Genomic DNA, 72,089 nt, shown 5'->3' with positions numbered 1-72,089 from the left:
AGCTGCCTTCAGCAGTAATAACACACACACTGCACACCGTGTAAAACCCACCTGGACCTGACATTTCCCCCACCCATTCTTCAGTAACTGAGAAATAGCTAGTGGATTTTCTTCAACTTGTTGTTATTCAGTATCATGATTTATTCCTGGGCCAAGAGCAAGGATAAGACAGTGCAGCTCATAGGGTAACTGGAGCGTTGCTGAAAAGGGGTTGAGAACAAAAGTGCCAGTTCAGTCACAGAGATGTAAAGGCCCTGTTTGGTCAGGGAGGATCGGATGTGCAAAAGCACCATAGGCGCCCTACTCCGGGGAGATGTGCTCCCCAGGCACTGAGATGCTTTGGAAAAAATCCCTCCCCCATTGCCCCAGTCCTGCCTGCCAGTGCAAGACTGCCCCCTATTGTGCGAGGGAGACAGGGTGGGTGCAGTAAGGCAGTGGCTCTCAACTTTTCCAGCCTCCTGTACCCCTTTCAGGAGTCTGATTTGTTCCCCCAAGTTTTACCTCACGTAAAAACTACTTGCTTACAAAAACAGACATGAAAATCCAGAAGTGTCGCGCCAGGCTGTCACTGAAAATGTGCCTATTTTCTCATGTTTACCATGTCATTATCAAATAAATCAATTGGAATATAAATCTTGTACTTACATTTCAGCGCATGGTCTACAGAGCAGTATAAACAAGTCATTGTCTGAATGAAATTTTAGTTTGCACTGACTTCGCTAGTGCTTTTTATGGCGCCCGTGGCAAATCTAGGCAAATATCTAGCAGAGTTGATGGACCCCACAGAAGACCTATGCGTGCCCCCAGGAGTAGGGGACCCCTGGTTGAGAACCACTGAAGTGATGTCTTTTATTGCTGTTGGAGGGAGAGCGAGCCAGGGCACATGCATGTGTTGGGGGCATCACAGCCGACAGTGTGTGTAAGACAGGCAGAGGCCTGGAAGGGGGGGTCACAGACCAGCAAGCAGCAGCAGCAAGCTCCTCCCCCCCCCCCCCCCAGTGGGAAAGAGGCGCGAGGCGGAGAAGTTTCACCCGGGGCACTAGCGGCTTCGGACCCCAGCCCTCGCGCTGCCAAGCCCCACGCCTTGTCCTGCCGCCGGACCCCGGGCACAGGAGAAGGAAGGCGGGTCCCGGGCTCGGGTTCTCCCGGCTTGCAGCCAGGTGAGCGCTCCCTCCCGCAGCTGGAGGCGTAAGGAACGAACCCCGGGGCTGGGAGCAGAGCGCAAAGCCACCCCTCCGTCCTGCACCGTGCACACAGCGCTGCCCCGTCCCCCGAGGGCCCGCGCGTGGGGATCTGCAGAGCAGGCGGCCCGCAGGAGAACCGGCCGGGGAGCAAGGGGCTTTCTGCACAATCACACGCCGGGGTCCTGCTCGCATTGCGCTCCTGACACACACACACACGCCTGCCGCCTTTCAGCTCCCCAAATCTCCCAGGTCAGCTCGGATTCCCTCCCCAGCTCGGTTCGCTTGCAGAGGGGGGGCTGTTTGCTGCAATCCATTCTGCCTTCATGGATTTCACAACCCTGGGCCCCTTCCAGCAAACCCCTCCGCCCCGGGGAGTCCTTCCCTGGGAGCGCCGGCTGAATTATGCAGTGTGGGATTCTTGCAAGCAACTACATTTAATGACATTGTGCCGGCCGGCGGCGGGGACAGTCACACCGGGTGGAAATTAACCCGGATCAAAGCCATCTTCAGTGGGGAACATTCCTAACGCGCTCAGCCCGCCCTGTAACTCCCCGTACACCAAGGGTGCGCTTCTTACTCACCCTCCGCCTGCTGCCGAGGCAATACGGCAAATCCAGCAAAGAGGAGCGCAATCCGGAGCCACGCTTCCAGGTAATCCATTGCGAGAGGCGAAGCCGATTCTGGAGCCGGGCACGCAAGCAACCCCTCCTGCAGCAGACTCCACAACTCAGCACAATTTCAGACCTTTGCTTCGGTTAAATTAATTAGAAGGAGGAAGGGGGGGTCAAGGTGGTTTTACAATTCCCCCCGTGAGTAACAAGAGTCCAGCAGCACAAACATGCCCCCCGCGCGTGGAAAGAGAGACGCCTGTGCTTAGTTCAGCAGCTTCTCCCACGAGCCCATCCGCAGCGTGGTCCCCAAAGTTGTCCCGTCACGGATTCATCCCGCTGCAAACTTCCCTGGGGCCGGCCCGAGACCCCTCCATCGCCGAGCGCCGCCGTGCAGAAGAAACCCCCCGCGGCAGGCTTGCCTGCAAAGCAACGTTTCAAGTTCGCTGGGCACCAGCGCTACGCCCAGCTCCGCGCAGAGGGGCAGGCATCAAAGGGGGTGTGGGGGGTCTCTGCTCCGCAGCCCCCTTCCTCCCCAGCAGCCCGGCGGGCAAATCAGAACCACTCGCCTCCCGGGAAACTTTCTCCGGTGCTGCAGTTCTGTGCCCAGCCCCGTTCTCCGGCAAAGACACAGCCTTAGCCTGGCTCTTTGGGCTGATCCCAGCGCAGGGGAGGGCTGAAAAAAGCAAAAGAATTAAACAGCGCTGCTGGTGGCCGGGGTGGCACTGTTCCCCCCCCCCACACACACACACACACTCTCTCTCTGTCTAGCCTTACAGTGTATTATTTCCCCCCCAGCTCAGCAGATCCGTGCAAAGCTCCTTCTGCAACGCTGTCTTGGAGGAGAGAAGGGTGAGCGGCAAGGCAGGGGGGTAATCGGAAAGGGGCCTTTGCAAAGACCAAAAGAACCTGCAAGGAGGCAATCGAGGGAGCCCAAAGCAACGTGCCTGCAGAAAAAATGACCAAATCAACCTGGAGCTGGGAGCCCGAGACGCTCCTCCCCTCTCCGTGTGAAAATGGACCCAGGGACTCAAGGAACTGGCAGAGAGTCACGTGAGAGAGCGAGCAACCTGATCCCCTTATTCATTCCGCAGGAGTTTTCAAGCTCGCCTTTTGTCTGAGACTGGATCCAAACTAGTGCCACAGGGCCGGGAAGGGGGAAGGGAGCAGCTCCAGCTGAGAAAGTTAATAGTACCAGTAACACGGGCTATGGGCTGGATCCTGGTCCCACCGAAGTCAAAGAGAGGTGTGCTACTGCCCTGCCGAGAAAACAGGATCTGGCCCTAAGCAAGCAGCCGCCCAGTGCTTTGTGACATACTGCAGAATACTCCTGCCTTTAAACAAAAAAAATCTGAGCTCTTATACTGGGGCAGCATAGTCCAGTAGCTAAAGCACTGGACTAGGAGACAAGAGACTGACCAGCCGTGTGACCCTGAACAGTCACTTTACCTCACTCTGTCCTCCTCTCCTTTGTCTATTTCAATTGTAAGTTTGTTGGGACAGGCACTGTCTCTTAGGATATGTTTGCACAGTGCTTGGCCAATGCGACCCCAATCTTGCCTGGAGCCCCTAGGTATGACTGTAATACAAATACTTATTATTTATATTAATATATCCATATAATAATTTTAATTGTAATATTAATTACCCACTACCCCTTGTTTTAACATTCAGGACATGGATTCAGAAGGGCTCCATACGCACACACAGGTCTGCCCATATGGATCTGATTCCAAGATGGGAGTTTTCACTTACTCCCGGGGGCAGGGACTGTATCTCCTTATATCTGTTTGTACAACACCAAGGCCACTCTCCAGTGCTCAATAAATAATAAAACCGTACTACATTTTCACTGGCGCAATAGGGCCTAAATCTAAAGCGTCTTTTCCTTTTACTGAGGTTTCACTTCTGACATGAAGAGAATAATCGTTAGTTTTGCACTCTCTCCTGAGAAATCTACAGCGCTGTCATCTTTACATCTATTTAAGGGATAATGTCAATGGAACAGAATGTTGTCATAGAATAATGGTCTCCTGCTGGTACTTACAGAAAATAAATGTCAGGGCAAATTCTAGATATTTATTATCAAAGCAGGAGGTGCTGATCCTGTGCCAGTGTTGAATTCCAATGACTTGATTTCAATTATCCCAAATAAATGACCGATGTAGATTTAATCATTTGGGCCCAGAGTCTGATCCCCTTACTCCGGTTGAGTAGTACTGTGCTCCACAACTGGTCCCACTGAAATGAGGAGTGTTCTGATTCCCCCACCCCTTCATTCCCTTTCATGGCCAAATCTAGCCCAAAGGAAACAAAAACAAGTTTGCTTAAAACAAAACTACATTAACAACAAATGTATTTTTAATAAATATTGAACCTTACCTAAACCCAGCACTGAAAGCGGTCTGCTTTTCCCATTCATTTTTTTGTAGAATGAATTTCTCCTGCTCCCTAATTATCTGAAAATTGCCTCTTAAAAGTAAATGGATTTGTGAATTTGGTTTAATTACAATGTATTTTTGTGGCCATGCTGTTGGTTTTGCTAGGAAACTTTATCTATATCTATCTATCTATATATGTGTGTGTGAAAGGGAAAAAAGTTTTTTTTTAAATGTACAGTTACTTCGGTTCTGACCATTACATTGCAGCATTTTGCAGTTTCTCATAGTAAAGAATGCAGTGTGACTCAATCCCCCTCTCACTGAAGTCAATGTGAGTTTTGCCATACACAATATATAACCTCCACTGGCTTCTGATTGGTTAAAGTGTTGGCATGTAATGGCCAGCAAACCAGCCATCTGACTCATTAATACAGATTCCATTTGGCGTCATTTATTTTAAGAGGGTTATAGTAAACACGTTTTTGTTTAGGAACTACCTTCATGAAGAGCATTTAGGCATTCACTTCTTGGTGGTTTTATTCAGACAGCCAAGCAAAGAATGATAGGTTGGAATTAATTAACCAATATTAATGGTAAATATTTACCACTCTGAGGGGGAATCTGTGTGTTTTAATCTTGGTTTGTTCTTGCTTTGCTTATTGTTTACAGTATTCAGTTTGTGTCTGTGAAGGGAGGCTCTGCTTAAGTTACTAGAGTACTGTAAGGAATATATTGTGCTGTTGATATTTTACACACACACACACACACACACACACGGGTTTCACACACACACACACGGGTTTTTGCTGCCCTAGGCAGCAGGACTCCTCCTCAGAGCATTCCGTGGCGGGGGTCCTTCCGCTCTGCTTCTTCAGGGCGCTTCAGCAGCAGGTCCCAGAGCGAGTGAAGGCCCCGCTGCTGAAGCACCCTGAAGACACGGAGCAGAAGGCCCCCCGCCACCGAATTGCCGCCGGGGACGGCAGAATGCCACCCCTCAAATCCTGCCGCCCTAGGCGACTGCCTAGGGTCGCCTAGTAGAAGCGCCTGGTGGGTGGGGGGGTGGGGGTGTGTGTGTGTAACATCCCAAAAAGTAACGTTAAAGGAATGTTAAGGTTGCAAAGCCAAGCACTCAAAAGTTAGGAAATGCCAGAATTAAGGTTGCTGATACAACCTTAATTCAGCCCCTTTGTGTGTGTGCACTGTGCTACAGTCTTTAATTATACAATCATACATACTGTTTTTTTCAGAGGATCCCTGCCTCTTCCGCCCACCCCCAAGAGGTACTAGTAATTTTGGGTGCCTTGAACAAACAATTTGAGACAACTTACATGAGACAGATTTTTCGGAGGGTGGGCGCTCAGCACTTTCTGCAAATCAGGCCCCTTTACAGTGTTTCAAGTTGGGCACCCAAAATCACTAGTCAGTTTTGGTCATATACACGTATATTATGTGTAACAATATATTATAAATAGAGTGAGAATCCGCTCTTAAGTATACTGGTGTAAATGTAAAGTAATTCTATTGCATTCAGTTCAATAGAATGACTTCATATACACCCCAGTGTAGCAGAACTGAGAATAGTGATTTGTTCAGTTGTACCTACCGTGCTGCTGAAGTCATTTTCTCCTACTCACTTTAAATAAAATCTTTGTACTAATAAGATGTGATCATACCAACAACTCTGATCATCCTTTGTCATAATCCAATCTGGTCTAAAAAAATTGATCATTTACTAATAGAAACCGGCTCTGAGATGGAGCGCAAACCTTTTTTGATACTATATGAATTCCATAAGTCATCATATTACAATTCATAAAATAACTGCAGAAACAAGAATGTAAGCATGGCATGGATCCAAATTGCAAATAGCAATCTGCATGAGTTTTGTGCTGCTTTCTCAAGCTATTGCTCATTAGTTAATAGAGGGAGGTGTTAATTATAAAGATAGAAGCAGAGAGAGGAATAATGAATACCACCAGTACCTACATGTATACATCAACAAAACAATGTTTTGCATTCATTTAAAATCTAGTTGAAATAATTAAGGGAAAGAACTGTTGGCCCTAAATCTCCTGTCACTTACACATTGAACTCAGTGGTGAGTCACTGGTGTAAAACTGGTGAGAGTCTGAAGAGGATCGGACCCGCTATTCATTGCTTTAATAAACTCATAACACCAGACGCACAATTCTCTGCTGCACGGTTTCATTTTTACATCTAGTGAACATGCAAGGGGGCAATGACTATGTGAATATTTTCAGGTTGCTTGTTGTCCTCATAGTCCATTAGCCTTAGTTGGAACGAAGGCCATAAACAAAGGTTTATCCCCAGAGTATAAAGGAGACCAAGGAGGAGCATTTTCTTGCCACGTAATCATCCTGCTGCAATGGATGGATGGCTTCTTTTGAATGATTGCTGCAGAAAATTCTAGTTCTCGGTTTAGGCTCCTCAGAAGATGGGAAGAGGGAGCGAACAGTACTCTTGAAACCTCGTTGAGTCTCTTTCAGATATGGAGGAAAAAGAAAAGCTTCGGGATGCAGTATCATATGAGCTGGCGGAGAGCGCACTGGACTGGGAGTCAGGAAACCTGAATTCTATTCCTTGCTCTGCCACTGCCTTGCAGTATGACTTGTTATGTTGCTTCAACTCTCTGTGCCTCTGTTTCCCATCCAACCCCTTAGCTACCTAGATTGCAAGCTTTTTGGGACAGGGACTGTCTCTCATGATGAGCGTGTACAGTGCTTTGCACAATGGGGCTCCAATTTTGGGGGAGAGGAGGTAGCTAGATCAGTGTAATGCCGATAATAATAACAGAAACTTTAAGTTGCCTCCTTCTGGGCCATTAGCCTCTTTTGCTGCTCCCTGGAAGGAGACACGTACGGGATGAAAAGTAATCACTCATTACCAGAAGCTAGCTCAGTGCTTACCACTTTGTGGGTGTTAACGCTCCTGCAGACGTTCCTACTCAGATTGTTACCTGCCGCCTACATAAATGTTACACACACACACACACCGATTTCAGCTAGATGCGGAATTCTTCACTTCCTGCCCTAAACTGTTACACAGTGTTGATCTGTGCTTCTGTTTGGTTGCAATGTTCCACCAGGAGGTAACTGCTGTTCAGCGGGGGAGTAAGTGAACAGTCTGTTGAAGAAAGGCACTGGACAGATGTAAGGCATTGTTAGAAATCTCTGGTTTGCTGAACCAGAAGGAAATTACTCCAGTGATCCCAGCCCTTCCTGTGTCCATTTAACGTGCCAGTCACAGATCACTGTGCCAGCCTGACCTCTGGTATCCACCCTCCCTGAGTTTCCACTGCAATGAAATCTGCAGATCCTCCATAGGATACATGGTGGTAGAAGCTGCAAAGAGGATGCAGTGACCACCCAGTGCTGCTCCCCTCCCCCTGACCACGCAGCACTGCTCACTTTTGAGACTCCACTCAGGGGTGCTCCCCGACATTTTTCACATGGGCCACACAGTTGGGCCGCACTCAGCCTGCATCGGCAGCTCGGCTCCGGTTCTGTGGGGCTGGGGCTGGGCCTGGGCCTGGCTCTCTGGGCGTTGCGACCTGGTGCACAGGGTCGCAGTGACACTCAGATTTAGGCCAGTGGCTCCATCATGACCGAGAGGGCAAGTTTCAGTGAGAGGCTCTGCGACCCCGTGCGATAGGTCACTACCTGCAACGCTTGGTTTGGGGACCCAAGGCAAACTGCCCCTTCATCCCCCCCACCCCCACTCTTGCCTGCACATGCCCCTTCTCCCAGTGACATACCATGGACTTCTGCTGACTTCAACCCAAGCAAGATTAGGATCTTAATTACTGTATTATATGGGAATGAAAATAATGTTTGAAGACTATTAAAATAAAATACAGCAATAACAGCAGTAGAATTCCAGGGTCTAAATGTTTTTGTTTGTCTTTGTGTTTTTACCTCTATTGTTTATTTCTAAAATTTTCCTTCTGCTTTTTGTTTTCCTGGGTTTTTTAATACCTGTATGTATTTTGTCTCTTCTATTTTGTTGCCTATCTTTTCTTATATTTTTTTCCTATTTCTGTTGCTTTGTTTTCCTTGTTAGCATCAGTCTTTCTTTTTCTCTTCTGTTCCCTCACTTCCTCTCTCTCTTCCATCCCAGATTTTGTTTTCTCTCTGCTTTCTGTCCCATTTCTCCTTTCCATTTCTGCCGTGTTGCCCTGTGTATCCGGTCCTGCACCACTCTCTCTCTCTCATCTTCACATCTTTCTCCCAACAGGGTCCACAACACATTTTGCAGTCGCTGACTCAAGCAGCTGTAAAGTGACAAGACTCTGAACTGTTGCCCTCTTGGGAGAAGAGGGTAAATTTGTTGCCGGATTCAAGCTCCTTTGGAAAGGGCATTGGCTTCTTTTTCAAGTTGTGATAACAAAGTACAGCAGCTCGGGGGAAGAGTCAAATAATCCTGCATGTTTTGGTGCATCCAGCCCTTCCTTGTATATTGTGAGTGTGTCTCATTTATCTAGGCTACCTACGGAAGTCCCACCCACTTACCCGTCCAACAAGGTCAAAGCAACCTTTCTCCAACTAAAGGAACCCTCCAAAGCCTCTCCCTAGTTCATGCCCATCCCATGTAAATGTCTATGCTCCTGCTATGAATCACACTTAACGATAAATGGTTTACAGGGCCCAGCTGTACACTGCCCTTGTGCCTTGACTTTAAATGTTGTGCATTGGTGTCTTGCACAATTAGGTCCCACAAATTACCTTTAAGGGGGGCTTGTGAGAAGGGATAAGAGAGGAGGGTTAGGGTGGGGAATAGGGAAGTCGGGGGTTGGCCATGGAAGCTCCTTAATGGGAATCTAAAGGTCAGCAGACAGGAAAAGCTGAAGGTCCAGTTGGCTGATACAGGGGGTCTGAGACCTTGGACAGGGAACTTTCTTCACTGAACTATTCCAGACCTTAATAAAGGTTCAGATTCAATTCAGCAATAGAGCATAGATTCAAGATGGTTATTACACACACACACACACTCTCTCTCTCTCTCTCCCCCACCCACCTTCTCAATGTCAAAACAATTCCGCTCCCATCACATCAAACCTCCAAAAAATATACACCAAATATCATGTCAATGGGAGAGTTATTTTGCAATGACAATGCAAATGCTGTTACAATTTTTATAAAGTCTGAAGCTGCTGTTATAGTAACTTGCGTTAATAATGAGTCTGTTCTAAAGGAGCTGCTCAGCAGATAGAAGAGCTCAAATTCCATCCTTTAAAAGCTTTTAGAAATTTATCAGTTCAGGGATTGAAATGAAGAATATTTTTCTTCACAAAAAAAAATGTGGATTTCAAAATAAATCTGAAGTCTTTGGCCAGCACCTCTATACTGTTTCTGAATTTTCCAGAGAATTTGTAAAACTTCACCTATGTATTTTCTCCATCCCTAATTATGATCGGAAATGGAAGTTGTTGAATTTAATATTGTTTCATTTTTATTTTGAATAAATGTTCAAAGGAAAACATCTAGCTCAATCTCAAAGTAAATCTCAGGCTACCCAGGTTAACACGAGCTTTGAGATTGCATGATTACAACCGGCTTGTGAGGGACCAAAGTAATATCACGTATACAGTTATTATTAATTATTTCTATGTGGGTAGTACCAAAAGACCAAGTAAAGGTCAGGGCCCCATTGTACAAAGAACAGAGAGGCCCTGCCCCAGAAAGTTCACAATCTCCAATGCTGCACATCTTCAAAACACCAACAAACATGGACTAATTCTCCAGCTGCTTCCACCTGGAAACCACTTCATCTCCTGAAAGTTAAATCCCTCCCATCCACATGTTTCAGAGGTCTAAGTACTCCTGACTAACAGAGTCATCCCAAACTTGTAGGAACAAAAGCTTTGTCACACCCCACTATAAAATCTCATGCATGCGAATCTGTGTTTTTGACATGTATACGTATTTAGAGGCCCCATCTTCAAATTTATGTGCCTAAATTAGGGCACCCAGTTTTGCAATTAGGCACTCAAAACACCCATTTTAGGCAGCTAAATATTGATTTGAGTGGCCAGATCAGAAATTAGGTGGCCTAATTTAGATGTCCACATTTGAAAATTGGGGTCAAGATTACACACACAAACACGCACATATACAGTAGAAGGGGCCTGATCCTGAGAAGTGTTGAGTAATTCATACCCCATGGAGTTTACAGCATCTTTCAAGATCAAGCTCTTAGCTCTTGCATTTAGAACAAATACCTCAGGCCTGGTTCAAAAATACTCCAATATTGACACAGGGATTGCCACACTGGAGCAGACAAGATCCATCAATTCAAGTATCCTGACTCAGATAGGGGCCAGCACCAGCTGCTTCAGAGGAAGGTACAAGAAACCCTGCAGTAGGCAATTATAGGATAACGTGTCCCCAAGGAAAGTTTCCTCTTAACCCACAGTAGTTAGAGGTTGGTTCATGCCTAGGAGGATAAGGATCTGCCAAACTCTCGGCTTTTTTATGCTTACTATTATCACCAATACGTCTGTTAATCTATAAGGTGCCACAGGACTCTTTGTCGCTTTTTATTATCACTCTAGATATTCTTGTTATCCATAAACTGTCCAATCCTTTTCTGAATCCAGCTACACTCTTGGCCTTAACAATACCATTTTTTGTAATTACAGACATAACAAATCCCTCGTTCCACAGCATAATTGTGTGTTTCATTTGATCACTTTTGTATTTGCCATTTTCCAGTTTCATCACAATGTCTCCTTGTTCTTGATTTATGAGAAAGGGTGGATAGAAACACTCCTCCCCACCTCCCCCCATCTACCTTCTCTTACTGTTCATTATTAAGAACCTGTTTCTGAACCCACCTCTATTTCTGCTAGGCTCTGTTGGGGATAAGCTAATTTGATGGACTAGTGCAGAGCCTGGAGACTGATATAAAAATATGTCTGAAACGGAGTTCACAAGAAGACCACAAACCTTCAGTGAGTGACAGACGATCAGATCTGTGATGACAGGGATCAGTCCTGTACATCTTCTGAACTTCCCAGTTGGTCTTTCCCAAAAGAAAAAAAATATGTAAAATAACCAAGAATCAAAAGTCCTGGTTCTAACAATGGAGGAAGCATAGTGTAATATGTTCGGGGAGGGGCTCCTTCCCCCCCCCCCCCCCCCCCCGAAAAACATGTCACTTAAGACTTCCTAACAAACATTCAGCAGCAAAGACATTCAGCTTTAATAACAATGTTTTACTGAACTGGAAAGCAAACAGCAGTTCCTTCTGAAATTAAGTGCAAACCCCTTTTCTTGGGGTGTTTTCCTTGGCATGGGACAGTGATTAAAGATGAGCTGCTACTCTCTGCCACAGGCTGCAGCTGTATCTCAACAAATTCACAGTTCTCATAAGAAAAATAAATACAACAATGGTATACAAGGGCATGTTCTTTCTGGAGGATGGATTAACCTTCATCCTCAGGACAATGGGATTTAATTAATAATGATTGGTTTAACATTAGTGCATTCATACTTAACTTTACAGCTAGTATTGTTTTACCAGGAAGGATGAGGGATTTATGATGTCTGTAATTACAAAAAAGAAAGGAAACCTTCTGGATTAACAGTACACATTAAGGCATTTCATGGGTTTTATTTTCCCAGAGAAAATACAACTGCCTCCCATATATTCTGATTTGCGATAAAGCTATGGAATGAAATTCATCCCTACAGCACAAAGCCTATTACATCATTTAAATCTCTTATTATATTTCATTTAGTCTTATTTGAAAAGCTGTTTTTTCCATGTACCTTTATATATTTCCTTACAAATACTTGATTATTTTAAAATCCAGCCCAGTAGCTTAGAAAACATAGTCTGCCCTGTTTTTAGTTCTATCTCTACCCCTAGATTGGCTGTGCTGCCTTGAGCAAGACATACAGGCCTAGGTTTTTAAAAGACACTGATTTTGGGTGCCCAAACTGAGACTCCTTAAGAGGTCTGATTTCCAGGGGCTGGGTTCTCAGCAGTTTCTGAAGATGGGCCCCCTTTCAGGTGTCTCGGGCAAACGTCTTGGATCACAAGTCACTTTGAAAATAAAACAATCTCGCTTTATTTCAGTTTTTCTGTACATAGACAGGAATACCCATATGAACCATTGGCACCTCACAAAGGTAGCGAGAGGTTTAATAAATGGCTGTCAAATGCTTTCAGCTCACCCCATGGAAAAGGTGGTAAGTAAGGTGGTTGTTAGGCAGAAGTTGAATTTAAAATTGACTTGACAAACAATGAAGAACACTTCAAGGCATTGGAACGGCGCAGATCCTTGAGACCAGTCCTTCTCTCCCCAACCCTACACCACCCTGTAGAAAAACTTTTTTTGGGGGGGAAGAAGGCCATTTCTCTAACTCCCCTATATTCACTACAGTCCAGCACACTCACAGAGGTTCAACTTTAGAGTCATAGAGTTGTAGACTTTAAGGTCAGTAGGGACCATTATGATCGTCTAGTCCGACCTCCTACACAACGCCGGCCACAGACTCTCACCCACCCACTCCTGTAACAAACCCCTAACCTATGTCTGAGCTGTTAAAGTCCTCAAATCATGGTTTAAAGACTTCAAGATCTTTAATGGGGAGGGAGCTGGGAACTGGCAAAACCATCTAAGTCTGCACATTCCTAGGATCTAGGGGGAAAGGAACCAGATACACAGAGGCTAGAACTGTCCTACCTAGGTGTTTGACCTTCTGTACTGCTGTTCTGGCTCTCCTTTGGCTGAATCCTTCTACAGCTGCAGAGGTCTCCTTTGCTGATGTAACTAGTGGAGATCATCTGGGCCTTAATTAAACACAGTTTCTTCCAGCCTGTGATCTTGGCTTTTCCAATACAAAGTCACCTGAGCTTTGTTTAGGTTGAAAGCCCCGCCTTCCGTGGAAAATGTACCTCTCTTTAACACTGCAGCATTTCATTTAAGGTGACTGCCAATATTGCAGGTCTTGGCTTATTTCTAAAGCTTCTACTGGGAGCCAACTTGTCTGTGTGTTATTTCTGAAACTCATTTTGCTACAGTGTGCTTATGGATATTACGGTAGCTGGGAAATAAGATTTAACTAGCCTTGCACAAGGGACATTTTAGGGATCTTTTCTCCGTATTTCATACCTTTGTTGCTAGTGTTAAAGTTAAAATAACATGCAGCCTCTTCCATAGCATTTTCAATCCAGTCTGGTTCCCTTGCGATCTGCCAGAGCGATCCATGGAAGACATGCTGATAGCTACTTAGTCAAAGGACTCCTCCTGCTGGAAAGGCATTTACCCTTCAGAGGACAAGGAAAGAATTGCCACAGATTACGCTTTGCATCACAATTCCTTTTTAAAAATAGTTGTGTAGGTTTTGCTCAAGGTGTACAAGCTCCCCCGCAAATTTCTAACCTAGATTATCACTCCCCCGCAGACAGAACGGTTTTCACAAAGACAGTTACAAATGAATTGGAGATACAGTGTCATCCACCCGAGTTGTCAACCGTGTGCTTTTTGGAGTGTAAAGAATTCTGACACTTCAGATGAATTGTCACCTAACAGAAGCAGAACATGCTCCAACTATCTGCAGCACACAGCTCTATCCACCACCTGGGACACAGTTAGGGTGACCAGACAGCAAGTGCGAAAAATCAGGACAGGGGATCGGGCGCAATAGGAGCCTATATAAGAAAAAGCCCCAAATATCAGGCCTGTCCCTATAAAATTGGGATATCTGGTCACCCTAGACATAGTCAGATTGGTCTGATCATCTTGTGTGGGAAGTATGATCTTAGCTCTGCTTTTCCCCGTTTCCTCCTGGTTGTGGTTGGTTTGTTTGTTATCAACTCCATAGTTCCTAGCCTGCCAGCATGTGAAACTGGAGAATTGAACTCCCTCGGGCAAGAAGGGAATGCAGAGCACTGGGCACCTTGTTGCAGCTGTATCTTTTAACTCCCTATTATAGTTTTTGCATTTGACTCAGATTTTTCTCACAGAGGGGCGGGGGCTGGTGCCTGAACTCACACAGTGTGCGGTCTTACTCTGCCAGAGGGGTTTCAAAAGCTGGCCCAAAATAAAAGCTGGCTACTGCAGGCCACAGGCAGCTAGGGGTCAAGCTAACTTCCATGAGTATGCCCCTTGGCTATGAAGCCAATTGAACTGCTCACAGTGGCATGCCCTACGCTCACTTGTAAACAGTGGCCGGATTGACTCTTATGATGGTTATACCAGAGATTAGGGTTGCCAACCTTCCAGGATTGTCCTGGAGTCTCCAGGAATGAAAGATTAATATCCAATGAAATATTGTCATGTGATGAAACCTCCAGGAATACAGCCAACCATAATTGGCAACCCTACCAGAAATTCTTAAAAAAATCATATAATGATAAATGGATGAACAGTCACATTTTTGGCTGACTTTTTTAGGGGTACATTGACCGAATATTCAACACATGGGCAGACCTCAAGAAGAGCTCTGTGTAAGCTAGAAAGCTTTTCTCTTTCACCAACTGAAGTTGGTCCAATATTACCTCACCCACCTTGTCTCTCTCTAGCCAGCACTCCTGGCTTTCCTCTGCCACCAACAAGATCACTTCATTCTCTATTGCAAGCAGGGACTTAAAAAAACACTACCATCAAATCAATTTTCCATAACAGCCATGTAATTTATAGCTTTAAAATAACCCAGAAGTTGTGAAAACTCTTTCACCACAAAAAATCTTGGTATAGCATTTTTGGAGGATATAGCGGGATGACTACCCTGCTCCTGCCCGGAGGGGTTAAAAACAGCCCCGAGGAGGGCTGTAGCTGGGGAAAGGCTGATTGGGGAAGCAGCCTCAGCTGGGGCAATGCCCCAATTAGGGCCGAACTGGCCCTTATAAAAGGGCAGTGGGCCAAGAGCAAGGACTCTCCCTATAGCTCTTGAAGGAGAAGGGCCTGGCTGCTAGGGAGTGTACCTGGGTACCTAAAGTAGGGAGCAGGACTGGGGGAAGGCTAGAGGAGCTGGGGAGCTCCAGCCTGGAAACTCCCCAGGCTGCAGGCCTTGTTAAAGGCCAGAAAGGGTACTGGGGTTGCAGAGGGGCAGCCCAAGGGTAGCCAGAGGCAGCAGATCCAAACCCCTCTTACCAATGATGAGTGACATTTACCCTGCAGACTGCCCCAGGGAACGGGGGCTAGATCGAGACTGGCAGTAGCCATAGTCTGAGGTGAGGTGGGGATAGAGGGTAGGGGTTCCCCGGGGAGGGGAGACCCAGATTTGTGGGGGTACTACCAGGGGGGACTTGGACCCAGTGGCAAGTGAGACACCAGCCTGCAGAGGGCGCTCTGGAGGCTGGCGAGCTAATTCCCTGGATGACCAGCAGGAGGCGCCGCAAGGGAGAATCCCACCCTGTGACAGAGGAGTACATGGAATCCAAGCTTTTACATGATTTATTAGTTGTATTGTCCTGGCAATGTAGGAGCCCTGTGAGGGATCAGGGCCCCATTACGCAGGGCCGGTGCAAGGAAGTTTCGTGCCCTAGGCAAAACTTCCACCTTGTGCACCTCCGCTCTGCGGCAGCTCCCCTCTGCCCTGAGGTGCCCCCCCGCGGCAGCTCCCCACCTCAGCTCACCTCTGCTCCGCCTCCTCCCCAGCACGCCGCCCCCGCTCTAATTCTCCTCCCAGACTTGCGGCGCCAAACAGCTGATTGGCGCTGCAAGCCTGGGAGGCAGGAGAAGTGGAACGACAACCGCTCGGGAAGGAACGCTGTAAAAAAAAAAAAAAAAAAAAAAAAATTGGAGGCACCGCTTTTTGGTGCCTCCAAATCTTGGCGCCCTAGGCAACCGCCTAGTTCGCCTTAATGGTAGCACCGGCCCTGCCATTATGCTTGGTGCTCTTCTGGTAGTTGAGTCTTTGGCATGATTATTTCTCTGTATTATTTCTTGTCATTGATGTTGGAATTAATCTGCGAAATGTCCATTACTTGCGGGTTTTTTAAATCAATAATCTGTATTTAGGAATCTTCAAAGCAAGTCAGTTCTCGACTGAGATAACTGAAACTGCCAGCAGTTATATCAAAATAGGGCTGCAAAGGGGGGAAAAAGGGATTGTAGGAACTGTGATAGGGAATGAAGAAAATCCTTTAGTGCTTGCCTTCAGCCAACTCCATCCAAATAGTTCTAGCCCTGGTCCAGAAAACACTTACATGTGTGAATAATATTATGCCTGTAAATTGTCCCATTGAGTTCACTTGGACAACTCACATGCTCATGTCACTGAAATCAGTGGGAGCTTCGCTACCAATGCAGAATCTGGCCCAAAATCACTTATATGCATAGATGATGGTAGGAGTGAGGTCTTAGGCAATAGCCAATTGTACATTTGGATGGTATTTTCATATTCCAGAGTGGGACTTTCAATTCCTTCAGCATTAGCTTAAGCGCCCATTCATTTTGATGGGGGAAGAATTCACCATTGGCTTCAATGGGAGCAGAATTGGACACGCTCAAAGGTTGAACACAGGCATTGGCTCCATTACTCAGATATTATTAGTCTTGGCCAAGATTTTCAAGACTGACTAGTCATTTAGGATGCCTCTGTTTTCAGTGCTCAACTCGTGTTATCTTAAAGGAGCCCCAATTTCAGCAATCAGGTGTGTAGAACTTTCTGAAATTCACACCCTTTATGATGCCTCAAGTTGGGCACCCAAAATCCAGCATTCCAAGATCATCGGTCACTTTGAAAAATCTGGTTCATCTCTGCTTGATGTGCTACGTTCCCGAATTCATTAACCCGGTAGCTCATTAACTTAGTCCTGGGCACAGCCCATATCTAACTGGTTAAATTCTGGCAACACAGAGAACTGATTTTATTTCACCAGGGAAATAAAATAATTTTAGTGGTCGACTGAAGATAAGAGCTATCTTTAGAATCAGATCACTTGCTGTGAATATTTTGAACTGCATATTTTGCTCTGATTGTAGCTAACAGACAACTGTTGAACAGCACTAGTGGTAACTGTCGGCAAACTGGAAAATTCAGCTCCTATCTCTGGTATGGAATGGCTAATCTCACTAGCTTTAATTTTGGGTATGGAATGCATGACATCTATATTCCCCTTTTCTAAGTGCTTTCCTTTCCACGCCGGTATTTTTGATAAAAGCTTTGTCAGCTTAGTCTGACCCACGCAGTTTAGTTTTCTAAAGAGAAACATACCAATTTATATTACTGGATTAGACATGAAGGTCAAGTCACTCATTCTGCCTAAATTTGTGTGTGCTTGTCTTTTTATATTTCCTCCTTATTTGGGCACACTTTCCCGTGTCTATTAATTGCAAATCTGTGGTTTCATGGGCTGTTCCTCCTTGCTTAAAGCTATAGTTAGCTTCACCCAGGATAACTTCAAATGGAGTCATGCCTCATTTTGAATGTGGTACATTTACTGAAGTGCACTATTTTTACCATTAGGCACAGTGGGGGCCGTTATTTTTGACACCAGTATTAATAACAGTCATTCCTTGTCAGAATTGCAAACTTTATCTTATGGGTAACAAGTGCACACATTTTTAGCTTCAAAGAGGATCTGTGACCTTAGATGTTGTAACCTGATTCAATTTGTTTTGTTTTGGTTTAATCAAATATTTGTAGATGAAATCAAAATTACCAAAGCCAGGTTAGCCTGGGCAGACACAGTTAAAAATGTGAGTCTGTTAAAATCTGGCAGGGAGAGAGAAAGCAAGCATATGTGGATTGGGCTAATGGCCTTTTTGGGGGAAATGCGGCATTTTGAGTAGTGTATTCTTTAGGTTTACAGTAGATGTTTCCTCTGCCCCACAACTTTTCTTCTTGGGGAACCTGTTCTCCCCTCCCCCCCCAACCCCTGCCTTCGCCTTCTTGGGGAACCTGTTCTTGTTCCCCCGTCTCTTCCTTCTTGCTGAATCATTTCCACTTTGGTCTTAGCAAACGATATACCCTCTGTTCATAAATCAGTATTTGATAGTCTTTTGATTAAGCCATTGGCCCGGGACTCAGGGGATCTGGATTCAATCCCCAGCTCATCACACGTCCCATGCGACTTTGGGCCAGTGACTCAGAGTAGGTCTACACAGTTTTTGTACCACTAGAATACCACCAATAATAGTTGATGCAGTTATTCTGGTATAAATGTCTGGGGATAAGCTAGACAGCTATAAGCACCTTTATACCAATAAAACCGTGTCAACACTAGCAGTTGTATCACTTCAGCTATTATTGGTTTCTAAATAGACACCGTTCTAGTGGTACAAAAACTGTCTGTAGATCAGCCCTTAATCTGGCCTCAATGGGGATACTACTACTTCCTTCTTCGGCACCCTTTGTGTCTTCTCTATTTAGACTGTAAGCCCTTCAAGGCAGAGATATTCTATGTGCACGTAAAGCACCTTGCACAGTGGGATGCAAATATCAGCTGGGGTCTATTGCTATTGCAACTCAAGTAATGATGGCAATCAGTACTTATTAAATTATGGAATTAGGTCTTGGCATGTGCTTACAAAACCACACCCCTGTTAAAAATTAAAGTATCTTTATTTCATCTTTCCTTGGCTTCCTTAAACTGCATATAGAGACGAATCTGTAATGTGTGGGACATAGGTAGTCATTTAGGGACAGAGAGGTTGCTCCCACACACTTTACTGATCTTTGCCCTTCAGGATACTTGACCCATGTTAAAATGTTGGTAGAATAAACCAACTTTGTGAACTTTTATGGATATTAAGAATAAGCAAGTACATATAAAACTAAACATACATATCACTGAGCTATGTAATAATAAAACAATTATTAAAATCAAATGACAATTTAAATTGAATCAATAAATCAACAGGTTCAAATTATCCAATAAATAAATCAATACAGTGGGTAATTAAATCAAATTATGAGGTTGACATGAGAAGAATCACTTTTGCTAACCTGCAATTCCTGGAGAATTTCAGGAAGAGCCAGTTTCTATGATCCCAACCAGCTGGTGAAGGACACGAATGGCCATAGAACATAAATGTCCATTCTGGTCTTAAGACCTTTGCTAAGTGAGATCACCTAAAGTAAGTGGTAATTCCATCTTGGTCCACCTTAAGAAAGTATAACTGTTAGAATGCTTCTCAGAAATTCCACTTTTACACCTCCTCCATAAATGCCGCTGTTCCAGGATATGTTCACACACAATAGCACAGAAGCCCTTCTACAGTCTTAATTGCCCCATCACCGCTGTAATCATACACAGCAGCAGCTTTCAATAACGACTTTTTAACTTTAGAGAATGTTCTGACTAGTTGGATGAAACGTCTATTTTACTTTTAGGAAACCATGAAAGGTGCCATTTACACACAGACAATTTCTCTCTCCAAGGCCAGAAAGGACTATTCTGATCATCTAGTCTGACCTCCTGTATACCACAGGTCAGAGAACTTCCACAAAGTAATTCCTAGAGCAGATCTTTTAGAAAGACATTGAAGCATAGAGGTATCCCTCCTGTACAATAAAAGGAAAGAGTTCAAACTTCATTTCTTGGGATCTTTTAACTCTTGTGGTGGTTGTTAACTGGTACCAGCTGATGGAAAAGGTCAGAACTCAGAACACAGGGAAGTCTCAGTAACAAACTGGGTCAGGCAGGCATATAGCTGATGACTCAAATCTTTCACTTCTTTTTCCTCCAGAGACGTATCCAGGGAAGGGAGGGGCATGTCACTTTCCAATGTTGTCAGTGTCTGCTCTGGAGAAAATACTCCCCTTCCACATGATCTTCACTTTCATAGGGGTCATCTTCTGCTTTCTCCACCTCATGGACCACCTTTGTAGCTTCAGGGCTAATTAGATGATCCAAGTATTCTGGATCCAAGTCAACATGGCTCAGTTCTCTCACAGTGAGTAGTCTTTAGACCTTATCTCAGCGTGGAGAGTGCCAGCATGAATGATCATTGCCTTGCAAAAGTTTGCTGGGTTTACCACAAACAGATGGCCTTCTAAAAAAGCAAAAGACAGAATGTATGGGGTCCGCCTTCTGTGTTGAGTAATGGAGTCCAACCTTAGCAAAAACTGATATTTTATGATAATAACTAATGGCCTAATCAGCACATCCATCAACTCGCATCTTCTTACAACAATTATCTCAGTGTTCTAAATTAGGTGGCTGATAGAGGTAAAATCATACTTTGCTCTAATAACGTCCAACCCAAAGACATGTTATTTTTACAAATTTATCAGAATAATTTCATTTACCATCAAACAATTTAAGTATTCGCAGACCCAACTAAATAGGGCCTTGATCCCAACATTACAACTGACAACAGATATAGTACTACTACATGGTTTTTGCACCAGGACTATTGAACTCTATAGGGCTTTGTTTTGTTTCAAGAAAGGACTGCTCTATGAAGGTCAGCCTTACAGTTTCAGAAGTAATGGTATAAAATTATCTGGATATTTGTGCTTCATTAATTGGACCATCTTTTAAATGAATGAGAGACTGAAGCAGGGGGAAGGAATAAATCACATGCAATAGATGCTGTAAGACATTCTTCATGATTGTAAATATCTTCTACTTTCACTAAAAACAGCTAGGTCCCTTCAATTCACAAGCTTAGAGTGTTCCATGTTACAGTATCTCATAAAAGTTACTTCTGTATAACATTACTTAGCATAAAAAAGAGCAGGTTTATTGGAAACTGAATGCACACAATATACGCTTTGTCTGAGTGAACTATTCTCAATAGTAAACCATTTCATACTCTACCAAGCACTTGTACAAAATGAAAAATCACTGACAGCTCCTTCAAGATGTACGCAGAACCCTATACAGAGATAGCAGGCACAAATTTAATTCTCATCTAAAGGATTGCATGTTCCCAGGGTTATCTATTAAACTGCTGCTCTATCGTGTGAATACAGATGTCTCTGCCTTCATCGATGGGCTCCCAAATTCAAAGGGCAGCTGAACTACACAACTTGGAAAGGCCCATTTTCCTACTCCTCTTTGGGGACAAAGACCCCCCTATCCACTGCCCATTTCTCTTTTGCCACCCCACTCCTTCTCTGCATAAACAGAGCTTGCCTCAGGTGTACTGATGCCACAGGCAAAACATTTTGTGCCACTTACCTTCCTTTGCTGAAATAATTAGGACTCACCAGGTGATGCTTCTACAGAAAGTCTTATAAATTCTGTTTTTCTAACTGCGGACAGTTATATATTTGAGACATGCTTATTGTTAGTTGTGGTACAGTTTTACATAACTTAGGAATGAAGTCATGTCCTGAAAAATACAAAACAGCAGCCCATTTGCTTAGCAACACAGGTTGCTGTGAACACATTAACTCAAGTGCTCTGATCTGCACACTGGCTTCCCACTGAATACAGAGGACAGTTCAAGATATTCAAATCCCTTCAAGGGACTGACCCTAGCTGCCCAAGGAACTACCTCTCCTTCTGTGACCATGATCTTCCATGAGAGTAGAACAATGAAACTGCTGACCAGTAGGGAGACATCGGTGAGTACAGGGGACAGAACTTTCTCATCACCAGAACAGGTCCTAGACTATGGACTCAGTCCTGCTAAAGAGAAGAACTGCCCTACATCACCTCTTCCAGAATTAAACGTAAACCCCATTTCTTCAATTTAGGATAGCAATTGAGACAAATTGCAACGGTGAGTTTTGTTATGCACACACCTAAGATCACCAACTCCTTAACACAGATCCCCAGGCAGCCTTCCAGTGGTAGTTATTTGGGTCACTTTTGTCCTGCATTTGAACTTGTAGATTAGAGGCAAAAGCTCCATAGTGCATTGTCACTGGAGGCATCCAGTGCTCCTGGCAGGAGTCTCTAATACAGGGAAGTTGAACGTAGTAATTTCTGCTCAGCGTACAAAATATTTCTGGTAATTAGTGTGCCTTTTTTGTTGTTGTTGCTTTTAGAGTCAGTATGGACTAGTGGATGAGACACTGGGCTGTGAATCAAGAGACCTAAATTCAATTCAAGCTCTGTCACTGATTGTTGTGTGACCCTGGGCACATCACTTCACTTCCCTATTCCTATCTTTCCCCTTCCACCTTTCATCGGTCTTGTCCATTCAGACTTCTGAGCAGGGACTGTCATATATGGTGTTTGTACATTAGGGCTTCAATTTCAGTGGGAGGTTCTAGAGGCTACTGTAGTAGTTTATTTAGTGAAGCTAGACAAAAATATCCTGGGAGTTCTTGGAACAAGTTTCATTTTGGTATTACTAAAAAGTTACTATAAAATTCTCATCAATACTTCCACCTTTCCAGTGCCTAAGTTTGAGATTAACCATATTGCACTCCAAATACATTCTACTAAACTTGCTCTTGAGGTTGCTAGGATACTGGCATCAGTATATACAAGAATTCAGTGGACCCCACATCCCAGTGGTCAGAGAGCAGCCAATAGGTGACAGATATAAACTGAATTAAATCACAGGAAAAGGTGAACAATTCTATGTATGAATTTTCACCCTCTTCCGTGCATTGGTTGTTGCCAAAAGCGGTGGCTCATAGGTTAATATGCCAGAGCTTCCCAAGTGCTATAAGAAATACCTTACAACTTATTCTAACTTCTGCTAAAAATGAAGAAAAAATGGCAAACATTTTTATCTATGATATTTACAGATTGTTTTAATTAATATCTACATTTCCACTACTTTAAACTAGAATACAGACATTTCTATAAGGATAGGTGATACAGTGGATTAGCTTGTCAACTCTCTGGAATTTGGTCCAACTCCTAATGTAGTCAACATTTAAAGTAAGTTGGTTGTTTCAGCCTAGTAGATGAGAGTCTACATCTTCAAACACATCACATAATTGGACACGCTATTTTTGCTAGCAATGTCAGCCACTCACTTTCATGAACATGAAATTAACCCAGGTTTTAATATTCATATCTTGGTAAAATTTTTGGTGGCAAAAAAGATTACTTGAGGAAAAAAGTATTGTGCAGTACAAGTCTCACTGGATTTTATCTCCAATCCAAGACAGTATCTATTCACCTACTGCCTGAAAGAGAGTCAATGGAAGGACTCCCTTTGATTTGAGGGGTTAATGGACCAGGTGGCAAGGTCCATCTGGACCAGCATCCTGTCTGACAGTAGTTAGATACTTCAGAGGAAGAATGAGGGATTATCTGCCTCCTATATTAGGCCTCATCCTGATCGCTAGTATTGGAGATTGTCTTAGACCCTGGACCACAACGTTTAACATACCTTCCAAAATGTTTGTCATTAATAACTCTAGATTTCTAGATATCCATATAAATATCCAGTTTCCATTCTGAATCATGTCAAGTTCTTGGCCTCAATTTTCTTGATTTGTGCTTTGATGACTTGAGAAAACACATCATGACAAATTAAGTTGTACTGTTCTGCACAGAAGATGAATGCCACCTACTGGTTATGATCAGTGAGTTTATAATGCTTTGGTAGAGGGGGTTTTGTTTGTTTCTACACACAGTAAAGTGGAGTAAAATTATTTTTGGACAACTAGTTAAAATTTCATGAGTTCTTATGCTACAGTCTCAAAGCTTTTACTCAAAAAGTACATTGGGGAGAAAAAAGGGACGTAATTATAGTCCACATGTACCATATTAATCACATCAAAACTGAGGTAAATATAATGGTCAATTTTGAATTACAAGGATTAATATTAACTGCTAGTTGGTGCCAAAATCTTTCAATGTTATTGATTCAACTAATTGCATAACCCTACAGCTGGTCAAAAAAGTTAAACACTAATTCAGCAAAAAATTCCAAAGCTGTTGGCGGTTTAAAGGGTTTGAAACCAGACCCATTTTTTGAGTATTTTGTAATCAAACTATCTATTTTTCATTTACTTATAACAGACCAATTTTTTTTTAACATATTTTTCACAATAAAAAGCCAGCTCTCAATTAAAAACCTTCAGCCAACTCTAATCATTTTTTTTGGCCAAGAACTGAAGGGTCATGCAGGTAAAGCCTGCAGAAGAGACAGGAAAGTCACTGAGTTTCCTTTACATCGTTCTGTCATGGGGCTCTGGGCTGCCAGCTGCACAGATGTCCTGAAGTACTCAGGTAAATTCTACAAACCGCAGTGCACATATGCAGGTCTGGCCCATCACTATGCCCATAGCAATACAGCTCCCAGATACTACTCATTCCTTACTCAGGGTACATCTACACTACAGGGGGGAGTTGATTTAAGATACCCAAATTCAGCTAGGTGAATAGCGTAGCTGAATTCGACGTATCGCAGCCGACTTACCCCGTTGTGAGGACGGCGGCAAAATCGACTTCTGCGGCTTTCTGTCGGCGGCGCTTACTACCACCTCCGCTGGTGGAGAAAGAGCGCCGATTCGGGGATCGATTGTCGCGATCCCCGAGAGGTCGATTTCTACCCGCCGATTCAGGCAGGTAGTATAGACCTAGCCTCAGACATGTCCTACAACCCCAGGGATGTTACAGGAGTCTGTATGGGAAATCTATGTGAGAATGCTAACTATTGTCATTCTTATGCAAGGAAATCCCTGCAAGCAAACAGATGACCTCAGGAAGAGCACTCCACCACAGGCTTCGCTGTGCCCAGCCCCCAAGGCAAGGGGGGACTTCTACAGTGTCAGATGGAAGGCGGGGGGATAAGGCTTCTCAGGGTATGTCTACACTGCAGTTAGACACCTGTGGCTGGCCCAGGCCAGTTAACTCAGACCAAGGGGCTGTCTAACTGCAGTGTAGATGTTCAGTCTCAGGCTACAGCTCTGGTACCCTGCCACCTCGCAGGGTCCTAGAATCCGAGCTCCAGTCGTTAACTGTTTTAGAACTAAAAGAAACCAAGATATTTATGTATATCCATGTGATCTCTCTCTCTTCCTTTAACAGAATGTCTTAATCTTAACAAAAGATAAGGACTTCTTATCCCAGGGGCTATCCTTCACTCAAAGGCCCATGTATCACAGAAGTGCAAAGAAAAGCTTATACTTCCTTGGCAATCCCTTCCCCCTGTAAACCTCATGTGCAGAGCAGAATGACATTTCCAGCAAATTTCAGGAGTAACACCAACTGACTGCAGTGGAGTTATTAATTTTTATACTGGTGTTACGGAGTGTGGAATTTGACCCATTTCTGTCTAGTAAACCTACATCTATCGCCAACAAAATGAACTAGTGCAACTAGTGTACATTAAAGCATACACAGGACCCAATCCTGCAAAGTGCCAAGTACTCTATTCCCACTAGTTTCAACCGGGATAGAGCATACCCACCTCCTGCAAAGTGCCAAGTACTCTATTCCCACTGGTTTCAACCGGGATAGAGCACCTTGAAGGATTGGGCCCATCATTCCCATTAGCAGTAATGGAGAATTAAGCATGCACAATTAAGAGACTATTGCCCTGGAAGGTTATACAATAATGATGGAAATTTATAATAAAGTAAGTTTTGGTTAAATCACAATACGTGTAACAAACGTAACTTGATGAAGCTTTCACCTGCATATGGAGGAAATGTCAAGTGTTTCAAAGTCTAAAGATACCTTTGATACTGCAGGAATTAAAAACAAAATCTCAAACATGACATTTATTAACTTTTTTTTTTTTTTTTTTTTTTTTTTTTTTTAAGATGAGATCTGGGCTACACCACCAATTTCTGAGAGTAATCAAACAAATTAATAGGAAAACACATTTTTAAATACTCCTGGAGATTCTTGAACATAAAATGCTAAGAGAATTTGCAGTATAATACACTGATAGGCTATCTTGGCGCTTCTGTTTCTTTAACATCTTTGTCCACTTCCTCTACTTGAGGGAGAAAACGCTTGAGATTTAGTTTTAAACCTTCACTCGTTGAACTTCGAATAACCAAGCGTTGCACAAATGGGCCTAAAAAAACAAAACACAGAAAATAACTTCTGAATTATTCTAGTAGAATTTTTTATACCTGCAGGATGACTTACCTGATCATGATGTGTACCATATCCACCCCTACCTCCCAGCAGTTGTTTAAAGACAAGCAGTATCACAAAGCCGTACGGGGTTAAAAGATGTCTTGGGACACCACCTGATTTCCACTTTATTTCTCAACCACAATGTTGTCAGTTTACACCAGTGCTGATATGATGCTTATATACAGACATGGGATCAGAGAAATGTAGAGCTAGCAGAGAACTTGAAAGGTCATCTAGTCCAGCCCCTGAGCTGAGCCAGGACCAAGCATATCTAAGATCATACCTGACAGATGTTTGTCTAACCTGGTCTTTAAAACCTCCAACAACAGGAATCCCACAATCTCCCTTGGAAGCCTATTCCAGTGCTTAATTACCCTTATAGTTAGGAAGTTTTCCCCAATATCTAACCTAAATCTCCCTCGCTGAAAATTAAGCCCATTGCTTCTTGTCTGACCTTCAGAGGACATGGTGACCAATTGATCACAGCCCTCTTTCTGACAGCACATAACATATTTGAAGACTGTTCTCAGGTTCCCCCCCCACCACCACCAATCTTCTTTTCTCAAGACTGAACATGTCCAGTTTTCTTAACCTTTCCCCACAGGGCAGGTTTGCTCTGGACTCTGTCCAACTTGTCCACATGATTCTTAAAGTGTTGCACCCAAACCTGGACATAGTACTCCAGCTGAGGCCTCACCAGTGCCAAGCGCAGTGGAACAATCACCTCCCATGTCTCATATGACACTCTTGTCAATATACCCCCAGAATGATATTAGCCTTTTTTGCAACTGCACCACATTGCTGGCTCTTATTCAATTTGTGATCTAATATAACCTCAACATCCTTTTCTGGAGCACTATTGGCTAGCCAGTTATTCCCCATTTCGTAGTTGCGCATTTAATTTCTTCTTCCTAAGTGGAATACTTCGCACTTGTCTTTATTGAGTTTCATCTTGTTGATTTCAAACCAATTCTCCAATTTATCAAGGTCATTTTGAATTCTAATCCTGTCCTCCAAAGTGCTTGCAACACCTCCCAACTTGGTATCATCCACAAATTTTAGAAGCACAGTCTCCACTCCATTACCCAAGTCATTAATGAAAATACTGACCAGAACAGACCCCTGCAAAACCCCACTAAGTATGTCCTCCCAGTTTGACAGTGAACCACTGATAACTACTCTGAGTCTGGTCATTCAACCAGTTGTGAACCCACTATATAGTAATTTTACCTAGACCACATTTCCCTAGTTTGCTTATGAGAATGTCATGTGGGACTGTGTCAAAAGCTTTATTAAAATGGAGATAAATCATGTCTACTGCTCTCCCTTCATCCACTAGGCCAAATTACCCAGTCAAAGAAGAAAGTTAGGTTGGTTTGGCATGATTTGTTCTTGACAAATCCCTGTAGGCTATTTTATCATCCTATTATCTCATAGGTGCTTACAAATTGGTAGTTTAATAATTTATTCCAGTATCTTTCCAAGTACTGAAGTTAGGCTGAGTGGTCTACAATTCTCCAGGTCCTCTATGTTATCTTTTTTAAAGATAGGTACCACATTTGCCCTTCTCCAGTCCTCTGGGACCTCACCCTTCCTCTGAGTTCTCGAAAATAATCACTAGTGGTTCTGAGATTTCTTTAGCTAGTTCTTTATGGATCCTAGGGTGAATTTACTCAGCCCCCGCTTTAGATACATATAATTTATCTAAATATTATTTAACCTGTCCATTCCCTATTCTTGCCTCCCTCCTTTTAAATACTGTGTTAAGCATCTAGTCACCATTAATATTTTTTTTTTTTTTTTGCTTTAAGAGAAGACTGAAGCAAGATAGGTATTAAACACCTCAGCCTTTTTGATGTTGTCCACTGGTAGCTCTCCTTCCCTTGTAAATAGTGGACTTACATTTTCCTTCATCTTTCTCTTGCTCCTAATGCATTTATGGAACCTCTTCTTATTGCCGTTTATGTCCCTTGCTAAGTGTAACTCATTTTGTGCCTTAGCTTTTCTGATTTTGTCCCTACGTGCTTGGGCTATTTTTAATACTGATTCTTAGCTATGTCCTTGATTCCACTTTTTAGTAATAATCCTTTTTGATTTTCAGGTAACTTAAAGAGCTCCTACTGGAGCCATCTTACTAGTCTTCCTATATTTCTTTGCATTAGGATTGTTTGTTTTTGCCTTAAATATTTGCTCTGAGAAACTACCAATTCTCCTGAACTTCTTTTTCCCTTACATTTTCTTCCCAGGGGACCTTACATACTAATTCTCTGAGTATGTTATACATGTGTGTGTGTTTATGAGAAAAGCTGTCATAACTATAAAGGGAAGGGTAAAAGTCCTCCTGTGTACAATACTATAAACTCCCTCCTGGCCAAAGACATCAAAATCCTTTTACCTGTAAAGGTTTTAAGAAGCTCAGGTAACCTGGCTGACATCTGACCCAAAGGACCCATAAGGGGACAAGATACTTTCAAATCTTGGTGGGGAGAAGGCTTTTGTTTGTGCTCTTTGTTTTGGGGGTTGTTCGCTCTTGGGACTAAAAGGGACCAGACATCAATCCATGCTCTCCAAATCTTTCTGAACAAGTCTCTCATATTTCAAACTTGTAAGTAACAGTCAGGCAAGGCGTGTTAGTTTTATCTTTGTTTTCTCAAATTGTAAATGTTCCTTTTGCTAGAGTGTTTACCTCTGTTTGCTAGAGGGGGTTCCTCTGGGCTCTTTGAATCTGATTGCCCTGTAAAGTTATTTTCCATCCTGATTTTAAAGAGATGATTTTTACCTTTCTTTCTTTAATTAAAAGCCTTCTTTTTAAGAACCTGATTGATTTTTCCTTGTTTTAAGATCCAAGGGGGTTGGATCTGGACTCACCAGGAATTGGTGGGGGGAAAGGAGGGGGAATGATTAATTTCTCCTTGTTTTAAGATCCAAGGATTTGGATCGGTGTTCACCAAAAAAATTGGTGGAAAATTCTCTCACGGCTACCCAGGGAAGGGTTATAATACTTGGGAGGGTAATATTCTGGGGGGGGGGGGGGGGGAGGTAGACAAAGTTCCCAAATAACTCAAATAATTTGGGTGGTGGCAGCAAAACCAAATCTAAGCTGGTAGTTAAGCTAAAGGTTCTCATGCAGGTCCCCACATCTGTACCCTAAAGTTCAAAGTGGGGAAGAAACCTTAACAAAAGTACTGCAGTTTTTAAAATTTTACAGATTCATTCAAAATCAATATGGTTATGGTTCAGTTATTCTGACTGGAGCAGTACCACTAGTATATAATGTAGATGCGTTAGCAGCCTATAAATTTCTTGTTCTTGCAACCAAACATGTAATCCTAAGGTAAAATTTTCAAAAGTGACTTACGTTCCTAAATACATCACTTAGGGGATTTTGAAATTTGTACAGTAACGTACAAAATTTTTCCTGATAATAGAAAAAGCTAATTTCAAACTGAGGATTTATCTCTATTCATTAAAAATACCCACTTTGACCAGGTAGAGAGGCACCATCTATTTTCCAGGATGGTGGAAACTAACTCTAGTGGGCAGAGTGGAGTAACAGGGCAGAACTCTAGACTAAAAGCTCAGACTGAGGAAACGTGTTACACCTCCAAAGAAATATGCATCTCACAGAGCTGTCTTCACATTCGAGCAGAAGGAAATAAAGAGCAGCACTCCTGCAATCAACCTCCACGGTGCATTGTCCATATTTCTGCTCAGAAGAAATATGGTCCGGCTCAGCATTACCACACACAGACTTCACCTGACAGCGAGAGAGGACGGTAGAGCATCTGGTGAGCACAGCCACACACCTGAGAGGGGAAGAGGGGTAGACAGGGCAGTCTGACCCTACCTGGAGGCCCCTTCAAAAGCACAAAAGGAATGAGGTTCAACAGCTTGGTGAGGGGCTGGGAAGCCCCACTCCTGTGAAAAGGAGAGAGATCAGGCTTCTGTTTGGGTTCTACAGGTTCTTAAGCTTCCCTCATCACCATAATGAGAGCGTGCACCAATAGTACATTAAGTGATGTGACCGTTTGTCACGTGCAGTTCACTCTCTCTCATCGCCTCTCCGATGGGGAAGTGCATGCTATGGAGTGTTTTTCATTGTGTTTTTAAATAAGTTATAAGTACAGAAGGCTCTGTGTTTATATTAGCTACGGCAAGGTCGAAGAAGCGCGCCTTGCACCTGAAGAACAAGGTAGCGAGGGCTGTCGTGGTTCTAAATTTCTATTTAGGGTGAGAGGGGAGTGAAAAGGAAAAGCCAAGATGGATTCAGGAAAGGGAGCTTAGTGGTCCATTTGATGTGGGAGGTCAGGAATCACAGAGGGAAATATCAAAAGGGGAAATGACAACATTTGATAGCACCAAATGTATGCTGGTGCTAAAAAATGCAAGCAATAGAATAAAGCATTGAAAATGAACTAAATAAGGAGTTTAAATGGAATACTGCACTGAAATATAATAAGGCAAATAATGTAATAAATGCAAACTTCAAGTGTGCTACAAACAAACCCAATATTGCTCTAGTCCCAAAGTAATCACCACTTTGATTAAATATTCATCTTTGTTATCATTATTCCTTTGTAGCTCTGTTTGTGATGATTTAAAATTTCTCATTTAGAACAGTTAATCTTTTTTCCCCAATGCTAAGTGCAGCTCAACGTTAATATACAACGTCACTGACTGCTGGGCAGCTGGCGTTCTTTGAATTGTTATTAGGTATGTCAGGCAAGAAAAACTGTAGAGAAAAAATAATCCTAGATTTCATATTTTTGTCTCCAGGGATATGGAACACAGCAGAATTAATTTTCCCTATCTGCAGATCTACAGAAACTCATAAATTAGTCATTTATATTCTAAACATTCATTAATGGAAAAACACCAACAACTTCCCCATTCCAGCTGGACTCCTGCTATTGAATGGAAAATGAGCCTTTCTACAAAAGGAACCAAAGAAAAGTCAAATATATTAGGTTCTCTTTGGGGGAAGTATGAATACAAATTATTTTATGTTGCAACATATGAATCTGCATGCTTAATTTAGTGAATAGTTTTTCATAAGGAGAGCTATACACTAAGCATGCATGTTCAGTGACATGGTTATATGCACATATGGTAAAGAAAACATCCTGTAACTTTTGGTTGTTATACATTGTGCATAGGGGGGCTTAAGAAGAATGGAAAATAGGAAACTAACAGCAACTACTTAGAATGGTAGATTTTGTACATCACCTTTCAGTTGTTACCTAGGTTAAAGTTTGACTTTTAGGAAGCTAAAATAAAAATGTACCCCCTTGTGGTAACCACCACACACTAAAATCGCAAGAATTAGTCATTGAAGAGCAAAACTGACTCTTCCTCAGCACTGAGCCACTTCAGCAGCTTATGTCCACTTTATTAGATTGATGTAGTTATCAAAAACACCTTGGAAAGTCAGGATACTCGACTTCTATTGTTTCTGCTGATTACTAATCCTTCAGGTGATCCAATCAGCCACATCTTTTTTAAAACACTGAACCCTTTAAAAAAGTTTATTTTCTATAGGAAAGAAATAAAATCCTGCCAGGAATTTCAAGCACCACAGATAACATGCAACAACGGTGAGAGGTGAGCACAAGCGCTGTGTGGTAGGGGGGAGCAATTGCTACAGAAAGTCGAGTGGGAAGAATCACTGTGATTGTGTGAAGCAATATAAATGTTAAAAAGACAAGGCAATATTTAACATTAGATAGCAGTGTACTGGATATTCTATTTAAAACTACTAAACATCAGGCAGCTTCTTCTAAAACTATGATGTTTATTAACCACTCCTGTTCCTCCAATCATGCAGAAGACGTTCACTGTGAGTTTACTTTATGATAAAGTCAACAATGAAAAGAGCATGCTGCAGGATCCACATTGTTCGGATTATAACTTAAAAACACCGAACAGAGCCAATACTTCTCTGAAGCCTGTAGGAAACACGCGGACTGGATTTTTATTCACAAGTGACCGCATCCTATTGCTTAGAAAGTTAACAGAAAAGAAACTGACGAATTTGTAATATCAGCAGCAAAAATAGGGCTGGTGACAGTTCTCTGCACTAAGTAGGTGGCTGATGTGTGACCCCAGATCCTCTGGTGAAGTGCAGCCACATCAGGTCGAACCACCAATCAACACTGGCACTGAAATCCATACATCCAACCCCCATAAAGGCTCACAACAGCGCAAGAGGCATCCACCAGTGCTGTAGAATTGAAGCAGAGGCCTGGAAAGAATTTTCTGCTTGCTTATTCTTTTCTAGACTTCTAGTTTGGCAACCCCCTCGTCCTGCCAAATTCCACTAAGCCCTATGTAACAGTCTTCCCTGCAAGCTCAGTTGGGTTCGGTAATTTTGCTTATTTTCTGACTTATGTTGTCCTTTAGTGCATAGCAATGCTAAACTCCTGATTTGGCAAGGCACACATCAATAGTGCTTCTGTAGTCAAGGGGACCACTCATATGCTTAAAGTTAGGCATAAAGTTTCAGTAACATGCTGGATCAGGGCTGAAAAGCTGCCTCCAGCCTAAAGACAGAGGACGTGATGTGTGTTTGGCAATAGTCAGCGACGAAGAGCGCTTTCTTATTACTTAATTAATGTAATTTGCTTTAACTTCAATTAAGAGCCTAAAGAAAAAGCTACTTACCATAGCTCAATGGCTTGTACGTACAGACATCCTTAATAATTGCATCCAGATTGGCAACTATCTGTTCATTAGGCATATCCAGCTGAAAGAGGTTAATGCAAAATTAATTATACAGAAGCAAGTGCTGATGATTAATAAAATTAAACGTGGTTGGGTAAATATTTAATTGGTGTTTTGGGTATCTGAATTTAAAAAATTTCCCTCGATTTAAGATGTCAAGAATTACAAATTCCACTAGTAACATTAGCAAGAAGGTACCCCACTGTGAAGAAAAACATTTAAGTAAACCACTAACTTAGCAGCATGTACATCTGACACCACCGTCACATGTACACATCCAATTTCTCAGATGGTAAACCTGGATGCTCAAGATTAAACAGACACAACTGCTCAGGTGAAAAATGTAAAACCATTTTCAAACCTCTTTCATTGAGCAATGTGTGGATGACTTCAGATCTATTTTCTAAAGCAATATTTTTAATATAAATTTATTGGCATTAGAGATGTCTGTTAATGAACAATCCTGCATTGGCAGGTAGATGACTTCACAGCGTACTTTCTAGCGTTTTTCCCCACTCTAGTTTTTTAAGTGTCCGATGAGATAGGGTTTCCACCACCGCACTCTGGAGATTATTCCACAATTTACTATATCTCACTCAGCTGATGTGAAGCCCAAACAGTTCCTTCCTCATTTTTATGCCAACACTTGTAGGTTCTGGCCATAACCGTCCACCCTGATTTTTGTCCACTGGTGGCATTTCCACCCTTCAAGCAGTTGTAGATTTATATCTCCATTTGCGATTGCGAAAGCCCTCAGCAAAGCACTTAAGCATGTATGTAAAATTACAAGCCCGAGTAGCCCCAACATCAATGGGACTACGTACATTCTTAAATGCTTTGCTGGATCAAGGCCTTAGCTAAGTAAAAATGTAGCTCTTTAATCTTTCCTCAAATCAATCCCAACCAAACCCCTAATTATCGGTGTTCTTGTCTGAGCTCCCTCTAACTTGTCTATAACTTGTTAGTAATCAGATACCCCACACTGAACACATTATTACAGATGTAGTTACATCAAAGCCAGAGAGAGAGAGAGAGAGAGAGAGAGAGAGACATATGAAGACTAACTATTAACCTCTGGCTCTGGGATACCTCAATACATGCCGCTCAAAATTGCATTCACATTGTTGTTACAATAATGCCTTGCGGTCTCATGTTTAATTTGCTGTCCACTAGCACCAACAGGTTTCACTCAGCACTACTGTTTCCCAGAAACCTCTCTGCCATCAAGTACATTTTCAATGACTTCCCTGTAGGCTTATGAGTTGTATGTTTTGAAGTTGTATCTCCTTATGTTATTTTCTGTCCATGTTTTTAATTTCTCTTGTTTTCTTTATATTATTTCTCTGTCCGCAATGGAGTGGATTTCACTAATGTGCTATTTATTCCCTCCTCCATACAATTAATAATGATAATACTAAGACAAGCTCATTTGGTACCCTAGTGGACACATTCCCCCAATTTGATACATTAACTTTTCTTTATGGTCTTTTAACAGGTATTCAGTGTGAAGAACAGATGTTCCTCTGGTATCCAATCCAATTTGTATTCATTTTTTCAAGTAACACTTTGAAAGCCAGCTAAATAATGCATTAAGGCAGCAATAAAGCAATAGTAATGAAAACTGCCATTACTGCAGTTTACTCTGTTGGTAAAGCTAGCAATTCAACACAAGAAGGAAATTCAGCATAAGGGCAGATTAAATAAATGACAAGAAATTGTAAGGGTAACAATAAAGAACCTCATAACTTAAATGGTATTTTAAGTACCTATTCTTACATTGATGTTCAGAATTGCAGGGATTCTTAATTACATTCTGAACGAGTTGCTTTGCATTTGTTCTATAAAAGTAAGTTTAAAACAATCAGTGAGATATATTAGTATTAGCAGTTTGCTCTAAATATAACATCCTTTACAAGTCTTTTCAATGGAATTAGTAATAAAAGGGGGTACAGTACACCCTAAAAGAGAAGACAGAGAAAGCAGGAGGTAGAAGGGGTGGATTACCAGGGAACTCAGTTACTTACACTAATAATTAATATTTAACATTCATATAGAGCTTTTCATTTACAGATGCTCCCCGGGTTATGCAAATTCGCACTTAGGGAAAAAGTTCCATAAGCCAGAAATAGGATTTTGGAGTTGCGGAAATTTTTGCGTAACATACGGGTATACGTTTCCAACTAACGCAAATTTACACAAGGCTTTCCGGAACGGAACGATTGCGTAAGTTGGGGGGGCGTCTGTATAGATCTCAAAGCACTTCAGAAAGGTGGAGAAGGATCTTCTGTATTTGATGGACAGAAAAGCTCAGGCACAGAATGAAGTGACCTGCCCAAAGTTATACAACAAGCCATGCTAGATCTGAAAATCAGATCCAGGTCTCCTGACTTCCAGGTTTTTCATGTCCCAAACATGAATGCGCTTTTAAAATGCCATTTTCATTTGACAAAGGACACATTTCATTTTAACGCCCATCACATCATTTACATCCTCTTTGCTCTCATATAAGTGTTATGCATTATAGTGGCATGCAGTTGTCCGGTATAAAACCATATAGTCTTTCATGATGCACAATGCACAACAGCCACGCTGTTCGATGGCTGGAGTTTTATCATGTCACCTCACATGGAATTACAAAGATCCTACTGTAATTAATTAAAAGTTTCCTTAACCATTTACGAAAAATGCAAATACCCATAAGAATTAGCAAGGAAAAATACAGCCGTTTGAAGTTCAGTCACCCTGAAACAAACCCATAGTCTAATTTTAAAACAAGTGTCAACTAGTGCTGAGAAACTAAGCAGAACCTCATGTTTTGCTCCACAAAAGCATTAGAGAACTGCAGTAGCTAAAGACATTACTACCACATCTGATGCACATTATTTGAGTAACAAATCCAGCAATTTCTGATAATAGTTACTCTAAGACCCTCTTTATAATAGCTGATGAACCAATGTTAATTCTAGGCCAGTCTTGTCAGGCAAAAAGCGTTTTTCCATTGTGTTAGCTCAATACGATTGCAAAGCTCCATTAAAGTGCAAGCTAACATATCTGAAGCATTGCTGTAGGGTACATTACAACACTGCCAGTTAAGACCGCTTCAAATAAGTCATCCTGAATCTTAATGGGTTTTTTTGGATTGTGTTAACACCTTTTATGCCCAAACAGACATACCCCTAGGGAAAGAGTGTTTCATTATTATTCTTGCTTAAGGCGCTAACACAGGCCAGGTCTACACTACCCCCCTAATTCGAACTAAGGTACGCAACTTCAGCTACGTGAATAACGTAGCTGAAGTTCGAAGTACCTTAGTTCGAATTAGTTCGAACTTACCTTGGTCCACACGCGGCAGGCAGGCTCCCCCGTCGACTCCGCGGTACTCCTCTCGGCGAGCTGGAGTACCGCAGTCGACGGCGAGCACTTCCGGGTTCGACTTATCGCGTCCAGACTAGACGCGATAAGTCGAACCCAGAAGTTCGATTTCCAGCTGTCGAACTAGCGGGTAAGTGTAGCCAAGGCCACAGTTTCCCTGATCAGTAGAACACCGGTAGACAAAGCCTAACTGTGTTATAGTTTACAAAACCGTAGTACAGACTAGATAGGGGCTTTACAATCCAATAGGTTAGTGTTTAGATTAGTTTAAAAGAATACTTCAGTACTGATGTACAGCAGAGCACATGTGCACACAGTCTGCACCAGCCAGGGAGATCGCTTTATTACTTTTTAGCATTATTCCCTAGAAAAGTGCTTCATGCAATGTCCCCCGCTTGTGCAGATAAGCCTCACAAGTGTCCAAATTCATTAATAACTTGCATCACGAGGGCAGACAACATTATTTGCAAAACGTGTCAGTCATAAAATGCAAATTCAACCAATCTAAAAACACTACACTTCAAAGCATAACTAATTTACTATTTTAATCTCAAGTTTGTTTTCAAAATTATTCCACTTTCAGGATATGCAAATAGGAAATGTATAAAAAGTGCCTCATACTATATCACAAGCTTGAAATATTAGTTAAAACTTTTAGTTTATGTCATTCATACAAATGCATCACACCTGAGCCCATTGTATGGACTTAACCATCAGACAATTCAAATACATATACAGGGTAGGAGTATGGTGGAATGCAACAGCCAGGTATCAGAATTAAGCATGGAGAAAACAGAAGGCTGTAAGAAAAAGGATTTGATTGTTTTTAATCAGAAAAAGGGTTAGGAGTCATAGTCCAAGAAGGATAAAATTGGAAACTAGTCAAGAAGCCAATTAGGCACAATGAAGGTGCTCTAGATGGTGGAGACACCATGGGAGAGCATACACCACACGCTGTAGCAAAACATGGATGAACAAAGAGAGGAGTCCGATATTTGAAAGACTCAGAGAGGAAGAAAGAACAAATATAGAATGAGATACACGAGTTCCAAAGAGGGGAGAGGGTCCAACCAAGTCCATAGAAACAAATATTGTGAAGATGATGAAGGAAGGCTTTGTCCTTGATTCTGAAATTGGCAAGACGACAGGAGCACAACCTGAAATTTTGCCTATTTCTACGTGCAGGGGAGATGAATAACTGTAATTTGGAGTACAGATTTAGGTTTGATGAACTGGGACTTGCATCATGAAAGCTCCCGGAAAAAACAGACAATGAAATATAAATGAGATCACAAAAACAGAGTAACTGCTATGTTTGTTTTTACAGTTCCTGCACATAGCAACGTGCTTATTTTATTTTGCAGCTGAATGATACTGAACATTATACAGTCACAATAGCTGTGCTAATGTAAAAGGTTGGAGGATGGCACTTACGTCACGCACATACATTCTAACCTCTGAAATCTCTGAATTTATCAATCATCTCTCCAATAACACTTCCATTACCTCACTTTGAGTACCTCGCAGCAGTCAAGACACCTCCCTGTCATATTGGAGTAAGCATGCTATTAATACAGCTTTTCCACATGAAGTCCGCCAACAAAATAATTTTTTTTTTTAATATATTGAAATCGCACATTTAGATATCACAAGAGTGGTACCTTTGAAAAGTCAAATGTTTGGGCTGTCCAATTTTACACACAACAGATTTTTAACAAGTTAATTAAAAAAACTGCAAAAAAGTGTAGAATTAAAATCCATACTACGTTAAGAAGGTTGATGCACCTCATGTTACAACATTCATGGGTGTTGGGGTACCTTATTAAAGTAGGCTGTCTAACCATAATCTCAAATCATCTACATTTCTCTGATTACTAAACTGCTGTTCCAACTCATAAGGGCATATAAACAGCAGATTCATCTGCTATTTTCCTACTGATACTGCAAGCTCCCAATACGGTATTCTGTTGTGTTTGACACTTGGATCTCATCTGAACCACATTTTATGCACGGAGACCTAATTTTTCAGAGTTTTGGTTGCTCAATTTGAGACAACTTAAAGGGTCCTGATTTTCAGGGGATAGGTGCTCAGCACTTTCTGAATATCAGGCCCTTAAAGAAGTCTCAAATTGGGAATCCAAAAAACACTAGCCACTTTTGAAAATATAAACCCGTACTTCCATTTGTTTTTTTAAAAAAAACAGTCTCCTACTGTGTAAAAAGCTATACAGCAAGGGGATAAGCAAAATACCTCCACTATTTTTCCCTCCCAAACAAATGATTTTAAATTCGCCAACACTGATTAAATAGCATACCTCTTCTATTTCTTTTATATATATATATATATAAACCTTTTTCTAATACAGGAGGCAGAATTTTGAGAGACACATAAGAGTTTGCAATTTACAGAAGCATAACAGTACACGAAAATGCATTTGTTTTACATTAAGGCTGAGGGAACTACCGTCTGATTTTTATGGGACACGAGGAAAACAAACAGTTTCGCAACTGCTTCAAAGTCTATAGCACTTTATGAATGCATTCCAATTTTAGTGCCTTGTTAGCAAATAGGTTGTCCAATTATTCTTGAAGAGGTAAAGTTGGCTGTGCATACTATATAATTTAACATTAACATGAAATATTAGATCTTCACTTAGAATTTATTTTACAAACTTAAATGCCTGCAACAATTTTGATTGACAAAACCTGTAGCAAAAAATATGTCTATTTCCATTAAATTTCTTGCACTGGAATGAAATTTGCCATTTTGTTTCATTTATGAAACACTCTCTCAATAAAGTCTTTAGTTAAATTAATAAAATTGACATCTCTCCTGTAAATATCCATTTTCAGGTTTCCTGTCCAAAGGACCTCCTATAAACTGTCATGCCTGTGCTCCACGAGCAAAAAAATAAAAACAAAAAACACCCCAAACCCTCTAACCCTATTTATTTAACCCATGTCACAATTTTATAGGTTGTGATATAGTTTGTGGAGGATGTGGTTGGTAAATATGGGGTGCTCTTAGAAACACAGTAATATGTTGCTTATTAAGGAAAATGAATAAATGGAACAGCTCACTAAAAACAACGCTATATGTATATGTAGGGTCCAGTCCCCTTTGGTGCTAAATTAAATGATATAATCCAACCAGAGGGGACTGACTTCCCTGTCTGCTCCCCCTGCCCCAAAAGTCTGAGACACAGCTATCTCATCCTACTCTTCATAGTTAATTCACAAAGTCAGTTCAATTACCCTCTCCTCTCCAGCGTTTAATAGTCTCATCATACTTAGCTGAGTTCCCTTGCCTTTTGTTCTAAAAGACAAGGCAAATACAAATACAAAGCACCATCTCACTGAAAAGAGCTTTTCTTTCTTTGCAGTTGCAACTCGCATTCAGTCAAATTCATTTCATACAACGTTCAAGAGTTTCGAAGAAGGTAAAACCTGGCCCTCAGTCTCCATTTCTGTTTTTGCAGCAAACTGAATATAAGAGTTCAGAGTAGCAGCCGTGTTAGTCTGAAGTGGGCAATAGCCCACGAAAGCTTATGCTCTAATAAATTTGTTAGTCTCTAAGGTGCCACAAGTACTCCTGTTCTTTTTGTGAATATAAGAGAGCAATGCATGTAAGATACATTCCCGCAATAATCCATACCACGAAGCCAAACACAGCAAAGCAAATCAATCCACCTTCCATTTTATTGTGTGCTATCTTTTTCCTGAGTGAGGTGTCTAGAACAAACATGCATTAGTGCCGATTTAGCCAATACATTTTCCAGCCTTCAGTTTTTCTGTGGCAGTTTCCCCTATGAAAAATAAGAGCTCAGCCTCAAAAAAATAAAGATAGTTCTCAAATAATTAGAATTTTAGTGATCTTATTAATAAAAGGCAGGCCCAACTTTACTAATGTTCAAGAGCGGCTACTAAAAATCATTAAAAAAAAAAAAGTGTGTCCACCCCCAAAACAGAGTCTGATTATTTATGACTTATTTCACAGTGACAAACTAGAAAGCTGGCCAATTTCTCACTGTACATTAGTTGGACTGACAGGCATGATGTTGTATCAGAAGGAACCTACACTGAGATCCTTACAGTGGGTGCTCTCTTTAAATAAAGTCTGAGTAAAAAAGCTGGATAAGAAAAAGAAATACAGCGTCAACACTAAGGACCCTACCTGAGGTCCTCACTCAGGCAGAACTCCAATTTAATTTAACAAGAATTCTGCCTGAGTGAGGACCTCAGGTAGGGTCCTTAGTGCTCATGCTGTATTTCTCTTTTTCTTAGCCATCATTTTTATTCATAATTGGTTTAAAGAGAAGAGGCACAGTAAGGGGCTCTGGATAGGTTTCCTCTAATGCAATATCATAGCTGAGAGTCTGCATAATATTTGTCAACTAAGAATTTCATTGTAAGTAAGGAACAGAAGAGAAATTCCCACAAACATGGTTCTTTATCACGCGAGTTCAATGCTCATCTATCCATACTGCCTCTATTGGAGAAGTCTAAGCACAGTCCTTTCCCCCCTACCCCATAGTGAATATTGAGACTCCTTCATGGAGTTCAAACTGCCATACAATTTTTGTCCTGTAAACATTTCCCCCCTAATTAGGGGTGGGAAAGTGACCAAGATCCCAATACGATACACAGCTTCTAGATGTGTCTATATAATACTCAAATGAAACCCGATTTATTCTTTCCATTTCAGCACATGAAACAATCCAGTATGCTGAAATTGACAAAGGCCCTTGAATGCCCTCTTGGTATGAAACATTAATTGCACCTTTTTTTATAGTAAGCTTTATAGAGACCTATGCGTAAGTGATTTTGTTTTTCATTTCAGGAGCATGGCATAATAAATTCCTTTATGAGGCTATTTGTGGAAGTCAAAGATCTCATTATATAAAGCAGAGCAGGAACTGGACCAGCCCCTTCACTTCCACTAGTGCAGGGCACTCCGATCCTGCAGACCACTGGGGGGGACGGGAGTGAAACAATGGGGGAGGAGAGAATGGAACCATGTCTCTCTTTTCCCTGAGCCGAAAGCCCCTCTAGTGCCAATCGCCACTCTTCAGTGTCATGCCACTGGTTGAAAACTTGTGTTTGGGGGAGAATGGGCAAGCGCGAGAACACTGATTTAATCAGCACCATCTTATTTTCTGTTTTCCTCAAGGATCTGAACCACTCATCTGGAGGACAAGAGGAAAAGGAGATTCAAAGCAGCAGCTAGTAGGAACACACAGGAGCATGGATTCTGCAGAAGCCACGCTGTCATGCAAATGTTAGGGGGTAGGCGGGAATCATTTCCGGGGTTCTGTTCCTTCGCGGGTCACCCCAAAACAAAGGGACAGATATACTACCTATATCACTGGGACTAAACAATGCTCCCCACAAACCTAATGACAGTAATGTGGTGGAAACTGTGAGTTTGTACCTATCTATATCTACGGAGCACCACAATGGGGCACAATTTGGCCCTTTACAATTAATGTAAGGCAATGGATAGCCATGCTCCGGTTGCTTTGTACCACAATAGCATTTGTAGTTTTGTAGCCTTCAACGAAGTATATGCATCCCACTGCCAGCTGCTTGCTCAACCAATGGAACAACAGTTACCCTAGCAGAAGCCTCTGTCTAGTAAGCTAGCCAACTCTGTAGCTGTAATTCACCATGAGAGCAAGGACAGAAGCAATCATATGGACAGGACTCAAGTGTTTTTAACCACTCACCACAGGGTTAGTCTGAGTCCTATCTACACTATCGTCTCTATTGTTGCTCCCATCCAGTGAAGAATTCTAACTAGAAAGCTTGCTAGAATACACAAGGCCTTTATCCTGATGCTTCAATACACTAACACATTTATTTCAATTTCATTTTGGGTCTTCCTTGCTCCAACATGCTCCCAAGACTGCAGGCATTTTAATTTCATCATATCATTTAACTCTGCTTTCAGAGCAACCATCTGTACTTGTTTACTTTATTTTAACCCACATTTGAGCCTTTTGGCATCACTAGCATCTTCTGTGTGAGACATCACTGCTTTTTTCTATAAGAGTAATTAAACTGCAGTCTGATTAATGCTGTCAAGAGTTCTAGCTCAAAACTCCTTTAAGAATAAGAAATACAAGGGCCAAATACTATAAGCCTTGGTGCTAGTGCCTTCAACTCCCATTGAAGTTAAATAATTTTAAAAGGCTCACTACTTCTCCTACTCGGGGCTTGTCTACACATGAAGTTATTCAGGAATAGCTGTTCCTGAATAACTCCATGTGTGGACACACTCAGTCCAGAATAAGGGTGCCATGTTCCTGTTTAGCAATGGCTAAGCCCTGGTCTACACTGGGGGGTGGGAAATCGATCTAAGATACACAACTTCAGCTACGAGAATAGCGTAGTTGAAGTCGATGTATTTAGGTCAACTTACCGCGGCGTCTTCACGGCGCTGAGTCGACTGCCGCTCCCCCGTCGACTCCGCTTGCGGGGAGAGCGCTCAGGGATCGATTTATCGCGTCTAATCTAGACGCGATAAATTGACCCCTGGTAGATCAATTGTTACCCACCGATCCGGCAGGTAGTGTAGACCTGCCCTAAGTTAAACAGGAACAAGGCACCCTTATATTGGGCTGAGATTGTCCACCCATAGAGTTATTCAGGAATAGCTTTCCTGAATAACTCCATGTGAAGACAGCCCTTACATTTGAGGCCTGAAAGAAAGAACAGCTCAACCAGGTACTAAAATTCATTGTTAAGTCTATTCTGTCTTACCAAAGACAAGACAACATAACAAAATTACCCTGGATTTGTCTTGCTAACACACAAAATGGAACGGCTGGGTTTTTACAAGTTCATAAAACAAAATGTCTACGATTAAAAAAAAGAGCATTAACTTCTGGCCTTAAGTCATGTTACTGTGGGAAGAAAAGAACAGAATGCATTTAAAGTGGAAGCAAGGATCTCCGGTTTCCAGACTTAACTATTTCCTTTTATATGTTGGCTTTTACAACTAATGTCATTTACACTTATTTTTTATTTGTACTCATTTTTATTTAAATTTTTACTGTTTAGTTATAAACCAATGAAACCAGAAATGTGTAATGAAAATAGCTATAAGCTCTTTAATCATACCAGTGAAAACGATGCTGCTCTAACAACTATATTCTTTGGAACAGGCCATTTCTAACTTTCTATTTCAAGGAAATTAAACTCTGCAAAATATACTGTGCAGAGACTGCTCCTGTCTCCAAGACAACTCTCTGGAAGCTCTTTGCATAGATGAAAGGAGACCTGAGTTAAATTCCTGGTCTCATTCACTAGGTCAGAAAGGCTGAGAATTTTGTGAATGCACCAAACACAGCTTTGGAGAAAGGGAAATGTTTTGTATTATCAACAGCAACCTATCCATCTTAAAGAACAGTTTTAAACCATCCAAATATAGTCCCATTTTATCCTCTGCAGCTGGAAGGATTATGGTTGCTAAATGGGTCCTTTTGGGAGAAGGAGGAAAATGGGAACACAAGATTTCTCCATCTCAGGTTCCATCACTCTCGATTTTGAGAACTGAACACAGCTGTCATCACTTCTCTAGCTCCTCTCAAACATCTCAATTATTTATTAAACTGGAAAACATCACAACTGCTTGTGTGGAAAAGAGGTGTGACATCGAACAATAGGTCAGACCAGATTAATGGACAATTTAAGATAGTAACACTGCAGAGAGTCTTTTACGCTTTCTCTTTGAGACAGGCCACCTTGTCTGAAAGGTGGGCTGGAAGTACTGTGCTGTTGTTATTTGGAAGTACTGCAATGCAGCTTTACCCTTTACTGCAGTTTGTAATTATGTTATCACTCACAAGATTTAAATTTAACAGTTCTTTTTTTAATAATGAGCAGGTCTACACGACACGGCGGTAAAAATCCCAGCAAGCTCCCAGAGTCTTGTCTGAACTAGCTTTCCTACCTGTGGAGCTGCATTAGTGTTAGCAACACTGGGAAATGTTTCAGGAAAAGAAAGCCTAGCATAGACAAAACCTCAATGCTACCCTAGTAAGGACCGGTGTTACGTAGTGAGACTCAGCAGAACATACTCTTCTTTAAGCAGGATTCTCGCACCGGAGACTAGGAGAATTCAGGAGAAGAGCTCTGAATTTCTATGCAGGGTCCTAGATCTTGTCACCCTGTTACAGGGAGCACTGTCACTTTCTAAGCATCCAAATGATGGGCCCTCTCCTGGCGCTCCACATGGAAGAGATTCTGTGGGGTTTCAGGATACGGCTAGGGGCAGAGCAGAGGGCTGGACACCAATCACACAGTCTCCTGCTGATCATTTGGACTACTGCACAGAAGCCTGAGTGAGAGTTACTTAGGTTTGGAGTTTCACTAATTGCTTCTGGATCCCCACAACAGCAGCTGCTTAGTAGCCTCCGGGGAAACAGCTGCAAGGCTCATACAGGAGCTCTGCAGCAAATGTGCATCAGAGAAGAGAGGACAAGCAATGATTAGTGTGGAGCTCTCCATATATCTGGGATCCATAGGGATTGGGGCAGGCTTTGTTCCCTACAAACTCCTCGAGTCCCAAATTCCACACAGTTTTCAATTATCTCTCTGTTCCCTTGAAATTCCCCAGTCTGCCTTCTGTACCCACCTGTTGTCTCTCGTCTTGTATTTAGATTGTAAGTTCCTTGGGTCATCTTTGTGTTGTGAGTTTGTACAGTACCTAGCACAACGAGGCCCTGATGAGGGTTCCTCGGCACCACTACAATACAAATGTGTTTCCCAGGTCATTGACCCCTCTGTGCCCCTTCTCCAGAGGAACTCACAATCTGACCCATACTTTGTACAAGACATGGTAAACTGTTCTGAGTGCTGACCTAAGATTTTAGAAGAACTGTTGAACGTAAAGGGAATTTTCAACTTCTATGAAACTTGCAATATGTCTCACGAGGAAAATGTTCATGGAACTTCAGTTTCAAATATTAAGATGAGGATCAAATCCTGGCTGAGATGCAGAACCCTCTAATTAGACTTTGCAAGATTCTTGATCCTTGAAACACTACCAGAAAAAGCTTCAGGAATTAGGAAGCTTGTAAATTTCATTTTGCTGGCATCAGTACACAATACAAAGCAGAGTCAGGCAGGGCAGACAGCTAAGGAGAAAGGGGAAAAAATAGAGAGGGGGGAGAAAGAGGGAGTGTCTTGAGGAGAGAAACAAGTACAGAACAGAAACACAGAACCCAGAGCAGGAAAGGTAGCAGACGAAGAGATAAGGAAAGCAACATTCAAAAGGGAGGGAGGAAATGAAAGATTATAAAGATACTATAGCACGAGAAATCAGGTTTAAGAAACATGCAGTATTCAATATACAAATGTACTATATCCTGTGGCAGACATTATCCAAAACTAATGAACTTTTTTAAAATGTGGTCATACAGATAGGACTTCAAATGCAATAAAAAGCCTATACAACTTATTAAGATATATGCAGCAAGTACTTCTGGATCTGCCTATACAAATAGGCAGAACATTTTTACACCAACAGAAAACACCCTGGAGATTAAAACTAAGAAAAAGCAAAATGATCAGTGACCCGGAAAATCAAAATATGAATTATTGTGAGCTTGTTCTACTGTGGAGGAACTGAAAAAGTTCAAGTGCAAAATCTTAAATGGCATGATACTGAAGTATTAAAATTAAGCACCACTCCTAATAATCTGTCTGGAATAGAGGCTCCAGTAATATTTGAGTTTTATCCCATGCTTTCGTTTAGCATTACTGTCCATTACAAGATGGTGGCAAATTGTCATGCATCACAAGACTATTTCTGACAACTTTCATTTCTCGGTGTGTTAGGCATAGCTTGCTTTCCTAATTTTTTAAAATAGGAAAACTCTTATATTAGCAGAGGTTTAATGATTTACAGGAACTGCTCTAACTTAAATCATTCAACAGCACAATGTATTTAGTTAACTGGTTAGTGAACCACATTCCTAAAAAGCTACAAAACATACAGGTTACCAAGGGCATACTGTGTATCTTTCAGTAAATTATTAACTACTGCACTAAATAATAAAGGGAAGTACATGAATTATTTGCTAAAAAATTCTTTGTAGAGCATACCGTTCCTATTCTTGTCTCAATAAGATTCTCGTCTTCTACCACATACTCATGGCCCGCTTTAAAGAGTTCCAGCATTTTTGGAATGTCACGGCCCAGAGAATCTAAATAGAAAAACGAAAAGTGGAAGAAAGTATTAGCGTCCGTACATCTAGTACAACCAAAATGAGAGTTAGGAGTGTTCCCTCTAAAGGTAATCGAGACAAGAAACCATCATCCTCCTTGACGCACCTGCAAGATGCTGAGGACAGAGTCAGGGCCCCCAGTGGACCCCTATTCTATACCTTTACATCCCTAGGTTAGACTGAGTTGTTTTAGGAGCCTATGTACTTTTAATCACTAATTACTACACATGAATATTTCTATAACAGGATGTAATTTATCTGCAAGAAATATACCAAGATAGTTTAAGTTGAAAAGCCTGTAGTAGAGCTTTATAAAAATGAAGTCTCTTGCAACACAGCCGCATTACAGCAGTTAGAGACCTGGTTTGGAAAATATATTTCTAAACTGAAATTAAACAGAACAAAACAAAACAAACCTGCATATTTTTAAAATATCACAAGATGATCAAAATATAGTTAGTAAGCGACAGTATTAGACGTTTTAGACAATGTGCTGACTCAATCCAGCCAAGACAGATACATCCAATTCCCCTCAGTAACAAGAAGAGAAAAAAAACAGCTGAGCGGCAAGGGCCTATTTGGCTTATAATGTCACGTGCTTATTTGAAATGTAAACTCTATTTTACCCATGTTTTTTGTTGGCTGTAGCAGAAATCAGGTGTTGCTAAACTAGAAACTGAATAATCTCTGAAGGCCACAATATAGGCTTCAATGTGTTCGAATGCACATCTGTAGAGGTCTGGTACATTTTTGACAGGGCAGTCGTTTGCTCCAAATGTTTAAAGAGCACAGATGTTGTCTACCTGCTTGTAAATACATTGTGCAGACAGTTGTGGGAGGGAAGAAAACACTAAAGATGAGGAAAAGCTCTTGACTGAAACCCTCAGTGCATAACAATGTTAGCAAGAAAAAAAACAAATGCTTGAACAGCAGCAGGATTTTAATTTGGATCATGTTAGAAGTAACAAATTAAGATAATTTGGAAACAAAGGAAGGTCAAAAAACAGAGAAAGATATTTTAAAGAATGATGTTTATTGTTGTGGGAGATCTGATACCAAGAGAGAGAATATTTATAGCATCATGAAGAAACTAATTGTGAAAGAGAAATAGGTTAAAGACAGATGCCATTCAAATGTGGTTAAAAAGTGGGCAAAACATACAAATAACTGGCAAGTTGTGGTGCAAGTGACTACACAAAATTTACGCACATTTTTCACTGTTTTAGTGAAACCATTTTCTCCCACAGAACGTTGCTATAAGCAGAAGTTTATTATAAGCATATTTCAGTTCTTTGCAACATGTATGTTTCAAAGTATGTGACTTTGCATGTATTTCTCTAAGTAGATCTCTCACTAGAAGTGGTTTCTTGCATATGAATAGTTCCCATAAGTTTACGCAAATAGAGCTTGACTCTAAATTCAAATTCATTTAAACTGAAGAACTGGCTCACACTACCAGATTTTTCAAAGATCATATTGGTCTCAAATCACAATCAAACTCGGTAAAGATCCTCTCACCAGTCAGTAAAAGACTTCATTCCAGATATACATTTTACACAGCTTCATTTCCTAAATTAACAGGCTCATTAAATTGTTTCAAGAGAGACCTCCTGCTCAAGGGCTTATTATTTAATATTAATACATTAATGTGATTAAATATTTAATATATATAAAATAATATTTAATGAAAATGCCTTACTTCTGTTAGTCTTTGGAAATTTTTTTCTTAGTTTGTTTTTTAAAGGTAGCAGTTTTGCTATTATTTCAGGAACGGCGATGTAAAAATCTGCATTGATTTCATCATCCAAAATCTGAAATTAAAAAAGTCAGAATAATTATGTGAAAGTTTGCAATATACAGAGAGATAAGTATAAGTAATATTTATTTTTGAGAAAAAATGCTCAGAATTAAAAAAAAAATACCCTCAGGAAAGAAAAAGCCTTCTGTCTCTTGTGTTTCTCAGCCATCAGACTTTAAACATTTGGCAATATGACCAATGCAGCGTCAAAGAGTGCTAGGTTCTATACTAGGGAAGACAAAGTCCCCACTTTAAAGCGTTCTTGGAACCAACTTTATAGTTTTTAGAAAGATCACATTCTTAAAGCCAACCACAAGAGAATGTAAAACGAAGATCTAAATATACTCGCTTGTAAACTTTAGAGAGCAATGGAAAATTACACTCCATAAGTAATTTTTTAAAATTGTAAAAAATAAAATAGGCTTGATTTTCATTGCCAGAAAAGGCTTAAAAAAAAAAAAAAAAAAATACCCAGCAAGCTTCCTTTAAAACAGTGGTTTTCAACCTGGGGTCTGCAGATGATGTCTAAGGGGTCTGCAAAAGATTGCTATTACCATAGAACAGTGGTTTTCAACCTGTGGTCCACGGATCCCTGGGGCTCTGCAGACTATGCACCTCCATTTGAAATTATTTAGGGATCCGCAAATGAAAGGTTGAAAACAACTCCTTTAAAGTGACCAATAGAAAATTAAGGTAAAGGAGGGCAGACCTGTTTTATCTTACATCTTATAATCTATTCCCATTGCTTTTCTTCTTACAACCCCATTCTCCTTCCTTATCAGAGCATTTGTTACATCTACTTACATATCAGTAAACTAGAACGAGTTTAACACCATCCTTTGTCTGACCTCTCAGTTTAGACCACTGAAACTTACAAGGGTAAAGCTTCCCAGCCTTGACAAGAGTTTTTGTAAAGTGAAAAATGCAATTTACACTAATATAAAAAAAAAATACCTTTTCGATTAATTCAGTCCCTCCTGCAAAAGCAGCTCCATTTTCTTTTGCTATTTTAATTTCTTCTGCTTTCTGTAAAAAAAAAAAAACAGCCCAGATAAAACGTATGTACTAGCAACCATTCTGTTATTACTTCAATGTCATCAACAGTAGAATGATTTTGCCAGCACAGCCGTATGCACTGAATGAAAAACCAACTCACTTGTGAGTTAAACATGAAACTATCAGATGAGAACAACTGTTTAAAAACTAGTGAAGTTTAGAGATAGGTGGCTCTGGGGATCTTTAGTGGAAGCTTTCTCTCTAATTCACAAATTTTAATCAGGTCCCAGTAAGGAGTGGCAACAAAATCTTTGCCATGATCTCACCAAATCTAGAGAACAGTGTTACAGTGAGACAGGAAATGGTAACAATTTATGCTGGGTAGTTTTCACTCAGTTTTTTGCTTTCTTTCTCCATGATCAGGATGAAGCAACCAGCCATCTGCTAGATGGAGCCTTATCCTTTAAAGAAAAAGTGAAGAAAGTTTTAGTGCACTAGTAAAGATGATTGTTAATAACTTCCTTGAGGTGAACAAGCTACCATTAAACAAATACTGAAGAAACCTTTACTTGAAAAGTTGTTTGGAAATTACTCATTCATTCTCTACACGTGATCCAATTAGTTTACTTTCAAATCTCAGTACTGAACAGAAACCATCAATATCATCTAGTGATCTGTCAACAGCTTTTAATACCATTGATGAGATATTAATGGCTTGCTTACATGAGCTATTATAAAGTCATGTTTCGTTTTTATAAAAAAAAGAAATTACATAGCTTCACACTTTCTTCTCACAGGGGTCCTGGTGGGTAGATTTTGGGGAAACTACTTGTCCTCCCCCAGGTGCTCACATATGAAGGGTCACAATGAGTTGCATTCTGTCACACTCCTATCCATTATGCAAATCATACACTGAGAGAGAGAAGTTTCTGAGCTGCAGTATCATCAATCTGCTGGGGATACTCAATTCTACATCTTCCATTTAACTCTGATTCTACAAAATCATTTCTTTCCGAGTTATTTGACTTAGGCAGGGACCTTGATGAAAGCAAACTGGATGACAAGTGGAAGCTTTTGTTAGAAGAGAGAGTCAGAAAATAATGGCATGAATATCCAGAACCTCCTAAGAAGGATACACATCATGCCCATCTTTTACTAAAATGGCTCACATATTAGCGGTCCTACTGGAATCATTACTGTCCCTGAATTCTCAGTTGGCAAGCTGGCCCCTAGTGCCTTTCATTATCTATAGATAGCCAGGATGCTGCAGGTATTCTTTTCCAGTACAGGCAATACAACCATGATTCATGTCTCTGTCACTTGATATTAGACTACTCTACTGCATTCTGCTTAGGGCTACCTTTGCAATCTACACTAGGTGGAGCTTGTGGGTAGAATGCTGTTGCTTGTCTGAGTGGTAGCTTGAATATAGAACAGTTGGACTCAAGTTTCTGCAGTGGTTTCCTGCTATCTTCTGGGTGATCATTATCCTTACAACCTTAAATGAGCTGTGATATGGTTGTTGGGAGATTGCTTTTCATTTTATCCCCTGTTAAAGCTATTAAAGGCAGCTGGAAGCCTCTACAGCGGAACTCTCCAGAAGTGGTAGCAGGGCTCTCACATTTGATGAAATTTGCTCCCTTTGGCGATTTTCTACAATGACACTAACAAGCTCCGATGCAAAATATTTATTTGGCTTAAATTTTGGGCTATTTTTGTTATAGCTCATCTTGTGCCTGAAAAAATGGCTACTATTAGACTGCAGCTTAGGTTCTGCCAATGCTTGTGCTGTACCTATTCTGTGGATAAGTGAAGATCTGTGGTACATAGGGCTGTTAATGCAGGACCTTTCATGAGCATTTAAGTACTTTAAATGAAAAGTATCAGCAAAAGTTCTATAAAAGACTTAATAGAAAACTAATATTTTAGAATATGTACATAAGCCAGGCATTTGGCAGTCTTGAAAGAAAGGAGAAAAGGTTTAAGGAGGGCAACTGAAAGATTGAGCATTTGGTATTAAGACAAACCAAATACAGAGGCACAAACTTTATATTATACAAACTGAAGTTTAAATAAATAAAGGTGAAAAATAATTATGGACAAACGGGGAGAATGAGAAAAGCAGCAATGGATTCTAACAAGCAAAAGGACACTTCCTTTAGCCCGCATTAGGTTACAAGAACTCCATTGTGAGTTGCTTCTACCTTGGTACTCAATTCCTCTTAAATTTACAGTACCAGAATATTCTGCTAACAGATAAGTGTACATACACAAGACAGGAGAACCCAAAAAAGTAGGAATAAATATATTAAATTGCTAAGCAACCAGAGCCAAAGGTAGCTCCTGGCCCAAGGAACTTTGTAAAACACTTCGGGATCCTTCCGAACAAAAGGTCCTACACCAGAGGTTCTCAAACTGTGGTCTATGGACCACCAGTGGTCCGCGAGCTCCATTCAGGTGGTCCGCAGATAGTTCCTTCTCAGGTGCGCGCCTGAGCGGCAGCACACAGAACAATGAAGGGCCACCCATCTAATTAGTGGAACCGTGCAGGCATGGCTCCACTAATTAGGTGCATGGACCCTGGAGAAGATGTACATGTAAGGTGAGGTGGTGGCCTTGGGGGGGAGTAAGTGGGAGGGGGCAGTGAGGTGAGAAGAGGGGGTGGGGGGGAATTTGGGACATGCAGGGCTGCGGCGGCCAGAGAAAGAAGCGACTTTCCCCAGCAGCCGGGGAGAGATGGCCCTCCTTCCTAGCCTCAGCTCTGTGGCTGCTGTGGTGGGGGAAGAGACCCACCTCCTTTCCAGCCCCAGCTCGGGGGCTGCTGCAGTGGGGGAGGGGGGGAGAGACACCCCCCCACCCCCCTTCCCAGCCTCAGCTCTGTGGCTGCCATGACGGGGGAGAGAGGGCACATCCATCACATCAGAAAGGTAAAGACTACTGATATTAAAATATGAACTGTGGGCTTTTATTTGTAGAACAAAAAAGTATTTATCATCAAGTTTTTTTTAATATAGCGCTTTTATCCAAAGCACTTTACAATATTTAACTAACGGTACAAACAACATTTGGAAAGATCATTAAGTGGTCCGCTGAGATCCTCAGCAATTTTCAAGTGGCCCTCAAAAAAAAAAGGTTAAGAACAACTGTCCTAAACAAATACAAAAGTGAACCATGTACTAAACATTTGCTGTATACATAAAATATCTGAAACGAAGGACTTTTAAATAACACGTTTACTCACCTCTGTGAATACCATAACTTTATTGATTTCAGTTACAAAAGGATATGGTAGAAGAATGGTGCCGACAAACTGATCCACTTTTTTCTAACAATATAAAAAAAAAAAAAAAAAGGTTGGTGCAAATTTAAAACTATCTTACTGTAGAATATCTAAAGCCTAACTGGAACTTGGTTTATACAAAAGGTTTTTTGGTATATTTTTCCCACTTGTGTGGAGCTGGTCCACTATGTACTAACATTTGTGTTGTAAGTTGACTACAAACTACTGAAATTACAAATGAAGAACAGCTCTACCTACAGATTATTTTTGGTACGTTAAAATAAGCTGTTGACTTGACAACTAGAGAGCCTAAAATGCATTATTTGAAATATGAGAATAGAACGAATCGACACTTTACACACTTCTGTATTTTTGTCCCTCTAGTTCAATTTTATTACTCCCTCAAAACAAGGAAGGTGCCTATGCCATTCCCATACATGCTGCTTTTCCTGTCGTGCTGCCAAAAGGGAAGTGACAACATTCACCAAGGGCAGAAGGAAGTGAAATAAAAACAGGAGGGGAAAAGAGGAAAGAAAATTATTGTCTCTACTCTCCTTCCCGTAAGGAGTGCACCCAGGAACAGTAGGGGATTAGATGTGGATTGCTGTTCAGTACAGCACAATGTGAACAGCACTAGCCGGGGGGGGGGGGGGGGGGGGGAGAGAAAATACAGGATGTTTCCATGACCGGACGCCAACTTTTAAACTATACAAGTCTTCTAAAGGGACTATATGAACACAGATAATCATTATCAAAATGGGTTGTGTCTTGGAATAGGACTTTAACTATACAGCAGTCTTTAAAATATTAGAAGAAGAACAGAAATTGTTGATAACCAGAGGAAACAACATCTGAAGTTCTGAATTTGAAGGATACCATGTACAGTTCTGCCAAAGCACAGTGTCGTCTAGGAAAGACCACTGAATACCTGGCATAAACGTGTCGCAAAATGTGAAAGAGGTTTGGAGGCTGAGCCAGAACAAGATGACAGGAAAGACTCTTCGCCATATTGCATTTCTTTCCCTTACATTTAAGAAAGGTAGTTTCTTAAAATATCTCAACTGCAAATCTGTAGGTACTGTCAACATACCTTCTTCTCTAGCATCATATCCAGAGTGATGTTCGCATATACATGTTGTTTTGGGTAAGTGAAGTCCAATTGCTGAAACTTCTTCAGCATGTCCACAGCCACCTCTGCCTCATAGACTGGCCTTTCATACAACCATGTTAAATACACATCATCCACTGGATTGCTTGCTAACTTTCGTCTGTAAGTGTTCTTTTTTTTTGCTGGCTCTGCATTTGAAGTTTTTTGCTTGGCATCCTTTGAACCTTTTTTTGCAGTTCTTTTGCAAATCAAAATGATAAATATAAGACCATTAACCTTAATGCTTAGTACGTACTTGAATACAAAAGAGTTTGGTTGAAACTGCATCTCAATAAAAAGCAATGTCTTGTGTGGCCAAGTCAACTCATGAAATGTCAATCCCTCAAAACTGCGCTTGACTTCCCACCTGCTCCGCCCACCCATCTACTGTAAACATAGGAGGAAGAGTAAAGACAAATCAGAACCAAAAGGCTATTAATGAAACTGAACCTCAAAGGCTACGAAGCAAGAGATGTTAGATTACCTAGTGACCGACTAGGAGTATGGTCACAGATGGACTTTGCTAGTCATCTTAATGAAGATTTAAATTATCAGAACATAGCGCCTATTACAAAAAATCATAATGATCCCTCTAAACCAATCTGCCTCAGTAATCCAGTAAAAATTCCTAAAGAATTACATGTTACAATGTTATTTTCTTCCTGGCTTCAAGTTTCCTGTGGGATGTAGCTCCCACCTCATCATGGCAACAATCCTGAATATCCTCTCAGAAATCAGAAGCTTTAAAATCAGTTTTTGTGCAATCAGTTTAGTGAAAGAGCACTAATGACTTTGGAATCTGAATTTGTGCTCTGATAATGACTGACTCCCTAGATAAATATCAGAGCAAAATATCTCGGCTTTGGCTCAAAGGTTAATTTAGATAACTGTGTTGGCTTCACCACTGATCTGCCAACGTTAGTGCACAAGTTGCATTCCATTAATGTTACCGCTTATTTTGTATTTAATGGCAAAAAACAAATTGAAATTCCAACTCTGAAGTTGTTGTTTCAGGTATTATGAAATGGACGAGTTCCACTTTTAGAAATTCAAATAAACACTTCCAAAAGCATCAAGATTTTCTTCTAAAAAAGGCAAGTGGGACATTATCCTGGCAATCCTATTCACTCACAGATCTGTAGGAGTTAGTTCCCTACCCCTACTATCCGGAAGCTAGCAAGGTGCATGTGCTTTGTCATCTTTGCCAGTTTCCATTAATTTCCTGTAGGAAGGAATTAATTCAGCGCCATACTGAACAATCCCATATTCTGTGTATATGGGAAAGATATTGTAACCCATTACAGCTAGTACAGTAGAAGCCATTTAAGACTGGCTACCCAAGCAGACCAAATAAATCTCTTTTACCCAATGTGGGTCATAAATGATCAGCCCTCTCCACCCTCCTCCTTACAGCTCTCTGAAACTTCTTTAAGTTTTCTCTACTTTTAAGAATCCCATTTTGGGGAGTCCAGTAGGTTTGGCTATGGTTCTGCAAAGTAAACATTTAACACCTCTTAGGCTCTATAGCAGTGGTTTCCAAACTAGGGGCGCAGCTTGTTCAGAGTAAACCCCTGGCGGGCCGGGCCAGGCTGCTTACCTGCCGCGTCCGCAAGTTCGGCCAATTGCAGCTCTCAGTGGCTGTGGTTCTCCATTCTCAGCCAATGGGAGCTGCAGGAAGCAGCGCGGGCCAAGGGACGTGCTGGCCGCCGGTTCCCGCGGCCCCCATTGGCCTGGAGCAGCGAACTGCGGCCACTAGGAGCTGTGATTGGCCGAAACTGCAGACACGGCAGGTAAACAAACCAGCCCGGCCTGCCAGGGGCTTACCCTGAACAAGCCGCGCCCCTAGTTTGGGAACCACTGCTCTATAATCTATTGAATTTTAAAATTTGTTTTTATTAAGGAAGGGCATTGGTCTATTTTTACGTGAGACTTTGGTTATCACAAAGGAGAGAGAAAGTAGAGTTCTCAAGGACTGTCACATGATCATAACAGAAATCAGAATATTCTCATAGCAGGAAAAAGAGCAGTTTACTCCTAAGCAATTCTTTGCTATCTTTAAAAGTTAAGGTCCTGATTTTTAAAGGTGCTGAGTAACTACAATTCCTGTCAAACTCAATGGGAGCTGTAGCTGCTCAGTACCTCTGGAAAATCAGGCACTAAGTATTTGGGAATAAATACTCTCAAGGTGTTTTGCACCTGATACTCTGCAGTTCATATGACTGTTTTAAAGATCTAAGTTAATGTTGCACAGTTATGTCAGAACACAAAAGTTAAGGTAATATATTTGCAACTCCACTCCTTCATGCATATGCAGTATGGTACAGTCTCCAATCCGGTGGATCACATACTGCTATTCAAACACAACATAATACCAAGCTCTTGTAGAAGATGCTGTACACATATATATGCAAGACTGTAAAAAAATAAAAGTTATGGACTACTCTGTGCATGTCTGACACAGAATACACTAAAATAATTTATATACCCTCTCTTCAGACCCACTACCACCGCAACCATATATTTATCTTAAGATTTTATCCTGTGACCCACCAGCATTGTATCTGAGCACCTTCCACATAAAAACAATCGTAATACTGAAATTTACAACAACAAAGGTCAGCCAAAGTTTAATGGCTAGGCTAAGAGGCAATTGAGAATATATATATATATATATATATATATATATATATAGACACACACACACACACACCCCTCTACCCCGATACAACGCGACCCAATATAACATGAATTCGGATATAAAGCGGTAAAGCAGTGCTCCGGGGGGGCGGGGTTGCGCACTCCGGCGGATCAAAGCAAGTTCGATATAACGCGGTTTCACCTATAACGCAGTAAGATTTTTTTGGCTCCCAAGAACAGCGTTATATCGGGGTAGAGGTGTATGCAATTACAAAGCTATACATATATTCATACAAGTGTTGTATATATTTCATGGTCTTCCCTTCCTGAATCCATTTGAATGTTGCTCATCATCTTATGTTCCAATCCTGCAAACAGCTCTCTGCAGGCAGGCCCCAAATGCCTTCATGACATTATCTAGTTTTCAAGGCTATTGAGAATGGGAGGGTGAAGAGCACGTAAAGGAAGAAATAGATATAGAAGGATGAGCATTAAAAGTATGTTGTCAATTTAAAGTCATACTTCCATTAAACTATACTTCACCTACTTTTTCAAGCAACACTTCACATTACTATCAAGATAGAAATTAGGAGCATTTGACAGTATTTTGTGTATAATAAGTTTTATTGTATTGTCTACATAGTTTTCTTCCTCTCATCTATGTACATCTTTCAAACGACAGATTTTTTAAGAGGAAAACGTGATTGTAAAACTACACCAACTGGCAGGAGAAGCAGGAACTTAAAATGACTATTTTTTATAAACCAACTAGCTTTCATGTTGATATCCTCCCTTTAGTAGTCCATTTGATAACAGCCTCGGTGGTAGGACTGACTAATTCTTACTAGTCTATTTTGTTTTGTAACATTTGTATTTGTTTTACTGTTCATAAGCAAGTACATTGAAAAGTGAATTAAAAAAATAAATACTGTGACTTTAACCAAAAGGTGCCACTTCCAGAAGGACTCTAATACTCCATTAGAGAGGGAAGCAGCATAAGTTGTACTAGTGATACGTGCAACAGCGCCACTTACACCAATATTCAAGACATTATTAATTCTTCTGAATTTTAAAACCCATTTGGGCAACCCATAACTAGACACAGCCTGCTAGAAATACAGTAAACACTCACTTAGCAGCAGCATAGGGTCTAATGGATAGCGGTATGTTTCCGAGGCAGGAAACTACTGAGATCCGTTGATCAATCCTGGGAAAAATATAGCTGGGAAACTGAGCCAGAACTGTTCAAAAATACAACAACAACAAAAAAGAATACATTAAATTCCGTAATATTGCTACTCTAACCAGTTAGCACAGAAAGGCAGGCTTTTTGTTTTGTTTTGAGATAGATTTTGACGTGATCTGGGAAGCTATATTTTACAGATTCCCGTGGCCTGTCGATTCATAACAAAACCTTGGCCGAGGCCTGTGAGCTGCGCCGCTCTGGAGGGAGCCTCCCCCGGGCAGGGTCCCTAGGAAAAGCCCCTTTGAGTCTCTCCCACCCGCTGAAGCGGAGTTGTGCGGAAGGCGTCTCGATCCCACCTGAACACAAGGCAAAACGCGCGTTCTTTGCCGGTCCCCGCCCTGCCTCCAGCCGGCCCGTCTGGCGGGAGCAGACCGGCGGCCCCTCCGCAGGGCCCCGCACCGGGGGGACAATCAGAGCAGGGCAGGAGCGGGGCGGCCCCACGGCTCTCAGCGAGCCCGGACTGGGCCGGCGGCCCCAGCCCTGTTACAGGCGTTGGAGGAAGGGGCGGGGGGGTCCCCGCTCAGCGGCCCCCGGGCTCAGTCCAGCCCCTCCCCCCGCACTCACGTCTCCGCAGGCAGCACCTGCCGGGCGCCGCCATGTTGCCGGGCCGTGTCACACTCAAAGCGAACCGAGCTGCCGCGCGGAGCCGGGGAGGAAGGTTCCGGGGTGTGTGTACCGGTGTCACACCCTTCCCCCTCCGCCGGGGAGAGGGGCGGGGAGAGCAGCCCCCGACCCCGCGGGTGGGGCACGTGGAAGCCGAGTCTGGCCCCCCAGGATTCCAGGACGGTCAATGGGAGCCAAGAGCCCCTGCTGCCCGGGGAAAGGGGGAGCTGGAACTAGGGGTGCTGCTCCCCCCCAGGTGCTGGAACTAGGGGTGCTGCAGCACCCTCTGCTTTGAAGGGGTTTCCACCCTATACAAGGTTTACAGTTTGGTTCAATGGTGCTCAGCACCCCCGTTATACACATTGCTCCTGCACCCCTGTAACCCCCTGTGCCTGGTGACCTGTGCACCTCCCCCCAGTCTCTTGCTCATGCTTGTGCAAGGGCAGGGCCGGGCGTGCAGCTGTGGGTGCCAGGTCTGCCGGCTCCAGAGCAAGGCCAGAGAGATGGCCTGCCCCGGCCCAGCAGGGTCATGGAGAGAGTAGTAGCCTTGGCCCCCAGGCCTCCCTCACGTCACATTGGGATTGTGTTGTTTTTCTGATTGATAAAAACATTGGGATTGCACAAGTGTCTGCTTTGGAGAGAAGGGCTGGTCCTGTGGTTACAGTACTGGATTGGGACCCTGGAAATCAAGGGTTAGGCCCCGGAAGTCCTGTCTGTGGACAATGGGGGAAGGGATAGCTCAGTGGTTTGAGCATTGGCTTGCTAAACCCAAGGTTGTGAGTTCAATCCTTGAGGGGGCCACTTAGGGATCTGGGGCAAAAATCAGTACTTGGTCCTGCTAGTAAAGGCAGGGGGCTGGACTCAATGACCTTTCAAGGTCCCTTCCAGTTCTAGGAGATGGGATATCTCCATTTATTTATTTATAATAGGGCTACCATACATCCGGATTTCCCCAGACATGTCCAGCTTTTCGATCTATAAATAGCCGTCTGGGAGGGATTTCTAAAAATCTAAAAATGTCCGGGATTTCCCCCGGTCAGCTATTTATAGATCGAAAAGCGGCGGCCAAGCACCGCTCGGCAGCCAAAGCCCCTTCCCGGCTCCCCCCATCCCCTGCAGCCTTAGCACGCCGTCCGCCCAAGCAGCTGTTTTCCCCCTCCTCCGCTCCCCTGAACGCTCCGCCCCCCCTGCTCCTCCCCCGCCCCGCTTCCCGCGAATCAGATGTTCACGGGAAGCCTGAAAAGAAGCAGGGGCAGGTGGGCAGCAGCAGGTAAGCTGTGGGGGGACCTGAGAAGGAGGGCTCCAAGGAGGCGTGGTGCGGCTCCCTCCGATCCTGGCTGGCCCCAGCAGCTCCGGCCTGGCTCAGCACAGGCCCCCAGTCCGGCCCCAGCAGCTCCAGCCCCGGCCCCAGCGGCTCCGGCCCGGCCCCGGCTGAGCACCTCCGGCCTGGCCCCAAGCCCCGCGACCCTGGCCGGAGCTCCGGCCACAGCGCAGCCTGATTCCTGGGCATTTATTAAATCCGGCCCTGGGCAGGGGACGGGGGGAGGGGGGGAGGTTGGATGGGTCGGGAATTCTGGGGGTCCTGTCAGGGGGCGGAGAGCAATTGGATAGGGCATGGGAGTCCCGGGGGTCTGTCTGGGGGCGGGGGTGTGGATAAGAGTTGGGGCAGTCAGGGGACAGGTAGGGTCCTAGGGGGGCAGTTAGGGTGGGGGGTTCTCAGGAGGGGGCAGTCAGGGGACAAGAAGCAGGGAGGCTTAGATAGGGGGTGGGGTCCTATGGGGCAGTTAGTGGCAGGGGTCCCAGGAGGGGGCAGTCAGGGGACAAGGAGCAGGGGGGGTTGGAGGTTCTGAGGGGGGCAATCAGGGGGTGGGAAGTGGGAGGGAGTGGGTGGGCAGGGCAGGGCTAGAGCGGGGCTCAGGTAATTATCTAGATAGAGAAACCCAGCCATGAGCAGTGGGGATGAGTAGACCCCAAGTAGAATCTCAGGCTTCACCGCTTTTCCATCATAGCTGATCTGACACTGTTCTTGCTTGTAAGGACAGAACCATGCTATGTCCCTGCTTGGGACATCTTGATACTATTTTAATATAAATAATAGCCACATTAAGGAGATGTGCTCTGGTCCTGAGCTGTACCTTGCTGCTTAAACACAATAAAAGGTATAACACAAATGGGGCAATTATGTTCTATGTACCCCCTTGGTATAGCTGTGTTGGCTGAAACCATTTTAAAGGTTACGTTTAAAATTGCTTTTCTAGTGGACTATTTTGTATTACAGATACAGCCTAATTCTTCACAGTAGAGTAGAATCCCTTGTCCCCTGCTCTGGCTAATAGTAGTAGTTTGTTTTTAAAATGAAAACTACACAAATGATGAGCATACTAGGCCCCAATCCTTCAATTAGCTCTGTGTGCGTGGAGGTCAGAGTTAGGGTCTCAGTTTGCACTTTTTAAATGATTTCTTTTATACTAATGGAAACTCATGCGTAAATATCATTAGTCACTCATAACGTAAGAGTACCTCTCAGACTTTCCAGTGAGATTTGTATTTATACTGTGCAACCCAGCAATTTACAGTACGTGAAGCAGAGTCACTGGCCTTAAACATTCAATAAATTCCTTGGGAATATGTTTTTATCGATCCTTATTTTTGCTGTGATTTGCATGATTCTTTAAATATATTATGATGGCCTGCTCTTGAGCGTGGTCTTCAACTATGGGCCCTTCATGTGGCTCCTTACCAGTTAAATCACAAATAAATGACTGAATGCAAAATGAGGAATATGACAAAATTAGATGAGGATGCTCAAAATGGAGCCGGGCTCATTTCTATTTACTTTTAAGAGGGGATATTTTCATTACATTAAAATAACTGGTTGTCTATTGAACTGTCAACAGTTTCTCATCTTAAAGTACAGGTCTGCCTTGGAAAAAAAAAACTTGTACAAGTGGCTTCCTCTTACTCACTGTGTGCATTCCTTGTGTGCATTCAGTCACATCTGCTGACTTCAGTGATAAAAATAGTTTATAATGATCCTGCAAAGCCTGCTGCTCTGTGTAAAGTTACTCTTGTTCTGACACGTTTGCAGAAACAGGGCCTCAGTGGTTATTACCTTTTGCTCCTTGGCTCTGTCGCGCCAACACAGCTAAAAGAGAATGAGTTGATTTCTGTTTTTTCTTGCGCATCATCAATAGAACTTTTTACTGAGTTCCAATCATTAAAGGAAGTGGGACTGAACAGGTGTCACTAATGGCATAGTTTGGCCTGCAAAACTTTTATTACACATGATAATGCTTGCAAAGTAAAGAACCCAGCCTGACTTTTAGAGCCCAGGTCATAGGTGCGGGAAGTAGGGATGCGGGGGCTGCTGCAGCACCCTCAGGTTTTATGCGGGGCCACTGGCTCCGAGCATAAAACCTGGGGATTCTTCCCACACCTATGCCCTGCTCCCAGCCCTCCACTCACACTCCGCTCCCCATCCCCTCACCTCAGCTGGGGTTCGGGTCCCAGCTGCTGGCCCTGTGGCGGCCCCACCCCTGCTCCCAGGCCTCCGCTTCCAGGGCCCACTGGCCCCACATCTGGGACTCTACTCCTGGGGCCTGGATGGCGGCCCCGGCATGGGGCTCCGCTCATGGCCCCACGCCCACCCCCAGCTGTGGCCTTAGCCCCCTTACCTCTGTCCCGGTCCCCCCCTCCTGGAGAGACAGCTCTGCTCCCAGCCTCGGGGCAGGGGACAGGGATAAGGGGGCTGGCTTTCAGCACCCCCACTATTAAAAATGTTCCAGCACCACTGGCCCAGGTTGAGTTTGCAGGATCAGAGGTTAGAAAGTAATCTTTTTGTGTATAAACTCAGCATGTTTGATATTGCAGACAGTGAAAGAAAAATGTAGAGTCCCATCTTAGTATACATAATCACTTTTTCTGTTAGAACGCTTTAAATTTCTGGAGATGTTCTATTAAAAAAACAAAACAAACAAACAAAAAAACCCCACACACACAAAGCAAAGAAAACCCAACAAAATACACAACAAAAGACAACACAAGTGTTTAATCTGACTGTGATGGGTGCCACACAAAATTTATGTCTAATAGAAAGACATGAGGAAAAGACAACATTAACATTGCAAAGTCACTCAGGAAGAACCCCATTGATTATAATTTAGGAATTTTTTCATCACCTAAAAGGGTTTTTTAAATAAATTCTATAGCCCCAATTTGCTTTTGTAACTAATGTTCCATGCTGTGTGACAGGCTATCTAACGGAAGTCTTCAAGCTATAATTTGCTAATGTCCTACTGTTTTGCAGATGATCCTTCCTGAGTTGTCCGTAAAAATAAGATGTGATTGATTAGTACTGGTCCTAATGCGCATAAGTGTTTCTTTTTTAAACACCATGAGGAATTTACTATCAAGACCATGAGATTTAAATAATCAGATGGAGAGTGATACAATCAGAGCAACAGGTAAGGAAGATAGTATCAGGGGGTAGCCGTGTTAGTCTGTATCTACAAAAACAACAAAGAGTCTGGTGGCACCTTAAAGACTAACAGATTTATTTGGGCATAAGCTTTCGTGAGTAAAAACCTCACTTCTTCGGATGCAACAGCATGTTGGATGGACTTGAGCAGCATAAATATATTACACAACATCTAATACTGAGGCATCCCACTATTCTTTCAATACTGAGAATCAGCCATGTATATATGTGCTGAATCCCCTACCCCAGTGGTTTTCAAAATTTGTTCTGGTGACCCAGTTGAAGAAAATTGTTGATGTTCACGACCCAACAGAGCTGGGGATGAGGGGTTTGCGGTGTGGGAGGGGCTCAGGGCTGGGGCAGAGGGTTGCAGTGCAGGGGTGAGGGCTGCGGGGTGGGACCGGGGATAAGGGGTTTGGGAAGGAGGAGGGGGCTCTGGATTTGGGGGGGCTCAGGGCTGGGGAAGAGGGTTGGGGTGTGGGAGGGGGTCAAGGCTCTGTGCTGGGGGTGCAGGCTCTGGGGTGGGGCCAGGGATGAGGGGCTTGGAGTGCAGGAAGGGACTCTGGGTTTGGGGGGGAGGCTCAGGGCTGGGGCAGGGGATTGGGGCACAGGGTTACCTCGGGTGACTCCCAGTCAGTGGCACAGCAGGGCTGCTAAGGCAGGCTTCCTGCCTGTCCTGGCACCGTGGACTGTGCTGTGTCCCGGAAGCAGCCAGCAGCAGGTCCGGCTCCTAGGTGGAGGCACGCAAGCAGCTCTGAGTGGCTTTCGCCCACAGGCACCACCTCCCCCAACTCCCATTGGCAGGAGGCAGGGGCAGGGGCAGTACGTGGAGCCCTATGGCTCCCCTGCCTAGGAGCCGGACCTGCTGCTGGCTGCTTCCGGGGCGCACCGTGGTATGAGAACAGGTAGGGACTAGCCTGCCTTAGCCGAGCAGCATCACCAATGGGACTTTTAACGACCCGGTCAGCAGTGCTGACCAGAGCCACCACAACACTTACCTCATTCATCTCAAGTCCTCCGATATTATTAGAGCAGGTTGAAATTTTTCAAAAATTTGACAAAAAATTGAAAGATGCTATTTCTATAACATTTCTTCAATTCTTTGATCGACTATAGTTCTTACTCCGTGACAGTTCTTACACTCACACGATGGTTATCCGTGTTCCGGAGTAGCTTCTTAAAAGCTTTAAAAAATCCTATGTATAAATCATGGTACTTCCAAAGAATTCTAAAAAGTTAGCTGTGTGATTTACTCTTATAAGCACTTTCCTGGTTGGTTCCTCTGATGCTTTACTCATCTCAGCATGAATAACTCTGTTTCTAATGATTTCCCTCATTATTTTCCCAGTATTGAGGTAGAGATTAGTAGTCTATCATTTGTAGGAACACAGTTAGCTCCTCATTTCAGTACAATAATGTTAGCTGCCCTATGGGATAGAAAAAAGATCAGAAAATTAAGAAGAAATGGTTTCTTTGTTTGGTATCCGTTCCTTGTGTTTATTTGGGTTTACGTAGAATTTATTTACATATCACTGAGTAAATAAATGGATGTTTTAAGAAAGTTATATAACAGTTTTGTATAGCTCTTTTTAAATAAAAAAAACCAACAACTGATAGGAACATCCATCCATGTTTTTAAAAATGAGTTAAACATTTATGGGGGTTTTTTTATACATTGTGTCAAACTGTCAAAAATATTTTGAAAAAACATGATGTTTGCTTTAATTCTTTACTGTAAAGGTTGATACAGTCCATGAAGAACAAGTTATTTTTGAGTCTCACAAAAGATGTTATCTATTTTTCCATACAATGTGTAATTTGTTTTAAAACATACTCTTTTCATTTCTTTCTGTGTTATGTCAGTTGTTGAGAAGGACTACATTCACTATTTAAAACATTTCAATAACAGCACTTATATAGTAGCTTCTTGCCATAACTCTCAACTGTATCTCATTTTGAGAGACATACAAGTTCAACACCAATATGGCATCCCCTGACTTGAATTGTTGAAAATAAAGAATCATGAAACTGAGATTACAGAAAAGGTTATCTACACCACAGGAAGGGATTTTAACTTTCCAGCACTAATAACTTTCGTTTGTCCCTCAATTTGAATATTTGCCACACACTCACAGCTTGAAAAATATCCTATCCAAGGAGTCAAAGAACATTACAAACTTTAATTTAGCCTCACAAGTCCCCTGGGACAAAAGGATGTATAATTAGACACGTTTTACATATGGGGACACTGAGCGGGAGAACAGTCAAGGTTAAACTTTCAAGGTGTGTTCACGAATTGTGTGTTCTTCAGTTTTAGGGTAACCAACTTGAGATATCTTGTGCCTGACTTTTCAGAGGACCCCACTGATGTCAGCTGGAGTTATGAATGCACTGTACTTCTAAAAGTTAGGCCCTAAGTGTCTCCAGTTGGGCACCCAGAAACTGAGGGGTGCACAATTAGTGAACATCACAGACAGTTGGCTACATGCGACTTACCCAAGTCACCTCAGTCTGTGGCAGAGCTCGGTATGGAAACCGGATTGCCTGAATCACAGTCCTGCATTTTAACCATTAGACCTAGGCCTGGATACGGCAGACATTTACATGCTTAGCTTTACTACCACAAGTAGTCCCATTGATTTCAATGGTATTACATTAGTAAAGTTAAGCACATGTAGAACTAGGGGTTTAATAAGCGATGTTCCTCACAAATCAAATTCTGTTTAGAATGCAACCTCTCCCTGCTTCCCCTTCGAAACCTCATACTGAGGATTAAGCTCCATAAACCATTGCAAGAATTGACAAAAAGATATAGTTGACATTTTAGGTAATTTTGAATAGCATAAGAGATTTTATAATTACAGAAGTAATCTAGTTTTCATTGCAACCAAAAGGAAACCCAGGGAGCAAACACAACACAAAAAAGTATTTTGTGATGGTGTTACGCTACAATGAATAAGAAAGCATGTGAAAATTAAGGAACTATGGATAATTGCACCTCAAACCCTCAGTTTCTGGGTGCCCAATTGGAACAGGAGAAGTTTCACATGCTATATATTAACTAAAGCTTTAATTTCAGCAGCCTTAGTCTTAGCAAACCATCTGCTCTCTGTGCTTAAAATGGGATAGGTACAAAACAGTCTGGTATCGTTGGCACTTTTAAAAATGCTGATAGCTGCATTCCAGAAGTTGCTTGCTACAAGAGGAATCTCACTTCTACAGAACATCTTGGGAATGGAGCTGTGGCCCCAAACTCACATTAATGATGTGCAAACAAAGCACCATTCAAAAGTTAAGATTAAGGAAGGATCCATTTGAAAACCCAGAACAAATGAAAATTGTAAAGAGGAAGGAAATAGGAAGAGAATAGGAGAGAAATGGGATTAAGAAGAGGAAGGCTTCAATGAAAGTTAGGAATCTAAATACTCTTTACAATATTGGCATCTACCCAAACAATCACAGAACTTCGCCACATGTTGCTACTGAAGTAAACTAACTATCCAAGTATTCCCTCTCCATTCTCCTTTCATTTAACATGGCCTGGAAACTTTAATCAGCCTTCCCTGACAAGGATTGGCTCTGATCACAGTGAACAGTTTGTAACTTTCCTTTTCATATTGTCCAGCAACTTTAAAAAGCAACTCTGCTCTGAGAAATGACTCTGTAAAAATGATATTGTGAGGTTTTACATTTATTGTCTCACTAATTCCCATAGCAAATTTGCTCAGTTTATAAATAAAAAGATAAGTCATTGCTAGCTCTGCAGACTACCTACCTTCTGAAAGCTAAAATAGGTTCTTTCCTTCTCATGCAGCAGCAGCAGCACCAGTAATTAAAGATCTGCAGGCCAAATTATACCTTTAGTTACATCTGTGCAACCACATCTGCCTTTGATTTCAGTTGTTCATAGTTTGGGGCTTCCCATCCATATACTCCTAGTTACACAAGGGGAGTGTGTTTCCATGGAGCATTCAACACCCACGGGCGTATACTGAAGTCATTCTCCCTTTCCCTAATCCCTCAGACACAAAGGGATTTCATCTTCTCATGAAGCAATAGAGAGAAATAACAGTGCTTCGGGGACTAAGGGCTACTGTCAATTTCTCTATGTGATACTACTGGGAGAATTGCTGAAGGAGAGAGACCAGCAAAACGATGAGAATGGAATGGAGATTTTGCTGTTCCCTACCCATTCCCCCGTTGAGCTGCTGTTGATGTTGGCTCTGACTATGAAGAACTCAGTGTAGGAGTTCTTAGTGTCTAGCAACTACAATGGTGGTGGTAAGAGCCACAGTGTGAAAGGCCCTGACTCTTTCTCCTGCCCCCTCAAAATAATCATTTATAGCTTGTGGTGTTTTTATTTTAAAGGAAAAACTCCAGCATGGTGATCTTTTTATATTTGAAAGGCTATCTTGGTAATAAAAAGAGTGGGGATTTGTTTTCCCCCAACCAGAAACTTCGAATAGGGGGAGTAGAGGTCCTACCACTTGTCAGCTCTCCCATAATTGTAACTCCCTTAGATAACTAACACTTCAATCTCTAATACCCAGGGGTCTGATTCTGTGAACACTTCATTTAATGCAGTTCTAATAGCCTCATCTCCAAAAAGGTATACTAGAATTGGGAAAGGTGTGGAGAAGGGCAACAAAAATGATCAGGGGTATAGAACAACTTCCATATGAAGAGAGATTAACAAGACTGGGACTGTTCATTTTGGAAAAGAAATGACTATGGAGGGATAGGATAGAGGTCTATAAAATCATGAATGTTGTAGAGAAAATTAACAGCAATGTGTTATTTACCCCTTTACATAACACAAGAACCTGGAATCACCCAATGAAATTAATAAGCAGCAGGTTCAAAATGAATATAAGGAAGTACTTCTTCACATAATGCACAGTCAACCTGAGGAACTCATTGCCAAGGGATGTTGTGAAAGCCAAAAGTATAGCTGGGTTCAAAAAAGAACTAGATAAGTTCATGGATGATAGGTCCATCAATGGGTATGAGCCAAGCCGGTCAGGGAGGCAACCCCGTGCTCTGGGCATCCCTAAACCTCTGATTGCCAAAAGCTAGGAATGGGCAACAGGGGATGGATCACTCGATTATTACCTGTTCTGTTCATTCCCTCAGGAATATCTGGCACTGGCCATTGCCGGAAGACAGGATACTGGGCTAAATGGACTAGTGGTTTGACCCAGTATGACCATCCTTATGTTTCATTAACTCAAAGCAGCAAGCATCAAATACAATCTAACTGCTTCATACTTTAGCTGCATTTAAATGCAAACTCCCTCCGCTGATGAGTCTGGAACTTGATTACCTCAAGACGATATCTTTCACCTAGTCAGACTCCTAGAACCTAATCCCAAAAGATGACAAAAGTTCTATCTGTTGTTACATCAACAACCTCTGGCCCTTGGTGTCTTCATTTAGAAGCTCTAAGTACTTCAGTTGTACAATCTATTACAACCAATATCCCCAATTTTAAGACAGTTTTTGTAAATGCTATTTTTTTCTCTTTAAAACCAAGTCCTTATTGTCAAGTATCAGGGGGTAGCCGTGTTAGTCTGTATCTACAAAAACAACAAAGAGTCTGGTGGCACCTTAAAGACTAACAGATTTATTTGGGCATAAGCTTTCGTGAGTAAAAACCTCACTTCTTCGGATGCATAGAGTGAAAGCTACAGATGCAGGCATTATATACAAACACATGGAGAGCAGGGAGTTACTTCACAAGTGGCGAACCAGTGTTGACAAGGCCAATTCAATCAGGGTGGATGTAGTCCACTCCCAATAATAGATGAGGAGGTGTCAATTCCAGGAGAGGAAAAGCTGCTTCTGTAGTGAGCCAGCCACTCCCAATCCCTATTCAAGCCCAGATTAATGGTGTTGAATTTGCAAATGAATTTTAGTTCTGCTGTTTCTCTTTGAAGTCTGTTTCTGAAGTTTTTTTGTTCAATGACAGTGACTTTTAAATCTGTGATAGAATGACCAGGGAGATTGAAGTGTTCACTTACTGGCTTGTGTATGTTACCATTCCTGATGTCCGATTTGTGTCCATTTATTCTTTTGCGGAGGGACTGTCCGGTTTGGCCAATGTACATGGCAGAGGGGCATTGCTGGCACATGATGGCATATATGACATTAGTGGATGTGCAGGTGAATGAGCCCCTGATGGTGTGGCTGATGTGGTTGGGTCCTCTGATGCTGTTGCCAGAGTAGATATGGGGACAGAGTAGGCAACGAGGTTTGCTACAGGGATAGGTTCCTGGGTTGGTGTTTCTGTGGTGTGGTGTGTAGTTGCTGGTGAGTATTTGCTTCAGGTTGGGGGGTTGTCTGTAAGCAAGGACTGGCCTGCCTCCCAAGGTCTGTGAGAGTGAGGGATCATTTTCCAGGATAGGTTGTAGGTCGTGGATAATGCGCTGGAGAGGTTTTAGCTGGGGGCTGTATGTGATGGCCAGTGGTGTTCTGTTATTGTCCTTGTTGGGCCTGTCCTGTAGTAGGTGATTTCTGGGTACCCGTCTTGCTCTGTCAATCTGTTTCCTCACTTCCCCAGGTGGGTATTGTAGTTTTACGAATGCTTGATAAAGATCTTGTAGGTGTTTGTCTCTGTCTGAGGGGTTGGAGCAAATTCGGTTGTATCTTAGGGCTTGGCTGTAGACAATGGATCGTATGATGTGTCTTGGATGGAAGCTGGAGGCATGTAGGTACGTATAGCGGTCAGTAGGTTTCCGGTATAGGGTGGTGTTTATGTGACCATCACTTATTTGTACTGTAGTGTCCAGGAAGTGGATCTCTTGTGTGGACTGGTCCAGGCTGAGGTTGATGGTGGGGTGGAAATTGTTGAAGTCCAGGTGGAATTCTTCAAGGGCCTCCTTTCCGTGGGTCCATATGATGAAGATGTCATCAATGTAGCGCAAGTAGAGGAGGGGCACTAGGGGACGAGAGCTGAGGAAGCGTTGTTCTAAGTCAGCCATAAAAATGGCTAAGTCAGCCCGCCCCGACCCCTGCTGAGCGCCGCCCCCCCCCCAAGCGCCGCGCCGCCGGAGCCTGCCCCCAAGCACCACCGGAACCCCCCCCCAGCGCCGCACCCACGCCACCCCCCCGGAGCGCCCCCCGCTCCCGTGGAATACCGTGCCGCGTTCCCCACGCCGCCCCTTACCAGGTGCCGCCCCAAGCATGTGCTTGGTTGCCTGGTGCCGGCCCTGTACCCAGTCTATCAGCTCTCTGTAGCCTTCTATTAAAACGCTCTGATTTTCCACCCCACTTCTGCATAGAGTGGCGGGGAAATAATCTTCCTCCACAGCAAAGGATTTTTTAAACTATTTTTTAAACACTTCTTAGTGGCTCTAGTTGACACTGAAGAAAAGGGATCCCATCTTGTCTTTTTGAAATGTCTTTGTTCTTCTTGGATACTTGCCCTTGCCATGTTCTTGTCACAAATACTAATATATGTGGGGGGGGGGGCTTTCTATTAGTGTGATATTATTTATTATTTGTGTTACCATAGTGCCTAGGAGCCCTGGTCATGGACCAGGACCCCATTGTGCTAGGTGCTGTACAAACACAGAACATAATGACAGTCCCTCCCCCAAAGAGCTTATATCTATTACAGGTAGCCTTCCAATGGCTCACCTCTGGCCCTTCATTATTAACCGGTTTTACTCTTGGGTCCTCCCTGCTTACAGGAGCAAGTTACTAATCCTAACTTTGCACTCTTTAGGGGTTGGGTGGAAGCACCCTGTGGCAGCTGCACCCAGATTTATTTCAAGTGGTGCTGGGTGTGTTTACCACTGGGTTCCTCATTTTAGGAATCGAACCCTGCAACTGATAGAGCACAAGCAGGCTTCTGCACCTGAATGGATTTCTGTTGAGAACAAGGGCTCCATGCTGGTGCAGCAGTCCATGCATTTGCTATAAATTGCAGGATTAGAGTAAGTAAGGTCTCACAGGTTTTCACGTGTGCAGCAAGATTATGAAGGTAAATTAATGGTGGCGCCTGCATTTCTTGCTGACTGATATTGTCACCAATTTAATTTTTTTCCCCCACCACGCTTGATGCTGCCTGGTCTCACAGGGTCGGCACAGCAATCCCTTTGTTTCTTCAGTGGCTTTGCATTCTGTGACCTCCAGCAGAGACCAAAACATTTTAAGTCCTGATGAGTGCCATCTACGTTCTGTGATATGACGCAAGAGCCAAAGGGTAAGTTGGAATCCTGCCATTACAGGAACTATGTGACCTGTGAAGATATGATATGATAGGTGGTGGAGCTTGTTTGTCCTAAAGGTTTGTTTATTTTCTTGTCTATTGCTTGCTGCTGTACTTTGGAATTAAAGAAGAGGAGCTGTAATAACAAACCTCTGAACTGGAACCGAACTTCATCTTAAATGAGACTAATTTAACACATTGATTCATGTATGAAAAGTGGCAGTAAGAAAATTGGAATGAATCCATCCAATCCAATTATTGGTTCCTTATCCTAAGCAAGGAATAAGATGTGTGGGAAAATAATAGCTTGCTCATGAAGAAAACACAGGAATTGATGACAAGAAAAAAATGCACAGATGTAAAATACAGCTACAGAGCATATGAATTTTTTTTTAAACATTAGTGTCTACTCCAGTCACACACATCACAGTAGGTGGTGGTGAGAGACAGTGTGATAAACTGCAGAACCAAGTGATAAAATTTTGACGTGCCCTCTGTGCCCATTAAACCATCTCCCCTGGAACTACTACTAACCTTCCAAATCTAAAAGCAGTCTCAAACAACGCCTTAAAAAAGAAGCCACAAACAAACCCTTTCCTCCCTCAAGAATTACACTGGGCTGAGGCCCAGGCCAGGTAACATTCGATCCTGGACCAGTGATTGGTGCATGGTGTAGTAACATGCATCTTGACAGAGCTAGAAACAGAAACTTTTATTACTGAAAAGGGTGAGAATCCCTGCTTTCAGCCAGGATACAGCAATCTGTTTCTAGTCCTGAGATATTGGACCCTAAAAGTATGAATTTTTTTTGGTATAGAAAACCTATTTTAATTTAAATTACAAATATCTGCTTATGTAATGAAAGATTGTACCATAAGACATATCCGATTTAGATTGCAATGGTAACTTTAATGCTGACATTTTTTGTCTTTCTAGTACTAAACTTTGTAATCTTAATTATTTAAAAAAAATTTTAAAATAGAATTTCCAGTATGAGGGTGGCAATATTTTAAAAAGAGACCTGAAAAGAAAGAAAGAAAAAAAAAAAAAAAAAAAAAGCCAGCACATGCAACTATAATATCCGCCTTGGATGGGGTGTCAACTGAGTTTGACCCTGAAATCTTCATATCTGTAGTACAGACCTTCACTATTTGAGCTAAAGTAGTAACTGGTAGTAACAGTAGTAGTCTGTTAACCTCTATGGACCAGTCACTAGAAGGGAACACGACCCACACTGTGTAAATGGGTTACAATCCAGATCCT

The 72,089-nt window shown here is 42.3% G+C and overlaps 2 protein-coding genes across 8 annotated transcripts in view; both read right to left on the bottom strand.

Annotated features, from left to right (window-relative positions):
- The window catches only part of FRAS1 (Fraser extracellular matrix complex subunit 1), a 294,329-nt gene extending 291,498 nt beyond the window's left edge, over positions 1 to 2,831 (bottom strand). For 2 of the 6 annotated variants that reach the window (XM_034772623.1, XM_034772625.1), the window contains exons 1-2: positions 2,570 to 2,796; positions 1,766 to 2,468 (exon numbers count right to left, since the gene is read on the bottom strand). In XM_034772623.1, coding sequence (XP_034628514.1) covers positions 1,766 to 1,844 — 79 coding nt within the window. In that variant the 5' untranslated portion in view covers positions 1,845 to 2,468; positions 2,570 to 2,796. Of the gene's footprint in view, positions 1 to 1,765; positions 2,535 to 2,569 lie in introns of those variants that run through there. The other 4 variants (XR_004645979.1, XM_034772627.1, XM_034772626.1 and 1 more) reach the window with 4 other exon arrangements.
- Positions 2,832 to 24,599: 21,768 nt separating this feature from the next.
- MRPL1 (mitochondrial ribosomal protein L1) lies at positions 24,600 to 58,180 on the bottom strand. Of its 2 annotated transcripts, XM_034771202.1 has the most exons (9): positions 58,099 to 58,180; positions 57,421 to 57,529; positions 53,595 to 53,850; positions 52,466 to 52,549; positions 49,183 to 49,254; positions 48,130 to 48,241; positions 46,309 to 46,409; positions 32,767 to 32,848; positions 24,600 to 26,041 (listed from the first exon to the last, which is right to left on the bottom strand). In XM_034771202.1, exons 1-9 carry the CDS (start codon positions 58,130 to 58,132, stop codon positions 25,914 to 25,916), a joined length of 978 nt encoding a protein of 325 aa, XP_034627093.1. In that variant the 5' UTR covers positions 58,133 to 58,180; the 3' UTR covers positions 24,600 to 25,913. The 2 variants fall into 2 exon arrangements, with proteins under 2 accessions (XP_034627093.1, XP_034627094.1); XM_034771203.1 differs by lacking the exon at positions 32,767 to 32,848.
- Positions 58,181 to 72,089: the final 13,909 nt, after the last annotated feature.

The sequence above is a fragment of the Trachemys scripta genome, chromosome 5, assembly GCF_013100865.1.
Source record: "Trachemys scripta elegans isolate TJP31775 chromosome 5, CAS_Tse_1.0, whole genome shotgun sequence".
In the NCBI taxonomy this organism is placed as follows: domain Eukaryota; kingdom Metazoa; phylum Chordata; order Testudines; family Emydidae; genus Trachemys; species Trachemys scripta.
The sequence above is the reverse complement of the archived record's forward strand: the minus strand, read 5'-3'. Positions and strand labels throughout refer to the sequence as shown.

Bases quoted from the DNA above. Each gene is read 5' to 3' on its own strand.
- MRPL1 (XM_034771202.1), bottom strand. From the start codon at position 58,132: ATGGCGGCGCCCGGCAGGTGCTGCCTGCGGAGAC. The intron at 57,530-58,098 runs GTGAGTGCGGGG...ATTTTTGAACAG, and splicing joins CAGGTGCTGCCTGCGGAGAC to TTCTGGCTCAGTTTCCCAGC. The intron at 52,550-53,594 runs GTATGTTGACAG...TTATATTGTTAG, and splicing joins ATATGATGCTAGAGAAGAAG to AAAAAAGTGGATCAGTTTGT.